This window comes from Agelaius phoeniceus, chromosome 7, assembly GCF_051311805.1.
Source record: "Agelaius phoeniceus isolate bAgePho1 chromosome 7, bAgePho1.hap1, whole genome shotgun sequence".
In the NCBI taxonomy this organism is placed as follows: domain Eukaryota; kingdom Metazoa; phylum Chordata; class Aves; order Passeriformes; family Icteridae; genus Agelaius; species Agelaius phoeniceus.
The window spans coordinates 11,011,997-11,080,793 of record NC_135271.1 but is presented as its reverse complement, the minus strand read 5'-3'; the positions used below and the strand labels follow the sequence as shown (position 1 = coordinate 11,080,793).

The 68,797-nt window shown below is 51.4% G+C and overlaps 3 protein-coding genes and 1 long non-coding RNA gene across 5 annotated transcripts; 3 read left to right on the top strand and 1 right to left on the bottom strand.

Moving 5' to 3' along the window:
- The first annotated feature begins 13,502 nt into the window (after window positions 1-13,502).
- On the top strand, window positions 13,503-20,467 carry COPS8 (COP9 signalosome subunit 8). Its single transcript, XM_054653073.2, has 8 exons — window positions 13,503-13,660; window positions 14,482-14,552; window positions 15,294-15,342; window positions 15,503-15,635; window positions 16,453-16,560; window positions 17,220-17,282; window positions 18,395-18,436; window positions 19,085-20,467. Exons 1-8 carry the CDS (start codon window positions 13,583-13,585, stop codon window positions 19,162-19,164), a joined length of 624 nt encoding a protein of 207 aa, XP_054509048.1. The 5' UTR covers window positions 13,503-13,582; the 3' UTR covers window positions 19,165-20,467.
- A 333-nt stretch (window positions 20,468-20,800) lies between these two features.
- Window positions 20,801-27,020, top strand: LOC129133383 (uncharacterized). Its single transcript, XM_077181857.1, has 7 exons — window positions 20,801-22,316; window positions 22,540-24,619; window positions 24,863-25,368; window positions 25,553-25,701; window positions 25,959-26,106; window positions 26,315-26,558; window positions 27,001-27,020. The coding sequence occupies exons 2-7, from the start codon at window positions 24,502-24,504 to the stop codon at window positions 27,018-27,020; spliced, it is 1,185 nt and encodes a 394-aa protein (XP_077037972.1). The 5' UTR covers window positions 20,801-22,316; window positions 22,540-24,501.
- A 161-nt stretch (window positions 27,021-27,181) lies between these two features.
- Window positions 27,182-30,753, top strand: LOC129133391 (maestro heat-like repeat-containing protein family member 6). 2 transcript variants are annotated; one of them, XM_077180916.1, is made up of 7 exons: window positions 27,182-27,424; window positions 27,657-27,833; window positions 27,965-28,120; window positions 28,280-28,381; window positions 28,749-28,851; window positions 28,982-29,038; window positions 30,399-30,753. In XM_077180916.1, the coding sequence occupies exons 1-7, from the start codon at window positions 27,329-27,331 to the stop codon at window positions 30,404-30,406; spliced, it is 699 nt and encodes a 232-aa protein (XP_077037031.1). In that variant the 5' UTR covers window positions 27,182-27,328; the 3' UTR covers window positions 30,407-30,753. The 2 variants fall into 2 exon arrangements, with proteins under 2 accessions (XP_077037031.1, XP_077037032.1); XM_077180917.1 differs by lacking the exon at window positions 27,657-27,833.
- A 27,930-nt stretch (window positions 30,754-58,683) lies between these two features.
- On the bottom strand, window positions 58,684-59,478 carry LOC143694446 (uncharacterized). Its single transcript, XR_013182928.1, has 3 exons — window positions 59,342-59,478; window positions 58,901-58,970; window positions 58,684-58,809 (listed from the first exon to the last, which is right to left on the bottom strand). It is a non-coding gene; the product is annotated as an uncharacterized LOC143694446 (long non-coding RNA).
- Between the last annotated feature and the right edge of the window lie 9,319 nt (window positions 59,479-68,797).

Below are 68,797 nucleotides of genomic sequence, written 5' to 3'. Positions count from 1 at the left end.
GTGAGGGAGATGATGATAAGGGAAAGTTTAGATTTAATATTGAGAAGGAATTCCTCCCTGTGAGGGTGGGCAGGCCCTGGCACAGGGTGCCCAGAGCAGCTGTGGCTGCCCCTGGATCCCTGGAAGTGTTCCAGGCCAGGTTGGACAGGGCTTGGAGCACCCTGGGACAGTGGAAGGTGTCCCTGCCATGGCAGGGGTGGAATGGGATGAACTTTAAGGCCCCTCCAACCCAAGACATTCCAGGATTCTGTGATCTCCCATCATCTCAGAGACCTTCCTGTGCCTTTTTTAGACTATTTTCTAAAGAGCTCTGCTCCATGTCAGCCTCAGGTAGTTTCAGAGGTGAGGGAGAAGATGGTAAAAAGGCCTGCCCATGCCTTAAGCCCGTGGCAGAAATTACGATGTGCTGGAGAGACACCTACCCAGGGAGCAGGACTTGTTGGGAGATGGCTGTGCCGGAATCTCAGGCACACTCCATCCTCTCTCCACCTGGGAATGGCACAAGGTGTCCATGCCCCGAGCTGGCCTCCAGGCTGAAGCCTCTGCAGGTGTTAAAGACATCAGCTGCCCAGCCTCCTCCTGGTGTTTTTCCATCTGCCTGTGTTTAGCAGCTCATATTTCTCGAGCTGCAGGAGGGGTGTGAAGAGTAACAGGGCATAGCTGGGGCACCCAGGGACCCCAACAACCCAGCACTGGGATGGAGCTGGCTCTGGGGCTGTGCAGTGCTGGAACCTTCTGAGGTACAGGCTTGGAAGTGACAGCTCCAATGGAATTCAGGGGGAAGTGCACAGCAAACCCTCCAGGCTTATGTCAGCAGAGCAGCAGGAGAAATAGTGATTTCTTCCAAGAAACCTTCAGTCCAAAACACTTTCTGTGCCTTTTTGCTCAAGTGGAGATTGGCATCCTCCAGGGAAAGTGGTTTTCCTCCCCAAACCCACAGAGGTTACACAGGGAAGGGAGAGGGGTGCGTGACAGCCAGGTTTTGGGGGTGTTTGTAAAGCGGCAAAAATCCCTTTGTGCTTCACTGAGGGTTGGGCATGTGCTTAAATCCAGGTGACTTCCATCTCCTGCAAGTGAAGGCTCATTGTGCCAATGAATCCTTTGGAAAACCTGTTGGTATTATGCAATAGAATCCCAGAAAGGTTTGGTGTTGGAGTTCTGGATGCTGAGAATTTTAGATTTTCTGCACAGACAAAATCTGACCCCGAGGAGAGCACTGCATTTGACCTGAGGCCGTGGAGAAAGCTTCCAAAATTTATTGATAGCTCTGGGATTGTGGGTGTGTAGTTGGCTAGAAGTGTGTAATATTACAGGGTGGAAAACTTAGAGTTTGGGGTTTTAGAATGTAGTAATAAATATGAAGCAATATGGAGGTTTTAGGGTGGAGGCAGGTTGTTCTTTGTTACCTTCTTCTTCACCTTCTTCTTCCTTCTTCTCCATGGCTTTGGGTGACATTTTGTAATTGGACAGAAAAGTCTGCACCGCGGGCTTTGAGTGATCAGTTATTGGGTTAAAAGTGAAAATAATTTAGGTGTCATTTCTTAATTGGATAGTTTAGCCTTAAAAGACTTTGTAACAAGAGATAGTTGGCCATTTTTGTGCCTGGTTAATGAAAGATTGCAAAACTCACTGCTGTGAGATTGTAACATAGATAAGAAATATTAAACACCTGACTATTGTCTGAGTGCCTTCAATCCTGACCCCGACAGAGGTAGAAAAAGGAAGCCAAGCCCAGCAGTTTGGGTTTTGGAAAGGAAGGGACCTCAAAGCTCATCTTGTTCCATGGGCAGAGACACTTTCTACTGGAGCAGGTTGCCCCAAGCCCTGCCCAGCCTGGCTGGGATACTTCCAGAGGTGGAGAAGAGAGCAGGATGCAATGGCAATAATCAATATATACTCCCTGCCAAGGCTTCCAAAAGCCACCAGTGGACTCCAGGTTTCCAAGGGTGTTTTCCAGCCCTCTGGAGGGAAGCTGCAAGCAGGCACAAGGGCTGTGAAAACCCAGCCCTAGAAAGCTCATTATGCTTCATCCGGACACAGCAAAACTTAATTAGGGCCGGCTGGAAGAGCTTTTTCCTCTGCAAAAGCTCCTCTCGTGCAAAACAGATCTTTCATCAGAATGGGAAGAACATCAGGAGTTTTAGAAACGAGGTGGATGCTGTCATCTGAAATGTGCTCTTCAAAAAAAAACCCTACAAATGCTCCTTTGGGGGCTTTGAAGTGTTGCAGTCACTTATTCATTTGGATGTCAACAGAACGCTTTTTTCCAGAGAACTGCTCTAGGAATGGAGCTTTTCCAGGCGTGGTAGGGTGATGGATGGATGTTCTGTATGAAAATCACTGAAAATTTGGAGATAAATTTAAATTGGAGACCTCAAGTGCTGGCACAGCAGTTGATCAATTCACCCTCGTGCTTTCAACCCAACAACCTCCAGTAACCTGATCAAGATAAATTTTAAACATATATTGGATATATTTTATATGTATATTGCTGCTTCTATGTAATTTAACAAATATATTCCTCCTTCCTTCCCACAGACAACATTTTAACAGCTTGAGTGATGCTGCTTTTATGATGCACAAGTCATTTTCCTAAACAGCAGGATAAAAGTTTGCTCAGGCAGGAATTTCATTAACTTTGGGGTCCTTGTTGCACTTAGCTGCATCGGGCTTGGCATGTGGGAATAATGGGTTCCAGGGCCTGGAATTTCCATTATTTTCCATCCAGTTTATTTAAAAATCATTGGATGGATTATAAAAGGCCACAAAACAATGAAAGTACTGTTGTTAAGTATTGTTTGCTGCTGCATCCATATGTTTGGTGTTCCAGGGTTCCCTGGGAGACCTTGGGGGTGCCACAGAGGGAAATGCATCTCGTAAAACCATTCCTAAACCTTGCTCTGTCCTCATAAAAGAGAATGACAAATCTTTGTGGGTGGGATGAGACAGTGGGAAGCTGCAGATGGAGCTGATGGTGCTGGTGAGGATTTTTTGTCTGCAGAGCTCTGTGCAAAGCAGGAGCATTTGCAGAGGGGGAAACTGAGGCACAGCACAGCCGGTGTCCTGCCGTGCCAAACCAACCCAAACATGGGATCAACCCTTTTCTCCCAAGCCAATGTTTTCCATGTGCCTTCACCCAGATCCCTCCTGAGAGATGCCCATCACTGAGAGATGCCTGCACCCCTTTCTCCCCAGCTGGGGATGGGCACCAGTGCTTGCCTCTGTGCCTCCCATCCATGGGAAGTTCCTTAAAAAAAGCCCCCCCCCTAGATCAGATTTGCTCCCAGCCCATGTTTATAGGGAAGGAAGCACAGGGTGCATTGCCAGAGCCCTCTGGCTGGCTGTGCTCTGCTCCCCAGCCTTTTTAGGGATCCCTCCGGGATGGTGTGTGCAAATTGGACCAGGCTCCAAAAGAAATAGCCTTGTCCTATGGTCTCCAGTATTCCTGAGGTGGGGAATGCCTCCTACTGTAAATAACTAGCTAATAAAAGCACAATGTTCTTACAGAATAAACAGCTCTGCTGCTTAAATTAAATAGGGATGTGAAATATGGAGGAGCTGGGTGCATCCCAAAATATCCCCCTGGAGAGCAGCTCCCAGAGGGGACCCTCCAAGCAGTGGGGCTGCTGTGTCCCCCTCCCTCAGCCCTCTGGGAAGGATGGAAGCACTTGCAAGGCAGTTTCAGCTCAGCTTTTGATGAAAATAAATCCCCATTCAGAGCATTGCAGTGCTGGGAACTGTGAAGGAAAGGGTGTGGAGAGGGAGGAGAGTGGGATGGGGAGTGATCTGTAAATGTGGACAGTGTGTACGAGCGATCCTAATTGCCTGGCAAGCTCTCACTCCCTGTTCCAGGGATTCTTTTCCAGCTGGCTCTGTCCACTGTTATCCTTTCTGAGACAGAGGCAGATGTGCAAGGGGAATTACTCACAGTGCCCCGTGCCCAGCTGTCTGCAAAGAGCTCCTGAGAGGTGTCCTGCACCCACAGCAGGCTCACATCTGTCTAATGATGAGAAACCCACCCCTGGAGCTTTGTTTAATCTCCTTCTAAATCCCTTTGCTCCTCATCCCCATCTTAGTCCCTCAATGCATCTGATGGTGCTCAGTCCATGTATGAACTGGCAGAATGGAGATTATCAAACTGATTGTTGATTATCAAAATTATGTCACATTCAAGGCCACAAAATCCTGGAAAAAAACATAAGATCTGGAGAAAATGTCACAGTCCCACACTCCCAGTAACTTCATAGAATCCTGGACTGGTTTAGATTGGAAGGCACCTTAATGATCACCCAGGGCCACCCCTGCCATGGCCAGGGACGCCTTCCACTGTCCCAGGTGCTCCAAGCCCTGTCCAGCCTGGCCTTGGACACTTCCAGGGATCCAGGGGCAGCCACAGCTGCCCTGGGAATTCCATTCCAGGGCCTTCCCACCCTCACAGGGAACAATTCCGTCCCACTATCCCACCTAGCCCTGCTTTCAGCCCGTGGGAAGCCATTCCCCCTTGCCCTGGTACTCCATGCTTGTAGAACCTGTTTCTGCCAGAGGCTCTGCCCAGCTCGTAGACTCGGTGTCTGTACCTTTTCCTTTTGCTCTCCTTCATCTTTTCTTTCCTGAGAAAACATCATTTTCCATAAAATCATGGTCTCACCCAGGGCCAACCGGCCACCCCATCCTTCCCAGGGGAAATAATTAAGGAATGAAACCTGATTGTGCCACAGAAAAAGGTACATCCAAAATATTTCTAGATTTGAGGCGCAGATTTGCACTTGCCTGAGATATTGCAAAAGATATTGCAGAAAACAAGGAAGAATTCCCAGCTCAGCACACAAAACACAGCCCCAAAGAGCTGAGCAGGTCAGGAGGATTTTTGTCTGACACCCCATCCCTCTTAACAGGCAAAGATCTGCTGTGCTTGATGGAAAAGTCACACTTCAGCTAAACAAAACCTCTTCCAGGGTGAGTTTTCACTCCCTGAGATACAAAATACTTGTAAAGAAGGATGAAGTTTGTTATGAACCCAAAACTTCTCTAATGAAAAACTTTTGCTCTCCTCCCACAGCCAGCGAGGACCGTCGCCCCAGGCAAGGGAGGATGGCTGGGATGTGTCAGCAAGAGATCCCACCCTTCTGCACCCAGGAGCCCAGTGAAAATCCTGTTGGATCATGGTGAAAAATGTGTTTTTTTCCCATTAGTGGAAGGTGTCTTTGCCTTTCTTTCTTGTATTTCCTTTCTTCTGGGTTTTTCCATGGAAATAAAAGGTGGGGGGAAATTGCTTTGAGGGTTTTACCTGGGAAATGATGTCTGGAATAAATTTTGGAGACCAAACTGAGCCATGAGAGAGGGTGGAGGGGAGCTTCCAGATCCTGGTGGCCCCAACCCTTCCCCTGGCACTTGTTTGATCCCCATCCAGACCTTCCCACCAGCAAGGGAACTGGGTAGGACCCTCTCATGACGAGCACAGTCTGGAACAGCAGGAATAACAGGACCTCCCACCAAGCACAACCAGGCTGGAAGAAAAGCTCCTGCAAAATTATGGTCCTCAAGGGGTGTGGGACCATTGCCTTGGGGAGTGGGACACTGGGAACATCCTCTCCTCCCAACTTAGGGAGCCACCAAGCAATGGGAAGTGACCTCTCCATCCCAAGGGCTCTGATAGCCTGGGGGGTGCCATGAAATATTTATTCTGTGTGGCATCCTTGATGGCTTTTCCAACTTGTTTCTCCCCTCACTCCTTGTTTTATATCCATTTCTCTTCCTTTTCAGACCCACCTTACTCTGGGAATAATGGGAAAAATGTGGCAAAAATCCAGAAGGGGTTTTTAACTTTGTTTCAAGAAGTACTTCCCCCCTTGCCATCCTGCTGACAAAGACCCTTTTAGGATTCTGGGATTCTGTGAAAATTTACAGCAAACTGTGGGGTGCAGCATCACACTGGCTTCTTTCCAATTCAGAGGGATGCAGGATCTGGTTTAAGGGCTCCTACAGCCTAACTGCTGGGAGTTATTCTGGAATTTTCTGGCTTACACCATGCAGATTTGAGCCAATCCTTGGAAATCAAAGAGCAAACAAGCAACACATTTTCTCTTACAGTATCACCAAAATATCTCCTCAGAAGGAGCTTCACACAATCATTTAGGCTGGAAAAGTCCAGCCTGTGCCCAATCCCCACTTTGTCACCCAGCCCAGAGCACTGAGTGCCCCATCCAGGCCTTCCTTGGACACCTCCAGGGATGGGCGCTCCAACACCTCCCTGGGCAGCCCCTTCTGATGCCTGATCACCCTTTCCATGGAGAAATTCCTCCTGCTGTTCAGCCTGAGCCCCCTCTGGAACAGCTTGAGGCCATTTCCTGTTGTCTTGTGTCACTGGTTACCTGGAGAAGAGGCCAACCCCACCTGGCTCCAATTCTCAACTTCTCCTGAGCCAGGATCCTTGTGCGGGATGCAGAGGCCTCATCTCACTCAGACCTGCAAGTGTCCCCTCTCTGGAGTGCCCAGTATTGTTTGCTGCTGCATCCATATGTTTGGTGTTCCAGGGTTCCCTGGGAGATCTTGGGGGTGCCACAGAGGGAAATGCATCTCGTAAAACCATTCCTAAACCTTGCTCTGTCCTCATAAAAGAGAATGACAAATCTTTGTGGGTGGGATGAGACAGTGGGAAGCTGCAGATGGAGCTGATGGTGCTGGTGAGGATTTTTTGTCTGCAGAGCTCTGTGCAAAGCAGGAGCATTTGCAGAGGGGGAAACTGAGGCACAGCCGGTGTCCTGCCATGCCAAACCAACCCAAACATGGGATCAATCCTTTTCTCTCAAGCCCAAGCCAATGTTTTCCATGTGCCTTCACCCAAATCCCTCCTGAGAGATGCCCATCACTGAGAGATGCCTGCAACCCTTTGCTCCCAGCTGGGGATGGGCACCAGTGCTTGCCTCTGTGCCTCCCATCCATGGGAAGTTCCTTAAAAAAAGCCTCCCCTAGATCAGATTTGCTCCCAGCCCATGTTTATAGGGAAGGAAGCACAGGGTGCATTGCCAGAGCCCTCTGGCTGGCTGTGCTCTGCTCCCCAGCCTTTTTTAGGGATCCCTCCGGGATGGTGTGTGCAAATTGGACCAGGCTCCAAAAGAAATAGGCCGTGAAATGCGATTCGTGCCCCTCGGGAAGGGAGCCCGGCGGCAGGGCCGGCAGCGCGCTGGGGCGGCGGGGCGGACGGACGGACGGACGGACGGACGGACATGTGGCCCCGGGCTGGGAGGAAGGGACCGTAACGAGGCGCCGCGGACACAAGATCCCCTTTGTTCGGGTGTTACTGGAGCAGGAGAGCGGCTGCGGGAAGAGCTCTCGGCACAGCTGCCCGAGCTCCTGCCCTGCCGGAGATCAAAGCCCGCCGTGCTAATCGCGGCTTTCATTGCGCTCGCCCGATGCTGCTGCCCCGGTGCCTTTGCAGGGGGACAGGTGTTCTTTAACACGCGTGCCATCACGGGGGATTAGCACATTGAAAAGCGTGCCCCGGGAGACACGGCACCAGGGGCATGGCGCTGCTGGTGAAAGGAGGGATGCTGAGCCGAGCAGGGAGGCTCCTGCAGGAGAGTCTGCCTCCCTAGCAAAGGAGAGGGTGTGGGATTGACGGGGGTAGCACGGTCGGGACGGACGGAGACGAGAGATCTCTGCAGCCAGGTGGTGGAACTTGGGGTTTATTGCAAAGGGCGTGGGTGCAGGGCCCTGCTGGGAGCTGCCAGCCACAGCTCAGAGCAGGCCTGAGAGAAGAGAGGGGTAGAGAGGATGAGAGGGTAAGAGAGTAAAAGCATAAGAGAGTAAAAGGGGTAAGAGCATAAAAGGCAAGAGGTAAGAGACAAGAGGTACGAGAGTGAGGTTCCCATTACAATACCATCAATCTTCTTCTGAGTTGAATATTCTGATTCTCACTAACCAATCTAGTACAAGATACAAATCCTATAGCATTTCCATACAACCTATAAGAATCACTATTACCACACTGTGCTACATTTTAAACCCTAAAAACTCCTCTTTGGACCCCTTCTGCCAAACTGGCGGGGTCAGCTTGGACCCTTGGAGCTGTCTGCAAGCAGAGGGAATTGTTTCATCAAAAGGGGATTACCTTCAGCTGGCCACACCATTGTTTTCCCGTTGTTCAGTAACTAAAGTATCTCAAAGCTTGCTTTCATTTCAATCTCACTTATAGTTTACATATTCTCAAAATCTTTTGCCAGGCAATCATATTTATAAGGCTTTCCTGTTTCATCTTCCCCAACAAGAGGGAAAGGAGGAACAACCCTGGGTGAGCCCTGTGCATCCCATCCTGGTGAAAGGGCATCGCTGGAGAGGGGCTCCTGCACTGGGATGCTCCATCCTCAAATGCCCCAGCTGGAGCAGGGAGTGCTCACACCATCCCCCAGATGCTCCCTTACTGCACTAGGGACCCTCCATCCTGCAAATGCCCCAGCTGGAGCAGGGAGTGCTCACACCATCCCCCAGATGCTCCCTTACTGCACTAGGGACCCTCCATCCTGCAAATGCCCCAGCTGGAGCAGGGAGTGCTCACACCATCCCCCAGATGCTCCCTTACTGCACTAGGGACCCTCCCCAGTTCATGCCCTCCAAAATCCCTGTTGGACCAGGAACCCACCTGCTCCATATTTCAAATGCCTCAGCTTGAGCAGGGATCCTCCTTCCCCCAGTCACCTCGTGCTTGACCTGGGATTGTCCCCCTCCATACCCAAAAATATCCCATGCTGGATGCTTGATCCCACTCTCTCTTTTATCCTCTGGAATTTGGGGGCTTTCAGAGATTTCCAAGTGAGGGAACCCCGTGGTGGGGGAGCAGTCCAGAGAAGAGCTGTTACATTGCTCAGAGGTACCACAGCTCCTTTCCACAGAGGATTAAAGTATGTGGAGAGCAAGAACTGCTGGCCCAGGAGCCAGGGAGGGGACAGAAACTTGGCTGAGGATCCCGGAGAACAAAGCAAAAACAGGAAAATGCACAGACGAGCCTGGAAAGTCATGAAAACAAAGTTTAGGTTAAATACACAGAGGGTCTCTTATCTCCTTGGCAGGTTAAGAAAGGGCAGCGTTTGCCTGCAGAGCCTGTGGCAGAACCAGCTCCTGGTTACTCACAGGGAAGGCAAGAGGAGGGGATGGAGGTGTTCGGGGTGGACAGAAAGGGGCTCAGCCACCCCCGAATCTCAGCTCTGGGGGAGGTTTGCTCCAGGGCAGCAGCAGAAGGACACAGAGCCCCACGGGCAAGGACAGCTGGGTGGGAAACCCTCATCACTTCCTGCTACTCTGGTCACTTTTTGGTCTCCTACACATCCTCCAAGCTCCTCAGCCTCTCTGATTTAGGGGTTTTTTTAACCTTTACTTCATAGAATCACAGAATTATAGGATGGTTTGGAAGGGACCTTAAAAGCCCATCCAGTTCCACCCCCTGCCATGGGCAGGGACACCTTCCACTATCCCAGGTTGCTCCAAACCCCATCCAAATCTGACCTTGGACACTTCCAGGGATCCAGGGGCAGCCACAGCTTCCCTGGGCACCCTGTGCCAATATTTATACCACCATGCTGGAGTATAAACCTCTAGAATTGAGACCTTGGGTGTGAGCTGAAAAATCAGGCGTGAGGACAGCAGAGAAAAAAAAAAAAAAAGGAAAATGTAATATCCCAAATATCCCAGATAGCTTCTTGTTTATTGGAGTTGAAACCAATGCCCCTGTGGAAATGCAATAGATTTAAAAGCTTGTCTGGGGAAAAGCAATGATCATTTCCCACCAGCTGCTCACAGCTTCCTTTCGTGGGTGCAGCTCCCAAAAACGAGGCATTTTCTCCTTTGATGTCATGGAAGGAAATAACCTTCCGTGTTTGGATCCAGCTTTTGCTCAGCTCAGCCCTGCTAATGCCAATCAGGCTGTTGAGGGAATGGGAAGGGTGTGGGGAGGTTCAGCTTGACCCTTTAGCACCGTTTGCTTTATCTTTCACATTAAATTGCTGTCCCATTGTTCCATATCGCCCCTTGCATCTTAATTTCCCCATCAAGAGTCTTTTGTTCCCCTACAAAGCTTTGGAAGCAGATGAGAAAGGGAAACCACTTGCAATCATCTTTCCAGAGGGTACCTCCAGATCACAGGCAGCAGCACTTGGAAACGACTGGGAAAATGAAGCCCTGTCACGAAATCTCTGTTAATTTTTCTTGGAAATGCCTTGGTATTGCTTTGAAAGCTACTTGGGACTGTCCAGGATGGCAGAACTGGGATCCATTTCCCTCCCTGCTTTAAAATTCATGCAAGGCACAAACGAGTTGCTGAGATCTTCCTGCCATCATCACCAGGAGCTGAATAAAAATCACATTAAAGTTACTTTACACTCCTGCAGCAGCAGCAGCTGGCGGCCAGTGTCTTTAAGTGCTTTTTGAGCCCATGGGCCAAAGAAAAATCAGGATGCTGTCAAGTCAAGGAGCCTTCCTGTTAATTTAAGGTGGTTAGCTTTGCCAGTGGGATAGATTTTCCAACGTGCTCAGCTGTTTTATGAGCCTGGCCTCTTCTTTTGGTGTCTGAATTGAGGAGAAACTCCTGAGTGAAATAAATGGCCCAGTGGTTTTCTGGGATGCTGGCTCAGGCAGTCTCCATCACTGTCCAGAGGTCCTGGATGATGCCACCATACCGAGGCCAGGCTCCAAACAACCCCAGGAACATCCTCCAAACCTCCTGGATTTATAACAACCCTGAAAATACAACAAATCTGCTGTATTTTATCTTGGTGACCCAAAAAAGAAGTGTATTCCTTCCCTTCTGGCATGTTTCCTCTGGAAAATGCTGCCACAGCCTTAAACAGCTTTGCAGAAAGGGGGTAAAGAGAGAGGGGAGGATGCTCACAGAAGGGTAGGTTCTGGTTTCTGGAAGGAATTGCTTCCAGAGAGGGACTGGTGCATTTGGGAGGCTCAGCTCAGCACAGCGGGAAGCAGCACTTCCTCTGTTGTTCCAAAAGAAAAATGAAAAGCAAAACGAAATATTAAAAAAATTTTAAAAGCCGATTTTCCTCCAAATAGAGTCTCTTGGGTGGAAAGGACAGCGGGATGTGTGGATGTCCAGCTTCCTTGGATTTTTCGGCAGTTTCTCTTGCAGCTAGTGCCCTCTTGAGGAAACCTCTCCTCTATTCCATCTTTACTGGGCTTTTTCCCTCCACGAACGAAATGATCTCCCTGCGGGGAGCAGGAGCACAGCCAGGGGCTGCGATTCTGCCCTGCCCCAGCACAGCCATCGGTGCCGGGGACCAGCTCATGCCTTCCCACCAGGAAGGAGGATGGCATGGGAATGTGGGATGGCATCCCCGCAGGAGACGAACCCTTCCCAAATCAACGTGTTCCCGGTGGCAATCCGGGATGCTGTGACCTGAGCCCCGAGGGAAGGCTCCCCACCGGCACCATCACAAGCTGCCCCCCTCCTCGCCTCCCGAAAACACCAGATAATTGGGAATGGGAGCAAAAGGTGAGGACAGTGCTGCTCTCAGATGTCCGAATGTCAAAGCACAGAGCTGGCGGCAACAAAGGGCCGTGGGGATCGATGCGGCTGGCGGGGAAGGGAGCGGGATGAGAGGCTGCTTCCCGGGAAAAGCGATGCCTGAGCCGGCGGAGCAGCAGTGCCATCGCCTGGAGCCCTCCTCCAAGATGCTGATGCCTCGGGCGAATCCCAAAAGAGAACACAAACACGCGTTAGTTTTTCTTTCCACAGCCAAAACTTCTCCCAGAGCGCGGGGACTCCATGGTAAAGGGATCGGGGTTTGCGCCGCTCTTCCTTTTTTTCCACCCCAAAAGCGTGGGGAACGCGGGAGTTTTGCAGCTCTTGAGCACAGCTTGGGAAAACTCCCTGCTTGAAGGATAAATGGTTTGGGGAATGATTTTTAGGGCAGTGCTGGGGATGGAGGGTGGTGGGAAGTGCTGGTGTCAGGCGTTGTTCAAGGAATACAGGGCGGAGGATGATGGTGGAAAGCAAATCTGTTGTGTCAGAAAGCAGAGTTTTGCAGAAAAGGAGCCCCTCGGGTTGATTTTACCCTAAAAATATGAATTTACATGAGTAACAACAGAGATTTGGAGACAATCTTGCCATTTCCCTTTACTTCCTATTCCTCAAACTGGGATGCAAGCACATCCAAGCCATAAATGGGGCTCCTGAGCTCAATTCTGGGGAAAGGTGTGCAGGGCTGGGGGTCCTGGTGCTGGATGGGGCCTCACTGGGGATGGGGAGCCACGGAAAGGCAACGGCCGAGGGGCAGTTCCACCTCTAAAACAGCACCAGTGCTGTTAAAATGCTGTTTTAGCATATTGTGGGCTCTTTTCTAGGATATAAAATATCTGTGCTTTTATCTATCTATCTATTTATCTATCATCTATCTATCTATCTATCTATCTATCTATCTATCTATCTATCTCTATGTCTATATATCTATATATATATATAAGTAGAGATACAGATGCATCACTGTATATATACTGAATATTTATTGGGTATATATGGGAGCTGTGTCAGGGGAGGTTAGGCTGGATGTTGGGATAAAGGCTGAGCTCCAAACAGGTTCCCCAGGGAATGGTGACATTCCCAAGGCTGCCAGGGCCTAAGGAATGTTTAGACAAGGCAAAATCTGGGATTGCTGGGGTGTCTGTGCAGGTCCTGGGGTTGGACTTGACGATCCTTGTGAGTTAATTCAGGATATTCCATGGTCCTGTCTCCAGCAGCAAGCAGGGGGTTTTACAGGAAACAAAGATAAAGGAACCCACCTGTAAAAACTACTTCTAAATCCCACCATAAACAGGCACAGAGCTGTAAATGGCCTCACTGAGGATGGGGAGCCATGGAAAGGCGACGGCGAAGGGGTAGTTCCACCTCTAAAATAGCACCAGTGCTGTTAAAGTGCTGTTTTAGCATATTGTGGGCTCTTTCATAGGATATAAAATATCTGTGCTTGCTGCCAGGGCCTAAGGATTGTTTGGAGAAGGCAAAGGCTGGGATTGCTGGGGTATCTGTGCAGGTCCTGGGGTGGGACTTGATGATCCTTGTGGGTTAACTCAGGATATTCCATGGTCCTGTCGCCTGCAGCAAGCAGGGGATTTTACAGGAAACAACGATAAGGGAATCCACCTGTAAAAACTACTTCTAAACCCCACCAGAAACAGGCACAGAGCTGAAAATGCAATTCTATCCCTTGAGAACAGCCCTTACGTACATGTAACACGCAATAAAGGATGGAAGGCGCCCGTCTCACACATGGCAAATACGCCCGTCTCACACATGACGAATACGGAGAAAAAGCCGAATGTATTGCACGCCAAGCACACTCATTTCTTTTTATGACGCAGAAAATTTGCTTATTACACAGAAAACAAATGGGTTTTTAACCACCGCCGCCCTCAGGCGCCGCGCGCCGCCCTCAGTCCCTCACGGACAGTGACCACGCCCCCATGGCTCAGGCCACGCCCCCTCGGTCCTCCAGGAGCACAGAGAGGCGGGCGGAAGGCGCTGAGGGCACGGCGGAAGTGACATCAGGGCGCGGGTGCCTGCAGCGGGCGGCGCCGTGAGGGGAAGATGCCGGTGGCGGTGATGGCCGAGAGCTCCGGGAGCTTCAGGCGGCTCCTGGAGCAGTGCGAGACGCAGGAGCTGGAGGTGCCGCGGGGCGGGGCTGGGTCTGTTTGTGTGTCTGTGTCGGTGCGTGGGCCTGTGAGTGAGCGGGGCAGCGCGCAGTGTTTGAACTGGCCCCTTGGGCTCGCCACGGAGCCTCTCAGAAAGTCGCAGGCTGCAGATAAATGGCTGTTTCTCTCTCTCTATATATATATATTCTCTATTTCGGAGGGAGTACGAGGGAGGGGGACTTTGTGGGTTTCAGTCCTTCTTGTGGCTGAGAAAAGGAAAATATTGATCAGGGGAGTGGAGCCCTGAGCCAGGCTCGGGGAATTACCCTCAGACCGAGCTTTACTGTGGCAGCTTTCACTGGAAGCTCCCTCCGTGCTGCTTTACGTTCTCTTGTCCCTCGATAAAAGGCCTGAAAATTGGAAATCTTTGCCGCTTTCGAAATTGTACCGCTATTTTTAATTGCTCGTTTATTTCCTCCTTGTGAGCTCTACTGAAGCGTGGCAGGGGCCAAAGCTTAGCTTGAGGTTTTTGGGAGGGGCAGAGAGGCTTTGCTGTGGTGGAGTGGCCTGAGCTGAAGGTAAACGAAGTCAGGGGTTAATTAATAGGGGTTAATTTAATTTCACTTTCAACAGCTGCAGCTTTCATGAGCATAGGAAGTTGAAAGATGTAGGCTTATTTATTCCCCCCCAAAAAATTGCACAGGTCTGTTACGTGATGTGAAAAAAAAAATTAAAGTAAAAATAAAAATCAGTCGTCTTGGAGTGTTCAGTTTACATAAAACTTGGCTTCCTGCTGCGTTTTGTATCACAGCCCTCTTTAAAATCTGCAGCCCTGTAATGTGTGTTTGTTTTCAGGCCCCTGGAGGGATTGCCACACCCCTGGTGTATGGCCAGCTGCTGGCTCTGTACCTGCTGCACAATGACATGTAAGTGGCTTGTCCCAGCCTGGGACACTGGCTGTGTCACCAGCACACTGGGAAGGGGCTCTGTGATTAATAAAAATGCTGGTTTTGCAAAGAAATAATGACAGTGCTCCTGGGGGATCGTGTCTCTTTCACTCCTTGATCTGACAGGAAAGCTGTTCTTTCCTGTGGGGAAATTTGGGAATAAAGTTCCTTCGGTGGTGAAATTGGCTCCTCTGGGAAGTGTTGAACATTTCAGAGTTTTGTTTTGTAGCTGTTCAGGGCTGTGTTTGTTTTGGGGGTGTTTTGGATTTGTTTGTTTGTTTTGGGTTGGATTTGTTCCTTCTGTTTAAATTCCAGCAGGATAAGTCTGGCCTGTCCCTGTTCAAAATGAGGGATGCTGTTGGCTTGAAGGAGCTAAATCTGCAGGAATTCCTGGGAATTTGCCCTGGGGAGGTTATTTCATGTCCCTGTGTGTACTTAATGCACTGAACTTGAGGTTTTAGGGAGAAGTTGCTTTCCCAGAGTGGTGTTAAATGAGGCAATTCGTGAACTGTTGGTTTTGTTACAGCAGTCCAGGGTTGTGTGCTGGAGGGCAGCTCTGCTTTCCCACCTCAGTATCCAATATTCCTTCCTGGAAATGATATTTTTAAAGCACTGAGAGTGTTCATCACAGCATCTGGGCAAACCTTGTGGTGTCTCTTTGCAGCATTTGGTGACTGAGAAGTATTTTTAATCTTTAATCTTTTTATTTATTTATTTTAGGAATAATGCACGTTATCTCTGGAAAAGAATCCCTCCTGCTATCAAATCTGTAAGTACTGGGCCAAATTCACCTCAGAAACCTGCTGGTTTTGTTGCACTGCTATGTTCCCTGAAAACCTGGGGGCGGAAATGGGTTTATGCATAAGGATTTTCTTCTGGATTAACACTGGAGTTTGGTTTTTGGTGTTTTTTTTTTTTGGTCACAACAGGCAAATGCTGAACTCGGTGCAGTTTGGTCAGTGGGACAAAGAATCTGGCAGAGGGACTTCCCAGGGATCTACACAGCAATCAGTGCACATCAGTGGTCTGAGACCATCCAGCCAATCATGGAAGCACTCAGAGGTACAGGCTGAGCTTCTGTGGGAGCAGGGAATTGCCTGGAATTATTTGTGTCTGCTCCAGCAGAAACAAATTGTTCATCATGAAAAATCAGGCCAACTGCTGCCAAGGTTTTGTGGGTTTTACTAAAAGGTTTCCAGGTGTTGGGTGTAAATTAAAAACTCTACAAAACCTTGAAGAAACAACTAAAGTGGTCTTAGTAGGATTTTGTTTCTGTGTATTCTTTGACACTGGATTTTCATAAACCATGTGGTTTGTTCTGTAAGAGCAGAACAGACCATAAATCACCCAGTTTTATCAGACTTCTCACCAGAAAACTTGGCTTGGCATTTCAGAACCTTGTAGGAGTTACAAGGTGGTTTTTCTGTGAAACGTTTTCCATCCTGTGCAATGGTACCATGCCGACTCTTGCTCCTACAGGGCAATGCAGACTGCTGAAAAGGGCTGTTCTGCAAAACAAGTTCTCTGGAGCTTGAGAAACAGCTGCTTTTTAGATGGCACTAATTATTAACTAATTGCTGGCACATTGCCAGCAGAGAATGCCATCAGCTGCTGAGTTCCCTGTGCTGCTGCTGGAGCCCAGGATGCTGCAGGCTGCACTTGGAGGTTCATTGCAGGCCCTGAAGGGGTTTGCCTTGGCAGAGAACAAGCTGTTGTCTCTTGCTGCTGACTGTGAGCTGTGGGAGGGGAGGGGGAGCTCCTGAAGCGCTCCCTTGAAGGTTGGTAGTGATTTTCCAAAGGTGGTGGAATTGAGGAAATGTTCTCAGGTGTCCCAGCTCTGGAGATGAGTCTCTGGTGTCCTGTGTTCCTCTCTCCCTAGATGCAACCAGGAGACGAGCCTTTGGACTGGTTTCCCAGGCTTACACATCCATAGTTGCAGATGATTTTGCAGCCTTTGTTGGCCTCCCTGTAGAAGAAGCTGTGAAAGGTACTTGGCATTATTCCCTGAGTGAATATACTGATGATCATGGCATTTACATTTTATACTGATGATCGTGGCATTTACATTCTCTGAAAAAATTCCTTCTCCCGGGAAGCTGAAAGGCAGAGAAAGAGGCCTCAGAGAAAAGGAAAACAATTCTTCTCTCATTTGCTTCTCCTGTGCTGTGCTCACATGTGGAATGTGTTTGGAGATTGTTTACCCACAGGTGATTGTTCCATTGGATTCTGCTGGGAGTTGTTTTGGCTCTTTGGCCAGTCAGGGCCAAGCTGTGTCAGGACTCACAAGTTTTCATTATCTTTTTAGCATTCAGTTAATATCCTTTCTGTATCCTTCAGTATAGTATTCTTTAATATAATATAGTATCATAAATTAATAAATTAGCCTCCTGAGAACATGGAGTCAGATGCATCATTTCCTCCCATCATCAGGGTTGCCAGCATTTACAGTAGATAATGAGCTCAGAGAGCTCTAAGTGATGATTAATAAAAATGTGTCTACAAATTCTGAGCCTCTTAAGTGACTGGGCAGTGATTAGAGGAAAAAAAATCTTGGTTCTGGATAATGGTTTGATTTTTTAAAAAATTATTTGCTGTTAATTATCACTCTTTATTCTCCCCTTCTGTATCTTACGAACGCCTTTCCAGGTGTGCTAGATCAGGGCTGGCAAGCAGACTTTGCAACTCGCATGGTGATGCCTAAAAAGCCAGGTAGGTGGAGCTGTTACTTCATGAAACATTCAGCATTTTCTAGGAAAGAGGTGTGAAGTTTGTAAGTACAGCTTTGCACAGGATTCTGTTAAATACTTTTTGGACACTCATGCTACACGTGAACACAGGGCATGTGTAAAATGTGAGGAAGTATAAAGTGGTGGGGTTGGTTTGGACTTACAGCAAGTAGTTTGGATTAAGCTAAATCCTCACATGAACTTGTTGAAACAAAAGCAGACAGGATGTGTTGGGATTGCTCCCTCTCCTCCTGCTGCTGGCTCTGCCTCTGTGCAAGAGAAACTGGATGACCTCAAATGGTCTTAATAAAGATGAGTAAAAGATATACCATCTTGAACCTGAGATTTCTTTTTCCTTCAGGAGAATTAGAACAGGGATTTAGTGAATCCTTGTGTTTTGAGGAGCTCCAGTTGTTGATATAATTTCCTTTGATTTAAAATCTAAATCTTCTCTTTTCTTCACTTTCATAGTGTTGATTACAGATTGTCTATTCCTGGAGACCATGGTCTGCAGAAATACTTGGCTTTTTTTTTTTTTTTTTTTTTTTTTTTTCTAAATCTGTATCTGGCTGTGGCAAAAATAAATATTAAGATGTAAAAGCAGGATGAAACAACTGTTCTTAAACTGCTCTGTGCAGCTCTGGCAGAAGGAGCCAAATTACAGCATATCCAAAAGGGCAGGACCTGTTAGACTAAGAAATGGCACTGTTTGTATGGGCAGAGATTTTGGGTTTTCAGTGCCCATAGTAAACAGGTGCCAGGTGTGGAAATTTACCCCTAAGGGGTGCAAAGCCAACCAGAGCCCTGAGACTTGAGCAGGTGGGGTTTTTGTGACCTGGCTGCCAAATGTGCAGAGCCTAAAAAACTTGCAGTTGCTTACATGTGGTTTTTATTCCAAAAGTGAGTGCAAGAACTGCTATTCAGGCAAAAGAGACTCTTTTGAAGCAGCTAAGCCTCGGGTATTCTGCTTCTTAGTTATAAAGTCAAGTGTGATGAATAAACAGGTTTAATTTTAATTAGCTTTTGATCCATGTTTTGTTGCATAGAACTGTTTAAAACTGTTCCACTGAGCTAATTTTGTATGCTTTTCTCCAGGTGTGCTGGAAGCTTCCTTTAACAGATTTATTCCTTCATCAGGTATTTTCGTTTGTATATAATGGATTTAGCTCAACCTGCACAAACAGTGTCAGCACTGAGTGGGAATTGAGTCCTAGAGAGGTGAATGTTCTCACTGGCCCCCCCAAAATAAAAAACAGAAGCCCACCCCAATCAGGTGCTATGTAAATGTGCTTCTCCCTCTGTCTCCTCACTCCCTCATGTTTTAAGCAGTGCCTGAGATTCCTGAGGTTCCCACTTTCACAGCAGAGCTCCTGTGTGTTCTGCTGGTCTAGTCACCCACCAGATCTGTTTGTTTGGAGTCTCCAGGATGGCAGCTTGCAAGGAAAGGAGCAACCAGAGAGCTCCAAGAGCTTCCTTCTCAGGGCAGAATACTGTCAGCCCTCATTACTCAGACTGCAGTGTGTGCAGAGAAATTCTGGAGGCTGCTGACAAGTGGAACTTGTTGCAGCAGTTGTTGTGGTTAGTAACTCCTGGAGCACTGAATGGTGCAGATAACAGGAATTGTGTCAGCTGTGCAGGGAGGAGATACAGTTAAGATCTGTCCCCAGAAGGCTGTTGAAAGTCAGATGCATTTAATTTGTTTTCCCTTACTGTTGTGATGGATGGTACTGCTGGTGGATTTGCTTTCTAAATTTCATTAATGACCCATTTGTTTTTTCTTTGTAGAACCTGCTCCAGTCCCACCAATTCCCAATGAGCAGCAGTTGGCCAGATTGACTGACTATGTGGCTTTCCTGGAAAACTGATCACCTTGCTCCTGTGTTCAGAACAACTTGGGAATCCTGCATACTGACAGTTTTAGATCTAAGATTTATTTTATTCTGTTTTATTCTGTTAAATGTTGCAGCGTCCCCCACTCAAAAGTGTGAAGTATCCAGTGTATGTCAGCCCCACTCCTGTTTTGCCAAAGCCCTGCTAGCAGTAAAACAATCCTTTAACTCTTGCAATATTTATTCAGTAGGTACACAGCACACACAGCAGTATTACATAGTCTTTTTTTGTTTAATTGACTCAAAGCAGGACCGTTTTCAGGTGTGTTAGAAATGGAGAAGAAACAGTTCTCTGGTGAGTACTGCAGTGCTTATCACAGGTCTGTTGCATGTTGAACTAGAGGACAGAGAGTGGAAGACTGCCCAGCCTGTATGTACAGAGAAAAAAATATTTTGATGAAAATGGAAGAAAACAATTTTGCAGTAACTCTCTTGCAAATATTTTTGTGGCATACTTAAAATTGATTTTTTTTTTTCTTGTTCTTCCTAGATTGTTAAATCTACTTCTTGTTCTGATGTGAGAAATTTCACATCAGGCATATTTTTACAGCAGAATATTTGTTTAACAAAGACAAATCTACACTTTGAGGAAGTATTTTGACTTTTGAAAGGTTTTATTTGAGTGACTTAGGACACCAGATGTTTTCCTGGGTAACCCTACACCTTGAGATCTATCATGTCTTGCTCCCTTTCACTACGCTGGGCCAGGATCTGCAAGAAATAACAATTCTTACCTGTCTTTCAGCTTTCTGGGTTACTTTTGCAGTGACTGGAGAGGAGTTTCAAGGTTAGAGCAGGAGCAGAGTCCAGCTGGGAGGGGATGATGCACTGTGCTGCAGCGTCAGTTTGAAGAGCAATTCTCTGTCAGAGCGATGCTCTGTTAATCTTGGAGCTGAGAGTGGGTTTTGGCAGCAAACACGAATTCTCTTGCCGTTTGTGTTACGTTGGTGAAAAGGCTGTGGAGGAAGAGTGGAGCTTTAAAAGGCAGTGCATGTCTCCATTTACTTCCCCCTCCTTTCTGAAATCCTATCCAGAGGTTCCATGGAAGCTGGCGAGTGTGCCCTTGTGTTGTGATTGTTTTTCCAGTGTGCACTGCCTACTGTACATTCTCTTGGTGAGGGAGTGTTAGCAGGGAGGAATTACAAACTCTGCTCTTGCTGCCTTGAGAGCTCCCTTGATATGTAAACACTTTCTCAAAATGATTATTTATTTGAAACCCACCTAAGACTTGGATTGCTAAATTTTTCTTCAGTGATATTAAAGAACATGTTTACACTGACCTTGTGCACTTAAGTTTTTAAATTTTCTGCAGAATAAAGGTCTGGATTGGTGAGTTTTTAAAATTAATTCTTACTGGCCTAATTTGGAGAGGGCTAGTTAAAGATTACTGCAATATTTTATGCCTCCATAGCTTTGTGTGCAGCAATTGTATGGTGGTGTATTAAAAAACACTGGCACCCCTCAGATGTCTTAAAATATTCCTTGGTGTAAAGTGTTTGAACAGCTCAGTGAAAATTTCCCTTCTGTGTATGTATTGTACCTGTCTGCACTTGTTGGTAGCACACAACCCTGCTTGAGGAAATGAAAGTTAGACATAATTAAAGGATTATTAGGTACTCAGTGAATGGTAGTAGGAGAGGAGCAATGTGGACACTGGCAGTCTGTGTCTGTCTCAAATCTAGTATCAAATTATGTCAAATACAGTAAGATTGACCCTGTCCTGTTCTGACAAGTTGATAACTGATTTCTGGTCTGCTGTAAATTTTAAGGTGTATTTTAGCTTTGGGTAAGGCATTAACTTATAACGTGCCTTGAATACTGTGTTCCCAGACACACTTTTTGCCTTGTGCTACTTTGGAATCCAAGCTATTTCACCTGGATTTCATCCTCATTGCCTTTATCCTGGTTTTTGGTTCACAAATACCTTACTTCAGATGAGCAGCTTTGTGCTTCCCTGTCCAGAGCCCTACCTTGGGAAACACTGTGTGAAATATTTCCTGAAGTGACATCTTCAGGCATTTGAATCCTCACCTGGCCTGCACTCATAGGAAGTGCACTCCCTATTCTTCTGCACTAAGAGGAAGTATTTTTGTGCTTGTATTTGCTGTTTTAATTGAAGCAATTGGTGTGGGTTTTGGAGTTCTTCCAAGTACAGTGCTGAGTGGGAGTACCTTTGAGTTAAGAAACCATTAGGAATTCAGTTGGGAGCAAAGGTTTGGGAAGGATTTGGAAAAAAGGAACTCAATTTCAGTTTTCCATTTCATCTGCATCCCACACTTAATGGAACATAGTTTCTTGGCATTTTATTATCCTCTCCTATATGGATCAGCAGTGCTCATTTACCCACAGTTCCAGTCTCTGTAAGGAAAGCTCCTTGAGCTCCAAGGTGGTTGAACCAGGAGAAACAGGGTGGGGAAGCAGAAGAGCTGGGTATCCCTCCCTGCTGAAGATCCACATGGAAATCTGTGGGCTTTAATGAGAAATCCTGACAAGCTTTCCAGTATTTCATTGGAGCTGCCAGTAATGCAGTGAAGAAAATGAAAGCAGAATGTGCATGTACAAGAGAAGTCTCAGCAGGCTTTGCAGGAGAGCGGTCTGGATGTGCTCTGTGTTTCAGCCTGGGCTATGCACAAGACAGTAGGGGACATCTGGAAGGAGTCCTTGGGTGAGTGGTTGGTTCTCCCTGCAGGAGTTGGCTGGACTGTCACTCAGACACCACTCTGGTGTGTTCTTCTCCTAGGAAGGACTCTCTGGGCTGGCTGCCGTGGCAAAAAAAAGCCAAACAATCCCAAACAAACCCAAAAGACAAGCTTTTCTGTTTAATGTCAAACAAATTTTTGTAATTGACACTCAACAGACCATGTGAAGGCAAATGAGTTACTGTTTGGAGATGGTAAGTAGATTTCCAAATATTTTACCTTCTCAGGTCATGCCAATTGACTTGAGAAGTTTGTAACTTTATTTTTGTTTGTAACTACTTGAACAAAGGGAAGTAATGTGCATTCCTGGTTTCCTGAATTTAGGGTTATTAAATGCTGGATTCTTCTGTGCCTTCACAGCAAAGAACCTCAGGTTTGGAATGGCCAGGCAGTCTCGCACAACTGGGTGTAAATAAAGTCAGAGAACAGGTAAAGCTTTAGGAATCCAGATGCTCCAGATCAATTCCAAAGCAGGAAATGTGGATATCTCTTGAATGTGCTCTCATGTAATCAAAGTATAAGACTGGGAAGGAAGGGAGATTTTGAGCAGTAGGAACCCAATTTGGTTCTGCCATGCGAGTCTCGTTACACAAGGATAAATAATAGAAACAGTGCTGAATTGTGACCAGCGTCTTACTTTGTGTTGTAACAGCCCCTCAAAGCTGAGGTTGGTGTAAAAATGTGCAATGAGAATCCACATGATGTGACAAGGCTGGTAGATCAGTGACTCTACTGAGACCCAACTTTGGCCTCTGATCCACAAGGAAGGACACACTCAGGTCTCAGGTGTTTGAGAGCTGATGGATATTTGAGGTATGGAACATGTTCTATTGCTTTGTCTTTTGAAGCAGCATTGAGCCCTGTGTCAGGTAGCACATACCAGCTCTGAGAGCTATCCTGAGCTTTACAAAGTGAGAAGGATGATGATGACACCACACTGTGCTTTCCTATGCTAATTGGGATCTATGTTTAGACTGAGTTTAAGAATTAACACATGGGACTTAAGTACCACACGCATGGAAAGTCTCACTCTGTAAGTCAAACCTGCGGCAAAACAAAGGGAACCATATTCAGTTCAAACATTTTACTGGGTTCCAACTTGGTGTGTGTTACACTTTGAGCCTGGCACTGCAGCTGATACAAGGTAAATTAATTACTCAGCCTGCCTTGTCCTTGAAAGAGTTAATACTTGGAAACAACTTGACGCTTTTAGTATTTATACTTTCAAAAATTACTTGGCTGCATAAGTATTAATTGCTCCCAGATATTTAATGCTGTTTCTGTGGTAAATCACTACAGCAAATGGGTTCAGCCTTGATCTGATGGGTCAGCAGTGCTGAAGAAGTAGCAGATCCTGAGTAAAAGTAGGGACTCCAGTGGCTGAGGTTCAGGGGTGCAGGGAAGCTCTTTAGTGTCCCCTGAGGCGATGCCCAGCTCACAAGCTCAGGCTTTGCTGCTAGAAGATCCTTCTTCACTCTTGCTGGAGGCCATTGCCTACCAATGCATGGCCTTCCATTGTTTCTGGATCAAGTCTGGTGGACCTGTGGGCTACAAGTCTCCCCCGTGCGCATCTGACAGCAGAAAAGAGCAGGACATGGCTGCTCCTTCAGGGGGCTGGCACCATCATCAGAGACACAGAACAGCTTCTCCTCCCAGAGTTATCCCTATCCTCTGCACTTCCCCACGTGTCTGCCTCGATGTTCACTGCGGAATTTCCCTATTTCTGACCATCCATTGCCATGCTCAGCAGGAACTGGCTATGTTTGGACATGACCTGCCAAAGCCAGACACAGAGCAACTGGAGCCTAGAATATCAGAGGCTGGGCTGATCTTTTTTTCCAGAAAGCAAGAAGAACAGTTGAAAGAGCACAAGGAAACTTAACAATGTCTCTACAGGACACGAAAATCAGTGTTGCCCAGCCACATGTGGTGGTAGAAAGTTTACATCAGTGGGGACTCTGCCACAGCTGCTGCTGTCAGCGCTGCCCAGGCCCCAGGGCTCAGAGCAGCATTCGTGCCTGGGCCCACACGTTCCCTGTGCGTGTCACACTGGCGGGTTTAGGATGGCCATGGGCCGGGACGTGTCCCAAGGAGGCCGTGCCAGCTTCCCTGGATGGCCCCGGGCCCTTCCTGGCGCAGCTGTGTCGGCAGCCCTGGGGGCTCCTTCTGCTGCCCTGAGCCCGCAGAGCAGGGCAGCGTTTGCTGATGCTCTGAGCCCTTCCTAAAGATCCTGTGGGGCTGCCTTAGACACCTGGGGCCAGGCATTCCTTCCAGCCTGGGCCACTTTGGCTGGGCTGGGGGCAGGCGGCAGTGTGTGCAAGGGCCCTGGGTGGCACGCTGCAGCACGGTCACCGTGCCATGGAATGGAACTGCGTGTCGAAGGGCCCTTTGTGACACGTGGTGACATAGGAGCTGGCTGTGACAAGAGCAGGCCACAGTGCTCGGAGCACGCGACGGGACAGGACAAGACAGAGCGGTGCCGTGAGGAGCCCCCGCACAGTGCGCTCGTTCTTGTCCCACCCGGAGCTTTTCCGAGGCGTTGTTCCTGAAGCTGAGCTCATGGGAAGACTGCAAGCTTTGGTAGCCCGTGGTCTTCCTGAGGCCAGACTCTGGAATGGCAGGCACATTCCTTAACATCTTCAAAGTCTTCAGACAGAAAACAAAGAGAAGCCCTGAAGTTACCACAGCACAACAGCTGGAAAAACCAGAGCAGATCCAGACACTGAAGGATGGTGAGTGGCAGAGCTCGGCCACAGGGCTGATGGCTGCAGCCAGCTTGGCCCCATCCCATCCCATCCCCTGGGGACATGCCCACGGACAGGATAGAACAGGGGCTGGGCAGACACCCTGCAGTGGCCGTGCTCCATCCCCTGGGCGATCCTGGGGCTCTCCCTGCCTGGGGAGCACAGGGCTGGGCTGTGTTCTCCGGCCTCTCCCGCAGCCCCTCAGCTCTGGCTGTGCTCGCTCTTTGCCAGGTGCAGCCCTGGACAAGACACAAGAGCAGGAACCCGGCCCTGGCCGCTTCCACCGAACCCTGAAGGTACCTGCAGCCACCCCCACCTGGGCTGGGCCTGCTGTCCCTGCTCAGCCGAGCACCACACTTGGAGCATGCCATGCAACGTCCCTGCCTTCCCTGTCCTTTGTTCTGCTGCAGAGGTTCCGGAAATTCCTGCACATTTGGCGTAGAAACTCCAGAACCAAAGCAGCTGAGGTCCCAGCCCAGCCTGACTCCACACTGACCAAGTTCCAGGTAAAGCCTCACGCCAGCCCTGAATGGACAGCACACTCAGGAAATAATGCAATGAATTATCAAAGAATGAAGGCTGTTCACATGGCAATGACTGAGAGCATGGCCATCAGAAACACTGACAGCAGAATGACTCAGGGCATCACAAACACTGGCACCAGGCCTGTTCCCACTGCGATTTGTGCTCCTACTATGGATTTTTTTGAGGACAGTGCTGTTCCTTCTCAGCAGCAGGTAAGCAGCCTGGGGCCAGGCCTGGAGGCCTGCCAGGACCGTGTGTCCCCTCAAGCCATGGTCACTCGGCCCCCTCAGCCTTTGAGTCCAGCACAGTGTGGCAGGAAGGGAAACACTTCTTGGGGGAAGCTGGGCAAGTTGCTGCCTTGGACAGCACTCAAAATCTCCCCCATGCCTCCTCCAGGTGCCAGCCATTGTAAGGAACATTCACCAGAGGCTGGTGTCCCATGGCACTGTGGATGCCAGGCTGCAAAGTGACATTGTGAAGCTGGCTGAAAAGCACCCTGTGGACGTGGTGCTGACCCTCCTGCGCTGTGCCCCAACGTGTGACAGGTATGGGGCCCACGTGCCTGCACAGCTCAGGGCTCACCAGCCTTTAGGGCCCACTGCCCTGCACAGCCTGTGCTATGGGCTCTGCCAGACAGGCAGAGAGGTCCAGCACCCTGGGGCCCCTCTGTTTCCCGAGCCTGCTGCCAATGCTCCCTCCCTGCCCCTCAGGGCACCGGGGCTCTGTCACCTGGGCCCCCAGAGCTGCACAGGGCATGGTACTGGGACTGAGATGCCCCTGACACAGAGCTCTGATCCCACAGAGCTGCTACAATGATATGGAGAACCATTGGCTCGTCACAAGTAACAATGGAGAAAGTGCTGCCAACACTGGTCCGGGTGATGGAGGATTGGCCACTGCACAGCACATGCACCTCTGATAGGGATGACACAAATGTTTCTGCCCTGGCTGTGAGTTTCTGGAACTGGGCTCTGCTTGCCCCTTGGTCACCTCCCCAGCAGCTCTCCATCCTCTCCATGCCTCAGGCGCTGGGCTGAACTCTGGGCTAGGGGCAGGCTCAGGGGGCACCAGGCCCACTGCTCCTCCTGCATCTGCCCTTGGGCCCTGCCCCATGGACACCTCGGCACTGAGCGCTGTCTTGGGCTGCTTCTTTTGCAGGCAACTCTGGTGATCTGGGTGATTGTCCAGGTGCCTCAGTACCATGAGGCAACGATTCATTCTTTCTACCCTCTGTTTGTGGCTCTGCTCTTCCATGTTGCCATCACCACACAGCAGATGCCACCAGAGGGAGTCGATACCTTCTGGAGAGCATGCCAGGAGGAGCACCACCTTCCCAGCAAGCTTAACAGGTCCCAGTCCTCCTGGCCTTCCCATGCTCTTGTGGCCAGGGCCAGTGCTCCCAGTGTGACCTGGGCTTTGCTCTGCACACAGGTTTGCAGTGCAGGCCATGAAGGCTCTGCTCTACCTACTGCGCTGTGACAAAGAGGTGATGTCTGTGGAGCGCAAGTGTGGCTGGGACACGCTGCTGTGTGCTCACACCCAGCACTATGCCATGGGTCTGCTGGCCAGGTGAGACCCCCTGCTCCCCACAGCCCCTGGAATTTGTGCCTGTTACCCTGTGCCCCACTCAGTCCCTGTGGTCATGGGCGAGAGAGCCTCGTCACTGAGGGACGGCCAAGGAGACTGGAAAAGGCTGGGAGAGGAGGGTGCCCAGAAGGGGCCACCTCCCAGAGCACCCACATGCCCTCCAGGGATGCTGGGGAAAGACCAGACCTCTGTGAGTCAGTCCTGGGAGAGGTTTGCCCCCCCACCTCAGAGTCTTGGTGCCTTTTTCCCCCTGCCAGGGAGATGCATTATGCCTTGATCCCCCTGTGTTCCCATGTTGCATATTGCCTTCTCCTGCTGCTCAGCAGTGAAAAGCCAAGGTGGGATCTGCCCTTGCTGGCATCCCTTGTGGAGGTGAGCCTCAAGGCCAGCACTGCCTGGCTGAGCTGCCTCCCAGCTCTCTGCCCTCTCATAGGCACAGCTGCCAGGACGGTGCCCGTGCCCTGTGCTGCTGCCTGGGCCCAGCCCTGTGTGCTTCTGAGCTCCTGCTGGCCAGCTCCCCTGTCACCGCCCTGTGCCTTTCAGGTCCTCCAGTGCCTGGACTTGAGGAAATGTGCTCTCACTGTCATGAAGATCATGTCAAGTTGCCTGCAGAGCAAGTGCAGGGAGACGTGTCGCCTGGCACTCGGAGGCCTCGTGGTGCTCAGCAAGGATCCCTCGATGGTGAGAAGGGGGCAGTGGCTGAAGCTGCGCTGTGGAAAGCAGCCCCTTGGGCTGGCAGGGCTTCAGGAGCTGAGGCAGCTGCTCTCAGCTCTCCTGCCTCACCTGCCCCAGTGCTTTGGGTCAGGCCTTTGGCCTGTGGGCCCTGCAGTCGCAGGGTGGGCTTGCAGTGCCAGGGCGGTGGTGGCGGTGCAGGCGTCCATGGCTTCCCAGCGCTGCCTTGTGTTCCACACAGGCCAAACCTCTACGCAGCGTGTCTCGAAGCCTTCTGAAGCTTCTGGGTGATGCAGATGGAGAGGTGGTCAGCATGTCCCTCTCTCTGTTCAAGAAGATGCTCCAGAAAAAACATCTCCTGATATCTAGCATTTCTGCCCCAAAGCTGGCTGAGGCACTCCTGCCACTCTTTGACAATGTAAGGCTCTGTGTCCCCAGCCATAGGCACTTGCTGCTGACCAGAAATTTTGTGCTCTCTGGATTTTCAGCTGTTTGCCCAGGAGTACAGGATATTTGATGCTTAAGTATTTTCCTCCTCCTTTCCTCCAGGACAACAGCCAAGTGCAGGTGCTCTCCATTTACCTCTTCCGCAAGATGATGGAGTTGGTAGTGGATGAGGGAAAAAAGCCCTTGAAGACAATTGTGAACCAGAGCCTGCTCCCCCTCTTCTTGCACTGCCATGAGGAGAACCAACACGTGGCAGAGGTGAGGTTTTCTGTGATGCTGCTGGATCCCTGGCAGGGGGCTTGGCTGCCTCGTGCCCTGGCACCTCATGGACTGCAGCCTCCTCCAGGACTTGGCACAGGGATGTGATTCCGGTGCCCTGGGCTGTGGGGCCATCTCTGGGTCTCTGCTGCTCTCCAGGCCTCTCGGGAAACGCTGCATTGTGCGGCCGGGTTCTTGGAGAAGACAGATCTCCAGAGGGTGATGAAGACGGAGCAGCCGTTGAAAATTGATGAGTGCCTGGTAAGGAAGGCCTGCAAACCCCAGCCTCAGCCTGGAAAAAGCCCCTGAGGGCGGTGCTCAGTGTGCTGGGCTGGCAGCTGTGCCTCTGCACGCTGATGCGGCCAGAGGCCGCGCGTGCTCTTCTCCAGGCTCCCGTGGGCCCCAGCCGGGTGCCCATGGAGCCCCGGCCCGGCGGGGCTGCGGGCCGGCACGGCGGCTCCCCGGGCAGCAGCCGGCCCTCTGCCCCCTGCCCTCGGGAGCCCTTGGCCAGCGGCTGCTGGCCGCGCCTCAGGCCTGTGCGGCCAGGGGAGGCCGGGGCCGGGCGCAGGCAGCGCCCGGCCCAGGGGCTGAGCCCGCGCCAACTCTTCCCTCCTGCCGCTCTCTGCAGCTGGCAGAGGACAGGAGCAGAGCGGCCCAGCACCTGCGCCGGGCCCTGCGCTACCTGCGGAGCCCACAGGAGCCCCTGCGAGAGGCGGCCGTCAGATTCATAGGTGAGCCACGAGCCCGGGCTCCCTCCCGGCCCAGCCCGCCGCAGCTCGGCCCCAGCCCCGCCTGCTGCCCCGGCAGCGCCGCTGGCAGGGAGCTGTGCCGCTGGGGCCGTGACAGGCTCTGTGTTCACAGGCAGCGCCGGGCGGTGCCGCAGGGGGAAGAGGGAAGAGCTCCGGGCCCACAGTCAGGGTGAGTGAGGACACCGGGCTGACAGCGGGGACTGCCCGGGACAGCTGCATTGCCCCGGCACGGAGCTGCAGTCCCTGGCCCGGCTGCGGCGGCCTTCGCTCCCTGTGTGGATGAGGGATGGCCTGGGCAGAGCACAGCGAGCGATTTCAGGGACAGTGGTGGGGGGGATTCATGGCCAGCGTCCTGCGGCTGATCCCGTTTGCCCCCTCCTCTCTTCTGGCCGATGCAAGAGCTGAGTGGGACAGCCCTGTGTAGTGGTTTTGGTTCACTAATTGATGATTTCCTGGCCAATGTTCCAATTAGTGTGGTAAGTTCCTTGCTGGTTAATCACCAGTTCATCCAGTAGAATGTAGTTAATAATTTTCTGTGTGAGATAGGATTAGGAGAAAGGCAAAGCAGGCTCCAAACTTTAAAAGGGTATGAAGAAAAATTTATTAACAGTAACTAAAAGAAGGAGTAATAAGAATCAGAACAAAACCTTCAGAACATTTCTCCTCCCCCTACAACTTTTTCTTTCCCACTGACAATGCAAAGGGACAAAACCAAAATTTTGAGTCACTTTACTACCTCTAGAATAGTCTCTCTTCTGCTCACTTAAGGAGAAAAGTCCCTCTTGTTAATGTTATGGAGATTTTCCACAAGAAAGCAGTTCTCTCGTGGCTCTCAATTTCCATGAACAGCAGCCACACTGCAGGGAAATCTGCAATTCTGAAATCGCTCCCATTTTCCACAAGCTTTTCCCACAGCTGTGTTTCTGTGCCGTGTCAACTTATGGGGTACTGTTCTAAAGATCAGCTGTTCAAAGGCAAAGGTTCTCTTTATCTATCTCTAAAATCATCTTCCATCTCTAGCAAGAGCAATCTTCTGTTCCTGGGGGCACAGGATCTTCATCACTCTTCTCTCCGTCTCTGTTCAAACTTGTCCTAGAATCATACCTTCATGTCTTATAGAGAAAAAAGTGTCCTTCTCCCTATATTTTCAAGAGGATTTCAGCCTAAAACTAAAGGCATCTCCTCCTCCCTCCCATCTGGGACTTGACTTCTTCACTGACCTCAGCCAGGCCTAGGCTGGGTCAGCTGTGTTACCTCTTTGTCGGCCACAAGGGAAAAGAGAAAGTTCCCAAGTTTATTTTGTTTGTAACATGTGTTTTTCACAGAGGCTTTCATGTACAGCTTTCCTGATTATCAGTTCCCAAAACCAACCCTTGATTGGTTTCCTATCAGACACGGAGGAACCTGCCAGCAGCCTCTCCCAAAACATCATGTCCGTGATGCACAAACCAGCACACAGTGGCAGGAGCGTCTCCTAGGATTCCTGCAGTTGTGGGTGCTGACTGTGGCTCTCTTCCTCTCTGTTCCAGCCATTTAAGTCCCAAGGAAAGACACTAGTCCATCCCACTGTAACCTGGATATTCACAGCCGATTTGCCAGAAGAGCTGAAGAATTAGGTGCCTCTTCAGGATCCGGTGAACCAGTTTCCCAAGAACAGCACCAGGAGACACTGAAGAGCAAACCAACTCCCACTGCCACTGGAGCTCCAGGCACAGCTGATGACTGGCACAGCTGAGCCTGTGAGAAGCTCCCGTAGCTCCTGCCGTCACCCTGCCTGTTGACAGCTCCCTCCCTCCAGCCCTCAGACCCTGCCCATTCCCTTTTCTTACCTCCCAGCTCATCCCTTTGCTTCGCTTTTCATTAATAAACAGTTTGGCTTTTTCACTTTGCCTGCATCTCTGTGGAGCTGAAGCAAATCCGGGACCCCGGGACACACATGCCCCTGCTGCCGTTCTCTGCCACGCTGTGTTTTGTGCACAGACCCAGAGGAACTGGGGCAGGTCAGGCTGGAAAGGTCCCTGTGCTGAAGGTGCAGTTCCAGAGCACCGTGCAGTTCCACATCTTGCTGAGCACACTGAAGGCCAGCAGTGGGACAAGGAGCCTGTGTGTGTCAGCACCAAAGTTGTGTCTAAGGCCCTGCCATATATGGTCCCCTGTTGTGCACATCAACGAGATAATGAATAAAACCAGGTTCAAAAACGCTCCTGGAAAGGCAAGATCCCGATTTTAGCAGCTTTTCCCACCTCCACATTGCAGGAATTCATGGGTCTGCTGGATAGGGAATGTTCATCCCAAATTTTCTGCCCACTTCTCTAGGAACACTCTAATGACAGTGGTGATGTGGTGATTCAGTCTTCTGAGGTTTTTTGGGATATTTTTTGGGGATTTCAGGGGGCTGGGATCCAAGGAGAGAGCAGGACAAAATCCAGATCCGGAAAATCCCATATAGCACTGGAAATGAGGAGAACTCAGTGGAAACAAGCACAAAGGAACTGGAAAAAAAAGTTTTTAAGAGGAAAAAATGGGGAAAAAGAAGGATAAAATTCCAAATTAATCCACTTGTGAAGAATAACCTGGAGGCACAATAGGAGAAATTCCAACACAACAGGTTACCAGGGCCTGGGAGGGCCCAAGTTTTTTTATTTTATTCAGGACCATTTTAGAGGGTTTTTTAAATGTTACTGGATTTTTTTCAAAGAGAATCCTACTTTTCCTTTTTGAATGGACTGGAAGTTGCCTCCTGTTCGTGCTGTGCTGGTTTTGTCCATCTTCATTCCTGAATTAAAAATTAAAAAATAAAAAAAACAGGAAAAGGATTTCAAAAAAGGAGAAATTTTAATATTAATAAGAATAATATTAATAACAATAAAGTAGTAATAACAATTGTAATAAATAAGTTTCAAGATTCTGAATATTTCTTTGTAGATTTTTTGGGAAATGAAAGTTTAGTGTTTTATTTTACAATTCAGAAAACTTTATTTTGCTATGTGTTATCCTGGAGATAAAAACTGCTTTGGTTTCATGGGTTGTTTGGTTTCTTCCCTTGAGTTGCTGGGAATTTTTAGGGTTGAAAATTAAAAGATGTTGAAAATTTTAAAAAAGGGTGGAGAGAAAGAAAAAAAAGGGGAAAGCAGGGAAAAAAGTAAAAAACAAGGGAAATTCTCTTAAAAATATAAAAAGCAAGCAAAGTATGAACAGTTACACTTTGTTTCCAATGTGCGCCTGAGTGCCTTGATTTTTCCATGTTTTTTGGTGCAGTCCTGAGTTGTAGAGTTGTCCGGACAGGATGCTGAGCTTGGTGGAGATTGTGGAGCTGCCGGAGCCATTCCCAGTTTTCCTTCCCACCTGTAGTATCCAATGCCATCACACATGTGTCCGTTTTGGAGCACCAAAGGTGCCATTTTTATAAATTCCCAACGCCCAGAATGACATGATTCCATGGGAATTTGTGAGGGGAACTGCAGGATTCCAAATTCCCCATGCCCAGAATGCTGTTATTCCATGGATTGCCAGTGTTGATGGGAAGTTGTGAGGGGAAACAAATGACTCTAAACTCCCAACCCCTAGAATGCTGTTATTCCATGGTATTCCAGTGTTGCCACCAAATGCAACCCTGGACCATCAAATCCAAATTTTAACCAATAAGTCCAACTGTTCACCACCAAATCCAGCCTCGGACCTTCAAGTCCAAACTCTTTCAAATACAAACTTTGACGGGATGGGATGGGATGGGATGGGATGGGATGGGATGGGATGGGATGGGACCAAGCTGGCTGCAGCCATCAGCACTTTGGCCCAGCTCTGCCATTCACTCTCCTGCAGTGGCTCAATGGCACCACCTCTTCAGTCTCCACTGCTGGGTCAGGTTCAGGCTCTTCTTCCTGCTCCTCCGCCCAGGCTATCTTGGCACTCTCGGGGGACTCTGCTCCCTAACTTTTTCATCCCTGTTCCATCCTGTCCATGGGAGTGTCCCTAGGGGATGGGATGGGTGTCAATAGGTGTTAATGGTGCTAATCTGGCTGCAGGCACCAGCCCTGTGGCCAAGCTCTGCCACTCACCCTCCTGCAGCACCTGGATCGGCACAACCTCCTCGGTCACCAGTGCTGCGTCAGGTTCAGGCTCTTCTTCCTGCTCCTCCACCGAGGCCAGCTTGGGCACTGTCAGGAGTCACTGCTCCATGTCACTGATTGGAATAATGGCTAATTGCAAGACAAATGCCTCCGGAAGGCGACGGGCCACCAAGGCCTGCAGCCCTGCCAAGAGGTCAGCTTCAGGAACAATGCCTCAGAAAAGCTCCGGGTGGGACACGAACGAACGCGCTGTGCGGGGGCTCCTCACGGCACCGCTCTGTCCCGTCCTGTCCCGTCGCGTGCTCCGAGCACTGTGGCCTGCTCTTGTCACCACCAGCTCCTTTGTCACCACACATCACAAAAGGCCCTTGGACACTCTGTCCCATTCCATTCCACGGTGACCGTGCTGCAGTGTGCCAGCCAGGGCCCTTGCACACACTGCCGCCTGCCCTGGGGCCGCCCCCAGCCCAGCTAAAGTGGCCCAGGCTGGAAGGAATGCCTGGCCCCAGGTGTCTAAGGCAGCCCCACAGGATCTTTAGGAAGGGCTCAGAGCATCAGCAAATGCTGCCCTGCTCTGCGGGCTCAGGGCAGCAGAAGGAGCCCCCAGGGCTGCCGACGCAGCCGCGCTGGGAAGGGCCCGGGGCCTTCCAGGGAAGCTGGCACGGCCTCCTTGGGACACGTCCCGGCCCGTGGCCATCCTAAACCCGCGGGTGTGACACGCACAAGGAACGTGTGGGCCCGGGCACGAATGCTGCTCTGAGCCCTGGGGCCCGGGCAGCGCTGACAGCAGCAGCTGTGGCAGAGTCCCCGCCCAAGCAGAGCTGCCACCCCCCGAGTCCTGGCAGCGCTGGTGCCCATCTCCTGCCCCAGGGACCTGTACCCCCGGGGGGCTTCTGTGCCACAGGGAGCCAAAGCACACCTGCATTGGGGGCTGATGGCCGGAGCACCTGGAGCAACTGCTGCCAACACTTGGTCTCTTTCAGAAGCTCTTACTCCGTGCTGGAATTATTTTCTCATTCTTCACTGCCTTCTCCCTTCCTCTGCCCCTCTGCCAAATGCAACGGGCCTCAAGGACTGAAAGGAGCACAGAGAGCCAAAGGTGACACTCGCAACTTCCTCACTGGGAGCTCCCTGGGAAGCACTTTCCTTGAGAAGCAAGCCCCTTTCGTCCAAAGGTGTTTCCCCAAATGTGCAGCTTTCCTGGGGAGCATCAACACACCCTTAAGAAACGCTGGCAAGGCTGAATGACTTCAGGTCCTTTCAGGACAGCCACTCCAGCTCTAGCTCCTTGTTGCCTTCTTGTGAAGGCCGCGATGACCTGGTTTCAGAGTCTGGCACTTCGATCTCCTTCGTGGGATCCCTTGTGGCCAATAACGGACGCTGACACCAATGTGGTGGACGGTTAAAGGCCTTTATTGAGGGGTCTTAAGGGTATTTATGGACTAAGGGGTCTCTCTACGTCAGACAGGGGTTTGGCTATACTTTCTAGGGTTAGTATGGAGTGGAAAGTTATTGGCATGCATAGGTTAGGGGGGCTACACGTCTGGCTACATTCCAAGGGTGATCCTTACCTATGGGGAGGGGGGTAGAAGGATTCCTGTAATTTTCCGTTACAGCCCGAAATCTTCCGAACGCCTGTCCCTGGCCTACCACACTTCCCCCCCCTCTTTCACAAATGAATGAGGTAGTCTTATACATAGGCACTAAAATGAGGTAGGAAGTTGAGATCTGACTAGGGAAAAGGGCCTTGGGAAACCTGAGTAAGTTTCTGCCAGGCAAGTCTCTCGTGACTGGCAGCGTTCCCTGTTGAGTTCACAGGAATTGTGGCTGTCCCACGAACAGGATGTTAGCCCGTTCTAGGCGGGCCTGAACGAATGAGACTAGCTTGTTCAGCAGGCATGGCCCGAAGGTAATAGCTAAAAGCAGCATTGCCAATGGACCTATTAGGGTAGAAATTAGGGTGGTTAGCCATGGTGATTGATTGAACCAGGATTCGAACCAGTTCTGTTGGGCTTCCCTGTCTTTCTGTCTCTGAGCCAGTCTGTTTCGGAGTTCTGCCATGGAGTCTCTAACGACTCCTGTGTGGTCAGCGTAGAAACAGCATTCCTCTTTCAAGGCAGCACACAGGCCCCCTTGCTGCATGAACAGGAGATCCAGTCCTTGCCTGTTCTGCAGGACCACTTCTGAGAGTGAAGAAACTGACTTTTCTAGAAAGGAAATGGATTTCTCGATCCTCTGCAGGTCCTCATCGATGGTCATCTGCAGCTGGGACAGTCCTTGGTGTTGAGTTGCTAGGGCTGAGACACCTGTTGCCGTTCCAGCCGCTCCTAGGCCGAGCAGCATTGCGATAGTTATACCTGTTAATATTTCTCTCTTGTGGAGCCGGTTGTTATTTTCGGAAAGGTGATACACCTCTTCGTCTGAGTGGTACAGGATCCTAGGGATGATCAGAACTTGAACACAAAAATCGTTAGAGTTATCGAATTTGGCAAGAGACACGCAGGGACTTACTCCAGATCTCTGGCAAACCCACATCCCAGATGTGGATGGGACTACCCACTTATTATTCTTCCTGTCGGGCTCAACTACTTCGGTGCAGATGTCGCCTTTCCGCTTAGCTAGGGTTGCATTGCCGAAGCATCTGCCCTGACCTGTGACTTGACTCAGGGTAATTCCTTTGCAGGGTGTGTCCCATCTGCACTGGCGAGGGGCATCGGCTGTGGAATAGCTGAAGGGGGTATCTAAGGCGACTCCTTCGTAAAAGAGGGGTTTAACATCGTAGCAAAGCCAGCAGGAATCGGTTAAGTTAGGGTTAGATTCGTTCAGGGATAAAAAGGTAGCTTCTAACATGCGAAGGATTGGGTTCGAGCCTGAGCTGGCTGATTGGCCTATCTGGAAGGCTTCCTCATCGCCAGTCGGGACGTCGGTGACCCTTGTGGGTAAGGGTTTGGGGTAGGTCATGTTTCTCCCTTTCTGTGTGCTTTTGATCACTTTGTTGGGCCCAACTGCTCTGGGTGCTGACGGTGGGAGTCTGGTAATTCCCACATTCACCCACTTTCCTGACCCTTGGAGGACTACTGTCCATGCTTTGCCCACAGCCCAGCTAGGGTGATTCGGCTGCAAAACTGTCATGTTATAGTGAGTGCACTTCCAGAATTTGGGGACTTTATGTTGGTTCCGATAGAAACTTCCCTGGAGGAAGACGGGTGTTTTGCAGCCTGCGGGTGCCCAGGTGAACTGTAGGAATCTGTCGGGCTCTTGTGGGTCCCACCCAGGTCCTGACGGCCTGGCGTCTGTAACTATTGTTTCGCAGCCCCAGTGTCCACAGTATCCCCACCCTGGGCGATTGCAATAACTTTTTCCTGGGTTTGAGGCTGGGCACCAGTAGGATAGGTACATGTGTGTGGCGTGTGAAGAATGGGGGTCTACCTTTTGTTGTTCTGGAAACAGGTCGGTGATGTGAAGCACGAAGGATGGGGCGTTCGGCGTGGTGATGACTCTGAGCACCTTGTCACCAGCAACATGTTGCATGACCCACCTGAAGGGCTGATGAGGGTAGTAGTCTGGGCTGGCTTGTCCTCCGGCGACAAGCCCCAATAGCATAATCATACAGAAACACCGTGTTTGCTTGGGTCTCGCCCGTGTGGGTCTCTCAGGTGCTGTCTGGTGGCTCGGTGGACTGTCACTTTCCTCTGGGAGGGGAACGTACACATCCCGGGGACGGCCAATAAGCATGTCCTGTAAATAGAAACTCACAGTTCTTATCAGTCTTGTCCCGCCCTCTGTGAAGGTCGGGTTTGATTGACCTAAGTGGACACCACCTAATTTCGCCGTCCTTTTTGACAGCTGCGTACCCTCGTCCCATGAGCATCAACCTCCAGCCCTGTTCCCATTCACCTAGCTCATTTCTAATTGCAACCTGTGGGCCTTCCTCTAGAGCTCTGGTGGCCCAGTGTTTCTGGACGGGGCTGTTTGTTTCATCCCCCCTGGGAAACTGATTCAGTGCTAGCAAAGCGGTTGCTAGTGTGCGTGCCTGATCTCCCGGGGGAATAGAATTGGCAAAACCCTCTGCCTTTGCCAACACCTCCAGCCTGGTTTTCAGGGTCTGATTCGCCCGCTCTACTATGGCCTGCCTGGTACTGTTATACGGGATACCCTGTACTAATGTGATGCCCCATTTCGAGGCGAATTCTTGCACTGGTTTGGAGGTGAAATTGGAACCGTTGTCAGTTTTTATCTGCTTGGGGATGCCAAGCCACGCCATGGCTGTCAGCCAGTGCTGAATTGTGGCTTTAGAGTTAGTTTTGGGGTGCTGTGTGGCCACGATCATTCCGCTGAAAGTGTCCACCGTCACGGCAAGCCACGCTCGGGGCTTCAGCAGTTGACACAAGGTGAAGTCCGACTGCCAGATTTGTGAAGGCTTGAGACCTCTCGGGTTGATCCCACTGGTCCACAGGGGTGACTTCTGGCAGTGAGGACAGGTAGCCACCACATGCCTTGCATCCGCTGTTGAAATCCCGCATCTCTTCGCCAGGGCCTTGGCCCCGATATGGAGTGATTCATGCAGCTGACGAGCTTCCTGCAACGTCCATACGCCTTTTGCTGCGGCGTCCGCCTTGTCGTTGCCTATCTGGAAGTAACCTTTGATTGGGTCGTGGCTGTTGGCGTGAATGATGGATACGGTGCCCTGTCGTGAAGAGAGCGCTTCTTCCAGCATTAGGGCTGCTGTAGATGTTGACACACCTGGTCCTGCCATGGCTAGGCAAAGCCTCGCTACGAATATAGAGTCTGTTACTATATTGAGGTGTTCATCTTTGAAAAGTCCGCACGCTAAAACCACTGCTGCTGCTTCCAGTTGCTGCACTGACAGTGTGGGGTCACACGCTTTGATGCAATGCCATTGCTCTCCTGCCTGCCACACTGCCGTTGCCGTAGAAGTCGTGGAGGAAGCGTCCGTGAAGACCGTTGGTCCTGGCTGCGGTCGGTCCTTGACCTTTGGCGGTATGTCTATGTCGACGATGGTCAGCAGCCGAGTCCAGGGCGGTTTTGCTGAGTAGGAGATTTCTCCCCCGAAGCCGGTGAGAGCAAGGGCTAGGTGCTCTGAAATTGCGGGTGACTCTGCAGACGGTTGCTTGCGAAAGGGAAGGTGTATTCTCGTCGGCTCAGTTCCTAGGTGTCTCAGGGCGAGTTTCCTGCCTTTCCTGATGAGGTTAGCGACGCATTCGACTCCTGGGGAGAATGCACGAGCAGGTCTCCCAAGGACCACCCATTGGATCGGCCGGGCCTTTTCAGAAGGCCCTTGTGCCAGTGCCCCCACTCCGCCCTTTGGCGTGAAGTGTATGTATAAGTCCAGGGGCATGGCCGGGTTCCACCGGGCTAGCGTGCCAGTGGACATTTGCTGATCGATGAAATCGAGGGAGCTCGCCGCTTGTGGTGTCAGCTCCTTGGGTTCCCAGGGGTGTTGTCCCTTCAGGAGGTCATATAAAGGGTCCATGACCTCGGGGGGGATCAGGACGACATTGCGGACCCACTGCAGCGATCCCACCAGGCATTGCACATCGTGAAGTGTCCTGATGTCCCGGTTGATCCTTACCTTGGGAGGAGTCACGTAGGAGCTTGTGATTCCCACTCCCAGGAAGGTCACGCAGGGCCCTCTCTTGACCTTTGCGCTTGCGATCTCGAAGCCGTTGGCCCGGAGGGTTTCTGTGATCGCAGACACCAGGTGGTCCACCTGGCTCGTCGATGGTGCAGCGACTAGGATATCGTCCATGTATTGGATGATGGTTGCGGCAGGGTAGGAATGTCGGACTGGCATCAGTGCTCTGTCCACGGTGATCTGGCAGATAACAGGACTGTCCACTAGGCCCTGGGGAAGTACCCTCCATTGGAAACGGAGGTTAGGCCGATTACCGTTTGGAAACGCAACGGAAAAGGCAAAGCGTTCTCTGTCGTCTGGATGCAGGGGTATCGAGAAGAAACAGTCTTTGATGTCCAGCACTGCACACGGCTGTCCTTCAGGGAAGGCTGAATTCATGGGTAGCAGTGTCTGGACCAGACCCATGGGTCGAATCGTCTTGTTCACTTCTCTCAGGTCGTGGACGAGACGATAACCCTCTCCGGACCTTTTGGGGATTACAAACACAGGGGTGTTCCATGGACTGGTGGAGGGTTCTATGTGACCCTTTTGCAGTTCACGGTTAACCAGTTCCAGCAAAGCTGCCACTCGAGGCTCTGACAAAGGCCACTGCTCCCTCCAAATAGGATCTGATGATTTCCAAGTCAATTTGATCGGCAGCTGAGGGTGTACAGCAGTGGCCCCTATGATAAATTTGTAATCTTGACTCCTAGCATAGCAAGGACGTCCCTTCCTATTAGTGGTGGAGAGTTTTGTAAAATGTAGGGGTAAATTGCTACTGTCTGTTCTGGTCCCTTGTTTGTGTGAAGTGTTATAGCCACCAGCTGGGTGCTTTTCCGCGCCCGGGTTTGTCCCCCCACCCCGTTCACTGGGGGGACTTCCTTAAACCGCCAATGTCTGGGCCAATGCCGCTGAGGGAGAATCGTGCAGTCTGATCCCGTGTCTACCCAAAACTGAAGTCCTACAACGTGGGGGTCCTGACTGCCATAGAGGCGGCATGTCCCCCTCACCCTCAGGGGTTCCTTCCCTATTTTCATGGCCAGGGCCACCCAGGGGTCCCGGTTTGGGGCATCCCCTGCTGGTCCTGTAGCGCTTGCGTGGCTTGTGATGATGGGGGGTGTGAGGGTACGGTTGGTGGTACTGCATAGCTCTGCCATTGTATCGCTGGCGGGGGTGCGATACTGACTGCCTCCTGTGGGAGCATAGGGTATGAGGATCCCCTGCCCCATTGTGGGTTGACATAGATGGGCTGTCTCGCATCCATAGCGGGAGGGGGCTGAATATGGCCCGCACGCCCCCCCCCTCTCCCGTTTCCCCGGGGCCGGGATCTACAGTCCCTAGCGAGGTGACCTTTCTTCCCACAGTTCCAGCAGACCCCTCTGGGGCGCTGCTGGGGCGAGGGTGTTGCCTGGGGAAGCTGTGTCGGCTGAGGGCAGTTAGCCGCGACGTGACCTGACTGACCACATTTGAAGCAGGCCATCACACTGGTTAGGGTGTGCACGGTTGCCTGAAGTGGGGTCAGCTGCTCTTCCCTCACAACATGCTTAATCATGTCAGCCAGGCTGGCCCCGGCGGGTAGGGAACGCAATATATCTTTGGTTATGGTGTTACATTGTTGCCAAAGACAGTCAGTTACCACCGGGCCTTTTGCGACAGCGGGTAAATTAGAAGAGTCCACCGCAGCCTGAAGGCAGTCAACAAATTGTGTAAAGCCTTCACTCTCCCCCTGTTTGATGGTCGACCACGGTGTCGGTCTGGCCACCACCCTGGATGCGGCGCGTATAGCTTCTCGGGCCGCCTGGGAAGTCGCCCTGACTTCCTCGATCCGAAGCTGCGCAGCTTGTTGCTGGGGTGTGGCCACTTCGTCGTGCTTCCCCAACAACCTAGATAAACTCGACCCGTGGAGTGGCTGCCCTTCCCCCGCCGTCTGAGCGAGCATGGTTGCACATTGGTCCGTCCATTCCTGTTTAAATATTATCAAACCCGCCCCATCAAAAAGCATACGGCTTATTTGCACTATATCGAAAGGGAGTAAATCATCATTGCTAAAAAGACCATCCACGAGAGTGGAAACCACCCCTGAGTTAATTCCTTTTTCTGAGATGGCTTTTACTATTGTTTGAACGTCTTTGGAATTAACGGGAGTATACGTTCTTTGCTGGTTCCCCTGGGGTCCCGTAATTCTCACCGGGAAGGCATGCACCGATGCTGCGGGTGCCCATTCCGCGCATTCGATTTTGATTTTACCCCAGTCAGTGAGTTCGTATTGGGGCTGGTTCCCGGTTGTGTTAAAAGTTTTAATTGGTTTCGTCCGAAACCGCATTGATTCCGTTTTCTCTGCCTCCGAGTCGCTGCTGGACTCGGTGGGCTCCGCAGAGCGATCCGGGGAGCTGTGGCTCCCTTCAGAGTCGGAAGTCGACTGCCAATATACTTCTGGTCTCTGCTGCCGTTTTGTCCGGCTACGGCCCCGCTCCTCCCCTCGGGGGCGGTGCTGATGCCGCTGCCGGTGCCGCCCCCTGGGCTCGCCCTGCCTCCCGCAGGGAGGGATCTCTCCCATATATGGTGGCATCAGTGGGCGCGGCTCCCGAGCGAGTGCCTGCCCTCTGTCGCACCCCCACGCATGCACGTCTGCTGGGACCCACGGCTCTTGGCCGGGCATGGGCTCAGCGCTGGTTTCCCGTGCATGCGTGTTCGCGGCTGGCTGCGGTTCTGGGTTCTTCCCGCCACGGGCCGACGGGCTCCACCCCTCTTCCTGGCCACCCGAGCCATATTCAAACGGGTAGGGCGGCGGATCCCCTCCGCCGCTCGCCCGTGTGCCAGCCCTCTCGATATTTCGGGCTTCTGTCGCCAACCCCTCCCAAAAGGACCGTGCGAGTCCCTCCGCTTCTTGCGCTAAGTCTGCTATCGGCGGGGAAGGGTTGGGCGAGGGGTCCGCGGGCACCCCAGGGGGCTCCGGAGGTGGTGTGGGCCCCGGTGGGTCCCCCGAAGGGGTCAGGGGGTCCCCCGGGGGCTCCGAGAGCTCCGGGGGCTTTGGGCTGGAGGAGGGATGGGATGAGCCCGGCCCCCCCGTCTCCCCGCTCTCAATCGAGTCGCCACCAGGGGGGTTTTGCGTTATCGCCCCCTCCCCCAGCTGTGGCGCGATTAACAAACAGGAGCGCGCAGCATTCCACGTCTCCTGTTCTTCTAATGCTTTGCGTAGGGCGGCTTCTGCCTTCCCCCACGCTTTCAGGCTTTTGCTGCTGCCTGTGGCTTTTGTGTCCTCTGCTAGCGCGACAGTACATTTCTGCCACACCTCAGAGTGTAATATATCTATGGGTCGAGAAATGACCCCAATCTCTAGGAGTCTCGTCAATGCGAGATTAAAATTCCTGAGTTCACATTTGATTCCCCATTGCATATGTATCAAACTTACGACCTTCGCTATCGCTTCCATACGAATCGCGGGTCTCTGGGGCGTCCCCCTTCTTCACTATGGCCGTTCCGGCGTTGAGTGCTGTCCCCTGGCCAGGAGTACCCCCGTCGCCCGGACTCGTCGCTCCCGGGTTTCGGCACCACTATGTTGCCTTCTTGTGAAGGCCACGATGACCTGGTTTCAGAGTCCGGCACTTCGATCTCCTTCGTGGGATCCCTTGTGGCCAATAACAGACGCTGACACCAATGTGGTGGACGGTTAAAGGCCTTTATTGAGGGGTCTTAAGGGTATTTATGTGTAGAGAGCTTTTTGGAGAATTGGTTAGCTGAGAAAGGACATTCCGATGTGATACCGATGGATAAGGGTAAGAGAAACAAGCTGGGAACTGAGCAACCGGTGCCTAATTACTGACGAAGGTCACAGTGACCTTCTCTAAAACGGGAAGACGGGGGAGAAAATTGCTTGCCAGAAAATGTAGTTATCCCAAGGTAGAGAAATTAGAAGAATGTACACATAGAAGCAAAATAATTGTTAAGAGATAGAAGTAGGTGTGTTTGATCATAGTGTGCTTTAACCAATAATGAGCTCAGATTTTGCAATATGCATAAGCTTCATTAACACTAATATAAAAATGTCTAAGCTTTCAATAAACTTCGAGATTTGCTATTCATCGCATATGGTGTGTCGCATCTCTCCCGCCGTTACGACAAATGGTGACCCCGGACGTGTTCCTTCGGGACTAGCCACGGTCGGAGGCGTAAAAGTCAAGTGCAGGTCCTTTCGCGGCTGGGGACGGCAAAAAACACCGCTGAAAAAGGAAGGTGTTCGTGCCCCGGGTGACCTCAGAGGAGAGCCCGGCTGCTACGTGCTGCCGGACCTGAATAGAGCCGCAAGAAGCGCACAATCGTCGTTGAAATGGATAAAGACAGGCAAGCAGCATATGATTTATTTACTGTCTTTTTACGAGGGCGTCAGATTAGAGGGATAGATTTACAGAAAGAACTTCCTGGGTTGTTAGCTTATGGGTGTGCACAGGGGTTTTTTCGTAATCCGCATACAGTGCATGAATTGTCGGAATGGCGTATATTCGGAGATAAGCTGTGGCGTGCAATCATAGATGAGGATAAGACCGCGAGAGAGTTGGGAAATTTATGGCGAGTCGTGCATGCTGAATTCTTGAAATACCAGGCGGAGGAAAGAGCTGCCCAGCAGACTAGTGCAGCCCGTGAAAGCAACAGGAGTTGCAGAGACTGGTTTGGGTCCCCGCCGATACAAGCTCCTGCTCTAAACAGCAGCTCCCTGCAGCTATCGGCTTCTGCCGCGGGCAGCAGCCCCCCCGCGCGTACTCCAGCCGTGCCGTCAGCGCCGCCTGCCCCGGTGTTAAACCCGGAGGCACCGACTCCGCCTCCTCCCGCTCCGGACCCGCACCCTCCGCCGCCCTGCCGCAGCGCACAGCCCGCAGCCGCCCCGCCGGAGAGGCTCGTGCCGGCCCCGGCCCTGGGCGACTCAGCAGCTGCAGCGCGCCCTCTCCCGCTCCGCAGCCGCCAGCACCGCTCCGCAGCCGCCCCGACCCCCGAGCCGAGGGGGGGGGGGGGGGGCGGCAGGACGGGCCTTCCACCCCCCGTGGAGCAGCGGGCTCCGGTGAGTCCGCCCGCCCCGCGGCTGCCCAGCGCAGTTCTGCTTCCCGGCCACCAGCTCTCCGCACCCGGACACAGATAGCAGCTATCACCACTTCGGCTAAACCTGCCTTCAGCCCGCAACCGCCGGGAGCCTCGGAGTAGACCTAGCAACAGCAGCAGACAGTGATTTTGGTGACTGTTCACCCACAAAAGTCCCAACGAGAGTAAAGAGACCACTCATTATTGATGAATTATCTGTGAGAGTTTTGCTTTTAAGACATTTCTCGGCTACAGTGTTGGGATTGTTTGTTTTATCTAGAATAATGGACGCTGGCTATGTAGGAGAGAGTTCTATTATGCTGTATATTCTTTTTCCACCTATGCGAATCGAACAATGAACTGTTAGATGAACAATGACCTTTGTTAAAGGGAACTAATCCAGCACAGCCTGTTCGTATAACCCCTGAACGGGCTGAAGCACTGCAGCAGATATTGGTCTGGGTTACACAAGGCAGTGTTCAGAGACGTGATTTTGATCTCCCTGTACAGCTGACAGTTTGGTGTAGACAAAAATTTTTTACTGGGTGTACTTACTTAGCATAACAGAAAAATGGGGGAGATACGGGCCTTGGAATGGATATCTCCTCCACTTCAACAACATAAAACCCTTCTTCAGGAAATTGACATTTTAACTGATTTGCTCAAAAAGGGTCGTGATAGGACAGTGGAGTTAGATTTAATGCCCAAAAAGATCACTAAAGTCCTTATCGGATGCTATAACTGCTTACACAGATGCAAAAAGAAAATCCAAACAACTGTTACTCATTGTATACATTTATATGTTTAGAAAACTGGACTGGATGTCATGTAACATTTAGAATTATAATTTAACCTGAATGTTAGTTTGCACAAAAAAAAAAACAACTCCCTCCAAACAACAAAAACAACAAAACTTCCATTCAAAACAGATACTAAAATATATAATAGACTTCCAACCATAATATTATTATTATTATTATTATTGTGGACAATTTTGATAAATAATTACCGAAAAGAATATATTCATCCCTACTGTTTAAGCATCAATTGACTTTTAAAACATAAAGCATAAACACTGATGTTTGAGGCCTAGAAAACATTCATTCTATTGTTTGAATAATGATTTCAGTCTACAGGAAAACTGTTGCTTAGCTTTTCCTGTAACATCGAACAAAGAGTATTTTGTACTTAGTTGTTATCCTTTTTCTTTGTCCAAGTGAAAACACAATATGTCATTTAAAATATTCTCTCATTTAATTTACATTTTAATCTGAAAGAGAATATGAGTTTAAAAAATCATACCACAGCATTAACGTCCCTTTGTACTTAGAAACATATTTCTTGTACCTGTTCGATTTAAAGCAAACCTGCAATACTCTAAGCACCTGACTCAACTTGTAACTTCTCCATCACTTCTTATATTTTTTCCCTCTGAAAATAATCAGTGTGAGCTGTAGCTTGTCTCACATGTGTTAAGTTCTTCACTGGCTTTGCATAAGGAGATTCACAAGCACATGAGTTATTCTACACTGCTTATTTGTCTCAAATATCCGATCTAAAACACATCATCTGATTTGTATTTCTTAATGTTTTATAGGTGAGTTAGTTCTGAGTTATTTTTCTCTGTTTCCTGTGTTTAACCAAGATGCTGAAAGACTTTGTTGATACGTCAGACTTCACTGAAACAAAGGCTTCACACAGATCAAGCATCTAAACTATTTGTTCATTTCAAAAGTGGTATTTTGGCTACAGTATATTTTTTCCACTTGTGTGGTATGCATTTACAGCTGACTGCCAGGACGATGTAAAGTTTTGGTCCCCAGCGGCCATAGTTGCAGCATCTTTCTTAACTCCAGGGGTATCAGTAGCAGGTGCTCATGCTATTTTAAATAAGTTAGGATGTTGGCTTGCTAAACAAACAAATGCAACTTCCTTAGCAATTTCTAGTCTTTTGCTTGATGTAGATTCTATTTGCCATGCAACGCTTCAAAATAGAGCTGCGATTGATTTTCTCTTACTTGCACAAGGCCATGGCTGTGATGAATTTGAGGGCATGTGTTGCATGAATCTTTCTGATCATGCACAGTCTGTACACTTACAGCTCTCTGAGTTACGGAGGTTAACTGGGAACTTACAGGTGGAACCAGGCCTTGGTATTGATGGATGGCTCAAATCTTTAAACTTAGGATCATGGTTACGTTCAATTATTAAGATGAGTATTGTAGTAGCTATTGTAGTTTTGTTGTTAGTATTAGTCTTGCCTTGTTTTTGTATATGCTTACAGAATATGGTGAGAAAGATGATAACTACTGCATTTAATCAAACTATGCTTGTTCAACAGAAAAACAGGGGAGATGTAGAGAGCTTTTTGGAGAATTGGTTAGCTGAGAAAGGACATTCCGATGTGATACCGATGGATAAGGGTAAGAGAAACAAGCTGGGAACTGAGCAACCGGTGCCTAATTACTGACGAAGGTCACAGTGACCTTCTCTAAAACGGGAAGACGGGGGAGAAAATTGCTTGCCAGAAAATGTAGTTATCCCAAGGTAGAGAAATTAGAAGAATGTACACATAGAAGCAAAATAATTGTTAAGAGATAGAAGTAGGTGTGTTTGATCATAGTGTGCTTTAACCAATAATGAGCTCAGATTTTGCAATATGCATAAGCTTCATTAACACTAATATAAAAATGTCTAAGCTTTCAATAAACTTCGAGATTTGCTATTCATCGCATATGGTGTGTCGCATCTCTCCCGCCGTTACGACATTTATGGACTAAGGGGTCTCTCTACGTCAGACAGGGGTTTGGCTATACTTTCTAAGGTTAGTATGGAGTGGAAAGTTACTGGCATGCATAGGTTAGGGGGGCTACACGTCTGGCTACATTCCAAGGGTGATCCTTATCTATGGGGAGGGGGGTAGAAGGATTCCTGTAATTTTCCGTTACAGCCCGAAATCTTCCGAACGCCTGTCCCTGGCCTACCACAGCTCCTATTGCCCCAAGTGAGTTTCCAGGTGCAGTTTCAGAGGTGCAGCCCCAGGCCCTCCAGAAACAGAAGCTGCCCGCTGCCTCTTCACCTGCCTCAACTCCTGCCTGCGCTCATGGCACTAAAACCAGGCTGTTCCTGGCCAGGGACCAGAGCCCTGTTCCTGCAGGATGCTCTTGCCAGCACCTTCCAGGACTCTCTGCTGTGCACACAGCGCTTTTCATGCCCGCTCCCAACAGGCTTTGGAATGCAGAGCCCAACCTGGCTGGCTCTGCCACCAGCACAGCCCAAACACAGGCGGAGGAAGAAGCAGCAGGGGCTGTTTTGTGGCCATGCCCAAGAGAGACTGGAAGGATGCCCTCCCTCTGCTCTCCCTTGGTTGGCTTTCTGGCTGGCTCTGAGCCTGGGGCTGCTGTTCCTCACTTGTGGGGAGCAGAAGCACAGCCAGGATCCCGGCACTGCCTGGCAGCGCTGCGGGCACCGGCACAGCCACGTGTCCGAGTCTTGGGCACCGTGCTGCTGCTTCATTTGCCCTCAGGCACAGCCAGAGCTCCCTGCTAAGCCTGGATGCTCTCTGCTTCTGCCCTCTTCCTCATCCTGTGCAGGGATGGAGCGCTGCTGTACTTTCAGGAAGCTATTCTTGAAAACTTCCAGCATTCCAAGTTCCTTTACCCTCCATGGATGCTTGCCATGGAATCCCTCTCAGATGGCTTCAGAGCATACTCAGGTTGGCTCTTTTAAATATAAGGGTGTTACAGGTTCTGTAGGATTCCCATGTGAAATGTCTGAAATGCTCTTGTGATTGGAAAGTAAGTTTTGTTATATCAGTTGCTGTTGCAAAGAATATGTACAACCCCTGGAATGGTGAAAAGCCACTGAGCAGCAGCAGGAGATGGAGCATGGTGTTTCAGTGGAAGGGGCAGGCCACCCACATTCAGGGCATCCCCTCCATCAAGAGGGTGTGAATTTTGTCCTTCTCGTCCCTCTACCCCAGTATCAGGCCTGATATCTCCTTCTCTGGAGTGGAGTTTTTCCAGTTCATGAGACTTCATCTCATGCTTGGCCAGTGCATGAGATGAAGCCGCTGTGACCTGTGATACCACCTCCATGCCAACCAGAGCTCCATTTTTTATCTTTCACAGGTTTACTTCCCATTGATTGACCTGTCCATTGTTTCCCTTAAGGGTCAAATTTCCACCAGGTAAACCATAAGGTTGCCTTCATTCTCTGCTCTTCATTATCTTGTTGACATGCACAACAGGGGACCATATATGGCAGGGCCTTAGACACAACTTTGGTGCTGACACACACAGGCTCCTTGTCCCACTGCTGGCCTTCAGTGTGCTCAGCAAGATGTGGAACTGCACGGTGCTCTGGAACTGCACCTTCAGCACAGGGACCTTTCCAGCCTGACCTGCCCCAGTTCCTCTGCCTCTGTGCACAAAACATGGTGTGGGAGACAACGGCAGCAGGGGCATGTGTGTCCCAGGGTCCCGGATTTGCTTCAGCTCCACAGGGATGCAGGCAAAGTGAAGATGCCAAACTGTTTATTAATATAAGGCGAAGCAAAGGGATGAGCTGGAATGGAACAAAAGGGGATGGACACGGTAAGAGAGCTGGAGGGAGGGATCTATCTACAGGCAGGGAGAGGGCTGAAGCCACAGGAGTGTCCCAAAAGCTCAGCTGTGCCAATCATCATCTGTGCCTGGAACTCCAGTGGCAATGGGAGATGGCGTCCTCTTCAGTGTCTCCTGATGCTGTTCTTGGGTCACTGATTCACTGGATCCTGAAGATAAACTTAATTCTTCAGCTCTGCTTGTAAACTGGGCTTGAATATTCCTGCTACAGTGGGATAAACTGCCTTTCTTCTGGGTGTGAATGGCTGAAACAGACAGGAAGATGGCCACAGTTAAGGCCCACGTCTGCAGGAATCCTAGGAGAACCCTCACGCCAAGTGATTGTCCAAGTCAGCTCTTGGATAGGCCAGAAGAGAGGAGGGGCCAGCAGGATCAGCCGCAAAGGGCTGCTCAAGAAGCCCCTGGCCCGTGTCCCTGAAATCTCAGGGTGCTCTGCCCACGCCACCCCTCGTCCGCAGAGGGAGCGAAGCCTGCCACAGCCGGGTAGGGCTTGCAGCTCCCCTCGCCAGCCCCCGCTGTCAGCCCGCTCCGGCACTCACCCTCATTGAGGACATCGAGCTCTTCCTTCTGGCCCCTCATGAGTACCTTGGCAGACCCTGTGAACACAGAGCCTGTCACGGCCCCAGCGGCACAGCTCCCTGCCAGCGGCGCTGCCGGCGCTGTGGCCACACGGGCTGCTGGCCCGGCAGGGCTCAGCCTGGGCCCTTGCCGCACGCTGCCGCCCAAGGGCACGGCTGCCAGAGGGCGGCAGCAGCAATGCCCAGGCCGGGCGGGGCTCCACGGCGCCGGGCCCGGCTGGCGCTGCCGGGGCAGCAGGCGGGGCTGGGGCCGAGCTGCGGCGGGCTGGGCCGGGAGGGAGCCCGGGCTCGTGGCTCACCTATGAATCTGACGGCCGCCTCTCGCAGGGGCTCCTGTGGGCTCCGCAGGTAGCGCAGGGCCCGGCGCAGGTGCTGGGCCGCTCTGCTCCTGTCCTCTGCCAGCTGCAGAGAGCGGCAGGAGGGAAGGGTTGGCGCGGGCTCAGCCCCTGGGCCGGGCGCTGCCTGCGCCCGGCCCCGGCCTCCCCTGGCCGCACAGGCCTGAGGCGCGGCCAGCAGCCGCTGGCCAAGGGCTCCCGAGGGCAGGGGGCAGAGGGCCGGCTTCTGCCCGGGGAGCCGCCGTGCCGGCCCGCAGCCCCGCCGGGCCGGGGCTCCATGGGCACCCGGCTCGGGCCCACGTGAGCCTGGAGAAGAGCCCGCGCGGCCTCTGGCTGCAGCAGCGGGCAGGGACACAGCTGCCCGGCCCCGCACACTGAGCACCGCCCTCAGGGGCCTTCTCCAGGCTGAGGCTGGGGCTTGCAGGCTCTCCTTACCAGGCAGTTGGCAAACTTCGACATCTTCTCCCTCTCAAGTAGTTGCTTGAGCTTCCTCTTCTTCAGGAACTCTACCACACAAAGCAGCAGTTCGCGAGAGGCCTGGAGAGGAGCACAGATGTGGAGCTGCTACCGCAGCCCAAGAAAAGGACTTGCATCCCTGTGCCAAGGCCAGGAGCAGAAGGCTGAGCTTGGGAGAAGCCAACCAGGAGACATCTGAGACCCCTTTCCAGGTATGCACCAGCATAACTCAAAACCTCACCTTTGCCACGCGCTTGTTCTCATCATGGCAATGAAAGAAGAGTGGCAGCAGGCTCTGGCTCACAATCTTCTTCAGAGTTTTTTTTCTTTTGTTCACTACCAAGTCCATCACCTTGAAGAAGAGATTTAGGGAGAGCAGCTGCATATGGATGTCATCCTGGTAAAAAGGAAAATACCTCAGCACCAACTTCTCCGAGCCCATCTGGGCAAAGGCCTGAAAATCTACAAAATTTCTGGGCAGCAACCAGTGCCCATGGCAGGGGACACAAGAGCCTTACACAGTCAAAGAGCGGCAGGAGTGCCTCAGCCAGCTTCAGGGCAGTGGTGCTGGATATCAGGATGTGTTCGTTCTCAAGTATATTTGTGAGCACAGAGAGAGTCATGCTGACAACATATCCTTCTGCATCACCAAAGAGCTCCACAAGATTTTTAGACAGACTGCACATTCTTCTGGCCTGTGTGGAACACAAGGCAGTGCTGGAAAGCCACGGACGGCTGCACTGCCACCACCGCCCTGGCACTGCAAGGCCACCCTGCAGCTGCAGGGCCCACAGGCCAAAGGCCTGAGCCAAAGCACTGGGGCAGGTGAGGCAGGAGAGCTGGGAGCAGCTGCCTCAGCTCCTGAAGCCCAGCCAAGACAAATGAACTGCATTCCCCAACCCCACACTGCTCATACAACTTCAGCCACTGCCCCCTTCTCACCCTTAAGGGATCCTTGCTGAGCACCACAAGGCCTCTGAGCTCCAGGCGCCGGCGCTCCCTGCACTCACTCTGTAGGTGCCTTGACATGACCTCCAGTGTGCTGTCACCACATTTCCTCAAGTCTAGGCACTGAAAGACCTGAAAGGCACAGGGCAGTGACAGGGGAGCTGGCCAGCAGGAGCCCAGAACCGCACAGGGCTGGGCCCAAGCAGCAGCACAGGGCGTGGGCACCGTCCCAGGCAGCTGTGCCTACGAGAGGGCAGAGAGCTGGGAGGCAGCTCAGCCAGGCAGCGCTGGCCTTGAGGCTCACCTCCACAAGGGATGCCAGCAAGGGCAGATCCCAGCGTGGCTCTTCTCTGTGCAGTCGCTTGAGTAGATGGATTGCAATGAGGGAACACAAGGGGATAAAGATACGGAACATCTCCCTGGCAGGGGAGAAAAAGACACCAAGACCCTGAGGTGAGTGTGCTAAACCTCTCCCAGGACTGATGCACAGAGGTCTGGTCTTTCCCCAGCATCCCTGGAAGAGATGTAGGCGCTTTATGAGGCAGCTCATTTGGGCACCCTCCTCTCCCAGCCTTTTCCAGTCTCCTTGGCTGTCCCTCAGTGACGAAGCTCTCTGGCCCATGACCACAGGGACTGAGTGGGGCACAGGGCACACATTCCAGGGGCAATGGGGAGCAGGGGGTCTCACCTGGCCAGCAGACCCATGGCATAGTGCTGGGTGTGAGCACACAGCAGCGTGTCCCAGCCACACTTGCGCTCCATAGACATCACCTCTTTGTCACAGCGCAGTCACCACAGCAGAGCCTTCATGGCCTGCACTGCAAACCTATGTGCAGAGCAAAGCCCAGGTCACACTGGGAGCACTGGCCCTGGCCACAAGGGCATGGGAAGGCCAGGAGGACTGGGACCTGTTAAGCTTGCTGGGAAGGCGGTGCTCCTCCTGGCATGCTCTCCAGAAGGTATCGACTTCCTCTGGTGGCATCTGCTGTGTGGTGATGGCAACATGGAAGAGCAGAGCCACAAACAGAGGGTAGAAAGAATGAATCGTTGCCTCATGGTACTGAGGCACCTGGACAATCACCCAGATCACCAGAGTTGCCTGCAAAAGAAGCAGCCCAAGACAGCGCTCAGTGCCGAGGTGTCCATGGGGCAGGGCCCAAGGGCAGATGCAGGAGGAGCAGCGGGCCTGGTGCCCCCTGAGCCTGCCCCTAGCCCAGGGGTCAGCCCAGCGCCTGAGGCATGGAGAGGATGGAGAGCTGCTGGGGAGGTGACTGAGGGGCAAGAGGAAGCCAAATCCAGAAACTCACAGCCAGGGCAGAAACATTTGTGTCATCCCCATCAGAGGTGCATGCGCTGTGCAGGGGCCAATCCTCCATCACGCAGAGCAGTGTTGGCAGCACTTTCTCCATTGCTGGTCCAGATGAGCCAATGGTTCTCCATATCATTGTAACAGCTCTGTGGGATCAGAGCTCTGTGTCAGGGGCATCTCAGTCCCAGTACCATGCCCTGTGAAGCTCTGGGGGCCCAGGTGACAGAGCCCCAGTGCCCTGAGGGGCAGGGAGGGAGCATTGGCAGCAGGCTCGGGAAACAGAGGGGCCCCAGGGTGCTGGACCTCTCTGCCTGTCTGGCAGAGCCCATAGCACAGGCTGTGCAGGGCAGTGGGCCCTAAAGGCTGGTGAGCCCTGAGCTGTGCAGGCACATGGGCCCCGCACCTGTCACACGTTGGGGCACAGCGCAGGAGGGTCAGCACCACGTCCACAGGGTGCTTTTCAGCCAGCTTCACAATGTCACTTTGCAGCCTGGCATCCACAGTGCCATGGGACACCAGCCTTTGGTGGATGCTCCTCACAATGGCTGGCACCTGGAGGAGGCATGGGGGAGATTTTGAGTGTGCTGTCCAAGGCAGCAACTTGCCCAGCTTCCCCCAAGAAGTGTTTCCCTTCCAGTCACACTGTGCTGGACTCAAAGGCTGAGGGGGCCTAGTGACCATGGCTTGAGGGGACACACGGTCCTGGCAGGCCTCCAGGCCTGGCCCCAGGCTGCTTACCTGCTGCTGAGAAAGAACAGCACTGTCCTCAAAAAAATCCATAGTAGGAGCATGAATCACAATGGGAGCAGGCATGGTGCCAGTATTTGAGATGTCCTCAGTCTCTTCATTGTCAGTGTTTGTGATGACCACATCCTCCGTCGTTGATGTGAGAAGAGCCTTTGCCCAGCTTTCAGTCACTGAGGTGTCAAAGTCTTGTGAGCGCTCAGCCGAATCTGGGCTGACATCAGGCTCTGCCTGGAGCTCAGTCAGCCTCGAGTCAGGCTTGGCTCTGCTCTCAGCTGCTGTGGTGCCGGTCTTCCTACGCTGAATGTGCAGGAACTTCCGTAATCTCTGCAGCAGAACAAAGGACAGGGAAGGCAGGGACGTTGCATGGCATGCTCCAAGCATGGTGCTGGGCTGAGCAGGGACAGCAGGCCCAGCCCACGTGGGGGTGGCTGCAGGTACCTTCAGGGTTTGGCGGAAACGGCCAGGGCCGGGTTCCTGCTCTTGTGTCTTGTCCAGGGCTGCATCTGGCAAAGAGCGAGCGCAGCCAGAACTGAGGGGCTGCAGGAGAGGCCGGAGAACACAGCCCAGCCCTGCGCTACCCAGGCTGGGAGAGCCCCGGGATGCCCCAGGGGATGGAGCACAGCCCCTGTGGGGTGTCTGCCCAGCCCCTGTTCCATCCTGTCCGTGGGCATGTCCCCAGGGATGGGATGGGATGGGGCCAAGCTGACTGTAGCCATCAGTCCTGTGGCGCAGCTCTGCTACTCACCATCCTTCAGTGTCTGGATCTGCTCCAGATCTTCAGGCTGTTGTGCTTGGGCGGCTTCCGGGTCATTCTTTTTTTTCCCCCTGAACACTTTGAAAGGGCTGAGAAATCTGTCCGCCATTCCACCACCCGGCCTTGACGACACCTTCTAGAAAAATGCCTCAGGATATCGCCAAGTCAACAATTGCAGTTGTGCCTTCAAGGCACCTGTGACAGGGATGCCTCAGGAAGTCTGCAGGACAGGAAGTCCTGCACTTTGGTCTTTAGGGCTCCTGCCACAATGACAGGAGACTCCTCATTAACAATTTAGATGACCAGATCCCATGGTCTGGACTTGATGGCACTGACACTGAATGGGAGATGCCTTGGAAAAGTTCTGAGTCACCAAGTCCTGCAGTCTGGCCTCGCAGTCAGCTGCAGTAAGAACGCCTTGGAAAAGCTCCGCGTGGGACACAAACGAGCGCGCTGTGCAGGGGCTCCTCACAGCACTGCTCTGTCCTGTCCCGTCACGTGCTCCGAGCACCCGGGCAAGCTTCTATTTCTCACATGTCACAAAGGGCCCTTCGACACGCGGTTCCATTCCATGGCACGGTGACCGTGCTGCAGCGTGCCACCCAGGGCCCTTGCACACACTGCCGCCTGCCCTGGGGCCGCCCCCAGCCCAGCCCAAGTGGCCCAGGCTGGAAGGAATGCCTGGCCCCAGGTGTCTAAGGCAGCCCCACAGGATCTTTAGGAAGGGCTCAGAGCACCAGCAAACGCTGCCCTGCTCTGTGGGCTCAGGGCAGCAGAAGGAGCCCCCAGGGCTGCCGATGCAGCCGCACTGGGAAGGGCACGGGGCCTTCCAGGGAAGCTGGCACAGCCTCCTTGGGACACGTCCTGGCCCATGGCCATCCTAAACCCGCGGGTGTGACCCGCACGGGGAACGTGTGGGCCCGGGCACGAATGCTGCTCTGAGCCCTGGGGCCCGGGCAGCGCTGACAGCAGCAGCTGTGGCAGAGTCCCCGCCCAAGCAGAGCTGCCACCCCCCCGAGTCCTGGCAGCGCTGGTGCCCATCTCCTGCCCCAGAGACCTGTGTCCCCGGGGGGCTTCTGTGCCACAGGGAGCCACAGCCCACCTGCATTGGGGGCTGATGGCAGGAGCACCTGGAGCAACTGCTGGCAACACTTGGTCTCTGTCCAAAGCTCTTACTCCGTGCTGGAATTATTTTCTCATTGAAGTCATTTGCCGCAGGACAAAAACATCTTTACCTTGAAAACACAGAAGAATCTGGCATTAAAGAATCCTCGCTTCAGGAAAGCTTTACCTCTCATTGCTCAACTCGCTCGAGTAGTTCAAAAAACCTGCATACTTCCCAAATTAATTGAGATGCCCTAAGAACATTGTGAGAAACAAGGCTCACTTTTAAAATTTCAAAGGTTTATTAAACCTTAACAAAAATACAAGAAAGAGCAATTAAGGAAAAATTACAAGACTGCAAGTGTCCATCAAAAGCCACATGCTCATCTACAAAATGCATGCTCTGCCTTTTATACCCTTAGCCCCTCTCAAAGTTTTGTCAGTCAACTCTTTCCCTGCTATCCAATGGTGGAAGTCACTTTCTTACACCTTGACTGGAGGTCAGGTGTTGCCATGCTCTGCCTCCTGGTAACAAGCTCTCCCTCCTCTAAATGCCCCACTAGTGACAGCAATAAGGGGGGAAGGGAAAGAGTACTATGGAGAGAACACGCAAACATAACATAACTGTACAGCTATAAAAATTCTCTTACCGTACACATAATATTCATCTCTTAATTGTGAGAGCCAACTATCTCCTCATTCATTTATAACAACGTGAAAGGTTTTCAAGGTTGCTTCCAACTCAAAGCAGTAACTCATTTGCCTTAATGTCAACCACTGAGAGTCACTTTAGAAAATGTAACACAGAAGCAAAAAAAATGGCCATCCATTGGTTTGCAAATGTTTTTCTGTGAAGGGATGATAATACCATAATTCTAAAGGAATAAAAGCCCTCATGGAATGAAAGTCCAGTCAGTGTTACAAAAGGAAACTGAACAAATGAGTAGATTCTAAAAAGGTCAGTCCTCCCCCGGTAGAGATAACTTAGTGGCCAATAAAGTGGCCTTCTGCCTTCTTGTTCCCTGCGGGAGAATCACGACCTGGGGGCCACGTTTGGACACTTTGGCAGGACAGGGACTGGCTGTGGTATAAGGTGTGTAATAAAGAGAGTGAGAACAAGGAGGAAAGAAAATCCAGGAAATGCAGATTGTTGGTGGAAGATTAGGATTTTCTTTTAAGGATTTTGTTTGGTTCACTGGAAAGACGAATGGCTTTAAGCTGCAGAAAATGAGTACCCACCGGCACTATCAGGGAGGACTAGAGGAAGGGCAGAATATGTCCCTGGATGAACTGCTTAGAAAGATACAGCAAGTGTATGTAAAAAGGGATGCTGAAAAGGAGAAAGCAAGGACAAAGGTGATGGCAGAATTTTTACAGCCCCCAAGGGCCCCAGGACCCAAGTGGTTCCCCATAGTAGAAGGGACAGGGTTGGCTACAAGGAAGTGGCAGAAGCATTCCCTCCTCAGCAGGGGAGAGCCAACCCAAACAGCAGCTGGGAAAGAATCAGTGTGCTATCTTCTGGGCAGAGGGACACTGAAGTGGGAATGTTCACAAAAACAGCTGGACCCTCAGGAGGAGGAAGTCCAGGGGATAATGGAGATGGATTATTAGATGTGTCAGGGGCTCCCATTGTAGCAGGGACACACCACACCAGAGCCCTTGTTAACTTTTAAGGTGGGTTCAGATGGAGAGGAGGTGTGTTTCCTAGTAAAGACAGGGGCCTCTCCATCCACCTCAAATTTTCTCCCTAAGGTGGGAGAATTGTCAAAAATATCTTCAATTATTCAAGGGGTTGTGGGAATTGTAGTTTATTTGGTAGGCTTGGAAGTTTGAAAGCATCTTTCTCTGAAGGAATTGTGGATATTGTGGTCAATGGGTTTAGGGATTTAATTCCTTTGTCTATGTGGGGTTTTGTGCAGAGCTGACAAGCTCCTGTTTGGAGGGGACCCATGCCCCTGTGCTTTTTGTGTTTTGTTGTTAAAAGCCAGAATTGGCAGGTTTCAGTCCTGAAACCAATTCTGCAACTCCACCAGTCTGTGGTCTGTTGTGGAGAACTAGAATTGGCAGTTTTAGTCCTGAGGCCAATTCTGTAGCGGCTGCCTTGTGGAGATGGTGTTGTCCCTATGCAAGCCTAGGTATTTATCATGCAGCTTCCTCTGTGGGGGCTATAGGAAAACTTCAGGGGAAAATATTTTGTTATTCTTCCTCAGTTAATTTAGTAGTCGCCTCCCTACACCTGGGGTGGACTTGATGAAAAAAAAAAAAAAGGATAAGGGGAAATTGGCTACTGAAAAGATGATTGGTTATTAAAAAAGTGATTGGTTGTTAAGAAAGGCTCTAGGCAGTGGCATTGCTTGCTGCAGAACTTGATCATGTCCAAAAGGCAAGTCAGTGGAATAAAAGGAGCAAGCTGCTAAGGTGAACTGCTCCAGGATGAGAAGCAAAAGCCTGCTAAAACCCTGAAATAAAAGCAACTCAAATGCTTAATTCACGGACTGCAGCTCTTGCAAAACATTTTAAAAGTAGTCTCACTCCCTCCGCTGAACAATCTATTGGAGGAAACCCCACTGAACACCTGTGGGAAACAACAAAAGGTGGAGGAGGGTGGGGAAGAACACACGCTCATCTCTCTCCCCACTCCAGGCACATTAACGTTACAAAAGCTAAACCTATAATAAATAACCCTGCATTTACTGCCAACTCTGAACCTGGAGATGTCTCGTTCACTGATACTTCAGCCAAAAACATTGATGGTAAAAGTATAGAGCTGTTACACCCCAGGTTGCAGCTTAGCTTATTGAGTTTCTTATCAGTTGACCAGAGTGTTTTGTTACTTTTGACATGTAGGGGTCATGTCAGGTCTGGATGGTTTTGTTTAAGCCTCAGCTGGCACTGGGAACACTGTGTGGGCACTGGGCACTGAGAATACTGTTCCACATCTTTCAGGGCAATTGCCAGCCTCAGGTTTGTGCTGCAAAAAACAATTTCCATTGTGCCCTATTTCACAATGTAACCATTGATCAAATTGTGTGCTGTGGATCAATTTTTATCTTTCTGACTTTTGTCAGCTGCTCCACTTGATCATTCTATGATATTTGTAAAATCTGATAGTCCGCATGGGTTTTAACCAATCCTAGATGGATTTGTTAGGATTGAGTTTGTAAAAACAACCATTCAAATCCTCCCTTTGCCAAACCTCTTTTCCATTCACTTGCCAATGAACATTTCCACGGACAAAATCACCGTGTGGCACCGACTGGGCCAGGTCTCCATGGGCACCCGGCTCGGGCCCACAGGAGCCCGGAGCAGAGCCTGCGTGGCCCAGGGAATAGAACGGCTTGGGTAGGGGCACAGCTTTTTATTGAGTGTAAGAAATGTTTCAGTCTGCTAAAACTTCAGGAATTGCAAGTTCAGTTTCTAAGGCTGCCTTCTCAGAATAGTTTACATTAGAAAGCTTACAATACTCTTTAGTATCATATATCCTTAAAGGAGACCAAAAAAAATAATCTGTGCAGAATGACTGAGGAATGACTGTTATTTTCTTAAGCTAATGTACAGTACCCAGTGCAAAGGGCTGCAAGTGTTAAAGGTCAGGATATTGCCAATACCTAGACATTAATAACTCATGTTAATATTAAGACTACAAGACAGCCATGTCTACCCCCAGTTACTACTTACAAGAGAGTGACATGTTTTTATAGGGGCAGGTGGGAGAACACGATTGGGATTTCCTCACTAACAAATTTTCAATCCAAAGTACTAAGATGAATTCAAGAGCCAGAAGCACATAGTCACATAAAAAATAGAGAGATACAATTAGGAGCAGCCACAGTCTTAATCTGCCATTAGGTATCTACTGCAGGCCCTAAATTCCAGTCAGGAAACTTATGTGAATTGTGTTTTATATGATGGTTTCACTTCCTCATCTCGTACAGCAATAGAATTGTGTGCATTGTAACTTCCCAAGAGCACAGAGAGTGCTCATCATGGTCTTTCTCAGCAGGAAATGTGGGCACATATTTAAGAAAAAACTTATGTGAATGTGTAACAGACTATATCTATATAGATCAACTACCTACAGTTTGCAATTCCAAAAGAAAAAAAATTAAACACATCAGGGAAAATAAAAAGCAAGGCCAAAAGCAGAGTGCCTTTGAACTAAAAGCAACTATTAACTTCCTTTTTCTATACAAGGCTTGACACCAATCATGATAGATTCACCAAAAACTTTTCCATCTTTGCTTAAGGCTTTCCGGGCTTGAAGCTTAGACTGATATCGAATATGCATCCAGTTTCCTGTGTTGGACATCTGAATGAGATCAAGTGGAAATTGTGAAATGTAGTTTTTTAAATGCTTAATTCACAATGTTTTCTCACATAAGTGTCAAACTAAGACATACCACATGCTTTAATATGTTTCCATACTGAGCAAACTGCAGTAGAATATAGGAAGCTGATGCTTGAGGAAATCTGAAAGACAGAAAAAAGTACTCATAACATTGAGTGGTTTAAGAATTCAGGTGTTAAGATCCAACCCTATGAAGCATTTACAGAAATGCAGAAGAGAGCACTGTAATATCAGAAGCAGTGACTTGAGAAATACCACCTTCTAGGCACTTCAGCACACACCCCAACAGCAGAATGGTGCCTTTCTAACTAGAAAAAATAATGTGTAGCTCAATTTAAGATGGCTAACTGAAATGTATGTGTTTGCTTGCTTTAACCATAGCTGTACTTGCAGCACATACCAATGCCAGACAACATCAATGCCCCCAAGTATTTTTCTCGTATGCTCTAAAGACTTCACCCAGGTTTTTCCAATACTTTGGAAATCAACTTACCCAAATACAGTTACCCATGTGTCATCAAGTTGATCTTCTGAAGTAAGGGAATCACCTTGAGTATAAAAAGGATCCAGCTGAGCAGGAGATAGAGTAGTCTTCTTAGGCTGCCCAATACTTGCAGGGCTGAACATGCTTGAAGAAGCTGTTAAATTGAAATGATATTGCTGAACAGATTTCTTTTGCAAGACAGAGGTTTATTAGAAAAGAATCAATTCAGTGTCAAGCATTTCACTTGGATGTGGAAGAGTTTGATGGGGATTTACTCACAGACAGAACAAGTAAGTCAATCATAACTTCACATCTGCAAACACACTAGGAAGTTTTTATGACTAGCAACCTAGTGTTCTCTTCGACTTCAAAACACCAATAGCTTAATACAGTTGCCAAATAGGAACAGGCCAACACAATAAAGCTTAGCAAGAAGCCACCAGTTCATACACAAGATATCAAACCTTGTGAAGATGGAAGGCAATCCATCAATCTCAGCTTCTTCACTCAATTACAACCACCTCTGTGCTCAGTTCAACACCACATTTGGAGCAAGGAACAAGAAAAGCTGCTTGAAACTCAGTCTCAGAAGAAATAATTATTTCCTACTCATACCCACACACCTTTTGAAAAGCTAACAAATACACCACCTCTTCATAAACTAGCAAGGAACTGATGTAGCTTGAACAGTGATGATTTTTCTGTATTAAAGAAAGCAGTAAGAAAAGAGAACAGAAATTTTGACAGGACATCTACCTGCTCCTGGAGTTGATGGCAGAATTCCAGTGGATGGGCTCTGTGATAAAGTAAAGCTGGCCTGTATTAATATACAGAAAGTAACAAATTATTCTTATAGGTATACTGCTCAGATCAAGTGATTTAAACATTCAGGTAATAATATTAATTATTTGCCTTAAGCTATTCTTAACTTTTTAGAGAACAGATATTTGCATGTATATTTAACCAAAGATTACCAAGAGCTATTAATGAAAAGTTATTTGACAGCATATTTGACATATGCTTTGTGAAACAAAGTAGCTTTAAGTATCAATAATCAGAAACCTTCTTAGAATAGTTCAATGCACTACTGCTGCACTGTAATAATTCACACATTCATATGCATCCTGATGGGAAGGATATTAGTATCCTAATTTTATCAGTGTTTTCACTGCCTAAAGGGTTCAGAAATCATGGGAACATAACCTTCCCTTCTATGGAGACTATTACTAGACTTACTTTCCTGCTCAACTATTTAGTGCATAGAAGGAAAGAATACTTTGAGGTTTAGATGGTAGCACTTGTTTTTTGTTTTTTTTTTTTAACATACTATTTCAACACTCAAAACAATTTTAGTCTACTTTTAGCCTGAATTATGGCATTTCTTAGATTCAAGATCAAACAGCCTGGAGATACCTGTAGACCTAGCAACATAGGTTCTCTGTCGCAGACATCTTTCATGAAAAATCCTTTCTTAGGATTTTTCCTTGTGAGAAGCTGCAGTTTCAGCAACCAAAAGTAAACAATGGTTATCTGCTGCTGTGGAATGCAATAGGTAGACCTGTGATTGGTCTCCTGTGGATGTTTGGATTTACTGACCACTCATGGCAGAGCTGGCTCTTGCTCTCTGTCTGAGACACAGATCTTTGTTATTCATTCTTGTCTATTCTTAGCTTAGCTAGCTTCTGAAGAAACCTTTTCCTTTCTATTTCTTTTTAGTATAGTCTTAATGTAACATATATCATAAAATAATAAATCAAGCCTTCTGATCATGGAGTCAACATTCTCATCTCTTCTTCATCCTGAAAACCCTTGTGACCACAGTCACAAGTGGTGACCCCTCGACTGAGGAGGACAATCATCACTTGGTGAGACCACCAGAGGAGCATTGCTGCACTGGGTAAACCCCAAATGTGTGGCATTGATGGTTGCTTCACAAGTGACCACAGAAGTGGATTCTATCCAGGAGCTGAAGAACTGAAGATCTGAATTTGGACAGAGTTCACAGCAAGGCTGACCACAAAGAGAACCTTCTGAAAAGCCTCCAGGAAGATGTTCAGAAAACTCAGCAGCACCATGTGGATAGCCAGAGAGTCCTGGACACTGTCACAAGGTACTGTTGGTTTTTCCCCTCCTAAAGATGAGGCCATTCGCAGTTTGTGGCTGCTCATGTGGAGGACTTCTCCCCTAGAGGATGAGGTTCCATTCTCCCTTTCAGAGGAGAAACTTATTGCCCTCTGGAAAAAATGGGGTGAAGAGGACGGAATTCTCCTGTTGGAGACAGATCTCTATGAGTTTTTTCGATGGGCAAAGCTCTTTGGGTTTTTTACGAATGTGCTATATGCCCTCGATATGTTCGTCTGGGAGTGTATGGACTCCATTTTCCAATTCTTTTTGGACCGTGGGTTCGGATGCCCCTCGATTTATCCAACCTTTTTTTTGCTCTTTCTAGTCTTGAAACGGAGAGCAGCTGTTTTTCCCTGGATTGCTAACTGCAAGGGGAAAGCCCCGTTCCCCCCAATTCCAGGGAAGACCCTTTGGAGGGGGATGATCTGCTGCTTTCCAGCCCCCCTGAACCACAGCGGGAGGGTGAAGTTTCGCCCGCAGCCGAAGTTTTTTTTACTGCGTCTTCGGAGCATGCTCAGACGGAGCCGTTTTTTCCCCCTTCCCATTGCTCTCAGGGGGGATGGGAGTGGGCGGCACCGCCCCGGCCAGCGCCGCGAGCGCCGCCCCAACCCGCCCCACGTGTGCGGGCGCTTCCCCGCGCGGCCCCTCCCGCGGCCGTCCCTCCGGCAGAGCCTGTGGGCGCTCCGGCCGCGGTTCCCCCGGCTTCCCCGCCTGCATCTGAGGCCTCAGGAACGCCGCTTCCCGCGGCTGTGCCAATGTTGCTGGGCAACAGCGATCCACCGCTCCCCCGGGCCATCCCGCTGCCTCCCGTGCGGACTCCGCCGCCTTCTGCAACTGCACTTCCGCGGCCGATGTCAGAGCCCAGCACAGAAGATGCTGCCGACCCCGTGCCGCCCCCACCGCCCCCGCTGCCTCCCCAGGCGGCCCCGCTGCCGGCCCCGGCAGTTCTGCCGCCTGTGGGGACTCCGTCCTCCGTGTCTGCGTCAGAGGCTGCCCTGGAGCCGGCGGCAGCTGCAGCGGCGCCTCCTGCATCCAGCGTGACTTCCTCCCCGAGTTTTTCGGGTTGTCCTGGGGCTGCTCCTACGGGGGGAGCTGGGACAGGGGAAGAGGGCATCAGTCTGTCCTTCCGTGGAGGAGGCATGGCCCGACAGCTGGCTGTGGGCACAGCCTGGCTGCCTGTTTTCAAGATCAGCATTTTTGGCGGGTTGGGGGGTGTTTGGTCCGGGGTTTCCCCCTGGGGGATGTGAATCTCTCTGCTGCCCCTCGTGCACCCCAGCGGCGAGGGGGAGGTGGGTCCCGAAAGTTCTGCCCCTGGTCCCCAGCCCAGAGGGTGTGGAGGTGGTGCCGTGAGGCAAATGGGAGGAACACCTGGTGCATTTGCATTGCAGAGGCAGAGGGCACAGCAGGAAGCGAGCATCGCTTGTCTGCTGTGGGGAAAGGACATCCCCAGACCTGAGACGAAGATTCTTGGGACAGCTTCTGTCTTCCCATTGCCGGCATGCCTCGGTGATTTTGGGGAAAGGAAGCGTTTGGTCACCCCTTCTGCCATTGTACTGGCAGCAGGGTGCGGGTCTGTGCCAATGCAGAGCCTGCCTCGGGGGCTGGGCCTGGGCTGTCTGCCTTGGTTGCTTGGGCCAGGGCCACCTCCCGGCCTCCTGTTGGGTTTGGGGGCTTTGCTTCCCCCTTCTGGTCCTGGGCCACCTTTCTGTGGGCCAGGTCTGGGGTTCCTGATCCTTCCACATGGGCCAGGGCCCCCAAAGGCCTCTCTCTGGCTCCTCTGCTGCTGCTCTTTCCGACAAAAAAAAAAATAAAATTAAATTAAATAAAAAAGGGTGAAAGAGCTGGCAGCAGCTCAGAGGCATTGAGGAGCCAAGGATTGGCTTCAGCCCAAGTTGTTCAATAAAGGGCTGTGTCAAGACATTTCAGAAATTTTCTCAAAATTGTTTGAAGACTGTCAATGGACTTTTGATAACTATTGATGGACTTTTCTGTAGCAAGCCTGTTTCAGGACCAAAAGAAACTTTCAGATATGGCAAAGAGGAACATCTTCAGACCATGGACTTTTCCTGAAATTCAGCTGCTTGGACTTGAATTTTCTTTGCATTGTTTTTGCATTTTCTTATATTGTAAAATTGTTTTAGTGATATGATAGAATTTTATGTTCTACAGGTGAAGAAATTCCCAGTTCATTCTACAGGAGCACTTGAGTGGAGTTTGATTGGCAACAGATAACCTGTCAAGTGTTTGTCTTTTCCTCGGCATGAGTACAGCAGAGAAAATTACAAACACTTTTTCCTTTTAATTTAACTAAATAAAAAAAGGTGACATGTCGCAGACATCTTTCATGAAAAATCCTTTCTTAGGATTTTTCCTTGTGAGAAGCTGCAGTTTCAGCAACCAAAAATAGACAATGGTTATCTGCTGCTGTGGAATGCAACAGGTAGACCCGTGATTGGTCTCCTGTGGATGTTTGGATTTACTGACCACTCATGGCAGAGCTGGCTCTTGCTCTCTGTCTGAGACACAGATCTTTGTTATTCATTCTTGTCTATTCTTAGCTTAGCTAGCTTCTGAAGAAACCTTTTCCTTTCTATTTTCTTTTTAGTATAGTCTTAATGTAACATATATCATAAAATAATAAATCAAGCCTTCTGATCATGGAGTCAACATTCTCGTCTCTTCTTCATCCTGAAAACCCTTGTGACCGCGGTCACACGGAGTGGCTGCGAGTCGGGGGCGCGACCGTCCCAGCGGCCGCAGCGCTGTCAGGCAGCGCCTGCACGCTGGGTGCGCTTCTGGCGGCTCTGGTCTCCCCAGAAGTGGGGAATCAGGCAGCCCCTGCCTCAGACCCAGTCAGAAACCCAACCAAGTGAGACCAGAGGCAGGGGCCCCTTCCCGTCCCTCTGGGGCACGGCTGCAAAACAGCCACTGTGTCTTCCTGCACCTGTGTCTGGGCTGTGCTGAGCCCAGAGCCGGCCAGCTTGTGCTCTGCTGTGCCAAGAGCGTTCTGGGCAGGCAGGCAGAAGTGCTGCATGCACAGTGGGCAAGGGGCTCACGAGAGCCTCCTGCGGGAACAGGGCTCCACTCCCTGGCTGGGAACAGCCTGGTTTTGCTGCCGTGAGCGCAGGCAGGAGTTCAGGCACTTGAACGGGCAGTGGACCCCTCTTGTTTCTAGGGGGCCCGGGGCTGCGCGCCACAAGGGACACGAGGAAACAGACTCAGGAGAAGGAAGATGAGCTAGATCTGCAGTGCCTATGCTACAAGGTGCAGAAGTAATTCAGCCTTGCCAGGGTTTCCTAAATGTGTGTTGGTGTTGGCCGGGAAATGGACATATTTGGGGAAATGGAGACATTTGGGGAAATGCCTTTGGAAGAGAGGGGCTTGCTTCTCAAGCAAAGTGCTTCCCCAGGAGCCCCCAGTGAGGTAGGTGCAGCTGTCTCCCTTTGGCTCCCTGCCCCCCTTTCGTCCTTGAGGCCCCTTGCACTTGGCAGAGGGGCGTGGGAAGGGAGAAGGCTGTGAGGAGCAGTTTTGGCATCTGCCTGGGCCTGCAGAGAGCAAGCCAAGCACCAGTGGCGGCAGGGTGTGTCCCGCCCCTTTCAGCACAGGACAGAGAGGGATCATCTCTGTCCAGCCGAGAGCCCCAAATGCCTCTCAGAGAGCTGTGAATTCAAAGGCCTTTATGCACACATTGATGCCACCTTCCCTATCTGCTGTCTTTGAACTCTTGGCAAGAGGCGTTTGCCTCTTGCTTGCTGGAAGCTGCTCTGCTCCAGGGCCGGCACCGAGCTGGGCTGTGCGGGCACCGTGGAGAGTCCTTCCCCGAGCACTTGGCGGGTCGTGGTGAGTCCAGGGCTGTGTTAGACACTTGGGGCAATGGATTCCTTCCAAGCGGAGACACCTAGGGTGGGGAGGGGGTGGCCTCGGGGCATGTGGCAGCGTGTCCCTTTGTGACACGGTGCAGTGGGGTGACCGTGGAACCGAAAGGGACAGCGTGTCTGAGCAGCCCTTTGTGACACACGCTGACATAGGGGCTGGCGGCGACACAGCCACGCCACAGTGCTCGGTGCACGCGATGGGACAGGAGGTGACAGAGCAGTGCTGTGAGGTGTCCCCACACAGCCGGCTCGTTTGTTGCTGACCAGGAGCTTTTCCGAGGCGTTCCTCTTGTGGCTGGCCTCACAGCCAGACCTCGGGATTCCGTGACTCGGAGCTTTTCCGAGGCATCTCCCATCCCTGCAGCCGGTGCCCTCGTGGCCAGGCTGTGGGACTTGGTGACCTCCATCGTTCACCAGGAGTCTCCTGTCATTGTGACAGGAGACCTCGAGTGCAGGACTTGCTGTCCTGTAGCCTTCCTGAGGCTCCTCTGTTGCAGGTGCCCGCAAGGCACGACTGCAGCACTCGCTGACTCTGGCCTTGGCCGAGGCATTTGAAAGTGCCCTCAAAGTCAGACAGCGGGATGGCGGGCAGACTGCTCAGCCTGTTCAAGGGGCTTCGGGGCAAGAAAAGCAAAGGCCCTGCAGCTGCCCCAGCGCAGCAGCCTGCAGAGCCGGAGCAGTTGCAGCTGCTGCAGGAGGGTGAGTAGTAGAGCTGGGCCGCAGAGCCGGTGCCTGCAGCTGGCCTGGCCCCATCCCATCCCATCCCATCCCATCCCATCCCTGTGGACACACCCATGGACAGGATAGGACAGGGGCAGGGGCTGCCCCCCCGTTGGTCATGCTCCCTGCCCCGGGTGCCTGGGGGGCTGTACCTGCCCTGGGAGCGCAGGGCTGGGCTGTGTTCTCCGGCCTCTCCCACAGCCCCTCAGCTCTGGCTGCGCTCGCTCTTTGGCAGATGCAGCCAGGGACCGGACTCAAGAGCAGGAGCCCACCCGTGGCCGCTTCCGCAGAGCAGCGCAGGTACCTGCGGCCATCCCCACCTGGGCCAGGTCTGCTGGCACTGCTTGGCCAGGCCCCGTGTTGGAGCAGACCATGGAACGTCCCTCTCTTCTTCCTGCCCTTCCCTTCTGTTGCACACACTGCGGAGGTTCCTGCGCCTTTGGCGCACTAAGACCAGCGGCCCCGCGCCCTAGGGCACGGCCGAGCCCGACCCCAGGCCCAGCGAGCTGCGGGCAGAGGCTGCTTCCAGCACAGCGTCCTCTGACCTGGCTGCCAGCTCTGACTGGGAAACCAACGAGGGCTGGGAAGAGGCTGACATGGCCCTGACGGAGGCCATGGCCACCAGCAACACCATCACCCAGCGCATCCCAGAGACTGAGGCCATGCCCACACTCCCTGTGAGTCCTGGACCCACTCTGGAGTTTTACCAGAAGGGTTTTTATTCTCTGCAGCAGCCTGGGGCCAGGGCTGAAGGCCTCCCAGGATCACGTGGCCCCTCAAGCCATGTCCGCTGGGCCCCCTCAGCCCCATCACAGTGGGCTGGGAAGGCAAGCACTTCTTGGGGGAAGCTGGGCAAGTTGCTCCCTTGGACAGTGCTTCAAGTCTTCCCTATGCCGCTTCCTTCAGGTGCAAGCCGTGCTGAGTGCCATGCTGCAGAGACTCACGTCCCGTGAGGCTGTGGACGCCGGGCTGCAAATGGCCATTGTCAGCCTCACCGAAGAACACCCTGCCCACGTGGTGATGAGCCTCCTGCGCTGTGCCCCAACGTGTGACGGGTACGGGGCACAAGTGCCTCAAGAGCTCGGTGCTCACCGGCCCGTAGGGCCCCTTGACCTGTACAGCCTGTCTGGCAGGGTCTGCCAGACGGGCGGAGAGCACTGGCACCCTCGGGCCCCTCTGTTTCCTGAGCCTGCTGCCAAGCTCCCTCCCGACCCCACACAGCTGCACGGGGCACAGTACTGATGCACAGCTCTGGTCCCACAGAGCCACTGCGCTGCTCTGGAGAGCCATGGGCACCTCAGAGGTAGCCGTGGAGGAGGTGCTTCCAGCGCTGCTCTCTGCGATAGAGGAGCAGCCATCCTACGGCAGCTTCCTCTGCAGCGGGGACAACGAGGCCATCCTTGCCCTGGCTGTGAGTTTCTGGAGCTGGCCTATGCTGGCCCTCCAGGTCACCTTCTCAGAAGCTCTCCATGCTCTCCCCAGCCTGCAGCTCCCTGCCGGGGCTGAAAGCTGGGCTAGGGCCAGCAGGCCAGGTGCTCCCCCTGCCTCTCACCCCCGGCCCTGCCTCATGGACACCTCGGCTCTGAGCGCTGCCTTGGGGCGCTTTGTCTCTTGCAGGCAACTCTGGTGCTCTGGAGGATTGCAAGCACGCCCGAGTGGCACTACGCAATCCTCCTTCATTCTCCCCACCTGTTGGTGGCTCTGCTCTTGCAAATTTTCACCACCACGGAGCAGAGGCCAGAGGACGTGGAGACCCAGTGCTTCTGGAGAGCATGCCGGGAGGAACACGGCCTTCCCAGACAGCCCAACAGGTGCCAGTTGCCCTGTCCTTCCCACGCCCTTGCAGCCAGGGCCAGTGCTCCCAGAGTGACCTGGCTTTGGCTCGGCACACAGGTTTGCAGTGCAGACCATGAAGGCTCTGCTCTGCCGACTGGGCTTTGGCAAGAACCTGCTGGCTCTGGAGCACAAGCAGCTCTGGGACACCCTGCTCTGTGCCGACAGCCAGCACTATGCAGCGGGCCTGCTGGCCAGGTGAGATCCCCTACTCCCCGCCGCCACCGCCACCATTTGTGCCCCGTGCCCGGAGTGCCTCACACAGTCCCCGGGGCCTGTAAGCAAGAGGGCCTCGTCACTGAGGGAGGGCCGAGCAGACTGCAAAGGGCCGGGAGAGGAGGATGACCAGCAGCAGCTGCCTCCCAAGGGGCCCATGTCCCCTTGCAGAGTGCTGGGGAAAGATGGGACCTCTGTGAGTCACTCCTGGGAGAGCTCTGCCCGCCCAGCTCAGGGCCTTGGTGCCTTTTTCCCCTGCCAGGGAGATGCACTTTGGCTTGACCCCCTTGTGTCCCCACATGGCCTCGCACCTGCTCAGCCTGCTGGTCAGGAAGCAGCCCCACTGGCATCTGCCTGCCCTGGCATTCTTTGTGGAGGTGAGCCTGATGGCCAGCGGTGCCTGGCTGAGCTGCCTCCCAGCTCTCTGGTCTCTGGTAGCTGCAGCCACCTGGGAGGCTGCCCGCACCCGCTGCTGCTGCCTGGAGCCGGCCCGCTCCCCTGCCACTGCCCTGTGCCTTTCAGCTCCTGGAGTGTCTGGACCTGAGCAAACACGGTCCCAGTGCCCTGTGGGTGCTATCCCGGCACCTGCCGAGCCAGCACAGGGACAGGCTGCGCCTGGAGCTCAGAGGCCTCGTGGTGCTCAGCAAGGAGCCCTCGCTGGTGAGAAGGGGGCAGTGGCTGAAGCCGCGCTGGCAGC

Excerpts from the sequence above, each read along its gene's own strand:
- LOC129133383 (XM_077181857.1), top strand. The coding sequence starts at position 24,502 with ATGGCAGGCACATTCCTTAACATCTTCAAAGTCTTCAGACAGAAAACA. Across the intron at positions 25,702-25,958 it reads TGTGCCCCAACGTGTGACAG|AGCTGCTACAATGATATGGA; the intron begins GTATGGGGCCCA and ends CTGATCCCACAG. Across the intron at positions 26,107-26,314 it reads CAAATGTTTCTGCCCTGGCT|GCAACTCTGGTGATCTGGGT; the intron begins GTGAGTTTCTGG and ends CTTCTTTTGCAG.
- COPS8 (XM_054653073.2), top strand. The coding sequence starts at position 13,583 with ATGCCGGTGGCGGTGATGGCCGAGAGCTCCGGGAGCTTCAGGCGGCTC. Across the intron at positions 13,661-14,481 it reads GCGAGACGCAGGAGCTGGAG|GCCCCTGGAGGGATTGCCAC; the intron begins GTGCCGCGGGGC and ends GTTTGTTTTCAG. Across the intron at positions 15,343-15,502 it reads TCCCTCCTGCTATCAAATCT|GCAAATGCTGAACTCGGTGC; the intron begins GTAAGTACTGGG and ends TGGTCACAACAG.
- LOC129133391 (XM_077180916.1), top strand. The coding sequence starts at position 27,329 with ATGAAGATCATGTCAAGTTGCCTGCAGAGCAAGTGCAGGGAGACGTGT. Across the intron at positions 27,834-27,964 it reads TCCTGCCACTCTTTGACAAT|GACAACAGCCAAGTGCAGGT; the intron begins GTAAGGCTCTGT and ends CCTTTCCTCCAG. Across the intron at positions 28,382-28,748 it reads TGAAAATTGATGAGTGCCTG|CTGGCAGAGGACAGGAGCAG; the intron begins GTAAGGAAGGCC and ends CGCTCTCTGCAG.